We start from the raw sequence: 72,089 nt of genomic DNA, 5'->3' as shown, positions 1-72,089 counted from the left end.
ATTTTGGACACGGTTTACGAACAATCTTAAGGAATTTAAATACTTTTCTGTGTTCGTCTTTTATTTTGAGTGACTTGATTTCAAACTGACCTCTTTTTGCTTAAAGGATACGTCTGTTGGCACAGGTTCATTGTCTGTTGCGACAATTAGTTGTCTTTTGAAGGTTGACGGTGAGGCAAATGCTGCGTCAATTTGATTTGTAACTACATTAAGTTATGAAATTATTGAGTCCATTAGTGAGATGGTTACTCAACTTTCCGAAATTATCTACCAAAGTCATTTTTCTTTTATTTGTAACAACAAAGTCACTTAACTATGCTTATATCACTCGGAAGATCACTCAACCAGATTTATCAAACTTTTGATCGCCAAATACCTATTTTACCCTCTAAATTATCAACTTTTATATTCTATTTTTTTTATTTTTTTAATATTATGATTTTTTTCGCTTTTTTATCAACACTATGGACTTACCTATATAACAAAAATATTTTATTTAAAAATAAAAAAAATAAAAAAAATATTTTCCTAGCATATAAAATGTCAAAATAATAATATAATTGAGCATAATATTCAAGAATATGTAATGTATATTACAAAAATACCTTTATTTTAAATAATTATTTTCTATAGTACGTGCATGTAATGACCCAACCGGTCATTTTAACTTTAAAACTCTGTTCCCTAAAATAAAACTTCTCGTATATGCTTTTAATGATTTATGACTTGCGGGGATGGTTGGTTCGGGATTTGAAAGTGTTTGGGTTGAAACCGGAACACTTGGTTCCTTAAAGTTGGCCTTAAAGTGTTAAGTTTGACTTCGGTCAACATTTTGAGAAAATGACCGCGGAATAGAATTTTAACGATTCCAATAGCTCCGTATGGTGATTTTGGATTTAGGAGCGTGTTCGGAATTTTATTTGGGAGTCCGTAGTTAAATTAGGCTTGAAATGGCTAAAATATGAATTTAAGTTTGAAATTTTGACCGGAGAGTTGACTTTTTGATATTGGAGTCGGAATCCAGTTCTGAAAATTTTCATAGTTCCGTTATGTCATTTATGACTTGTGTGCAAAATTTGAGGTCAATCGGACTTGAATTGATAGGTTTCGGTACATAATGTAGAAGTTAGAAATCTTAAGTTTCATTAAGTTTGAATTGATGGATGATTCGTAGTTTTAGCATTGTTTGGTGTGATTTGAGGGTTCGACTAAGTTCGTATGATATTTTGGAACTTGTCGGTATAATTGGTCGAGGTCCCAAGGGGCTCGGGTGAGTTTCGGACGACTAACGGATCACTTTTGGCCTTTGGAACAATGCTGATAAGTGCTGGTATTTTCTTCTAGTATCCTTATACGCGATCGCGTAGAGTAAGGCTGGCAAGTGGGCCGGTCCAGGCCCGGGACCGCGGGCGAAACGGGCCAAACGACTAAACGGGCCAGGACCGTTTGGTCCGGTTTTAGCGGGCCTGGTCCGGTCTCGTGGGCCGGTCCTATGATTGGGCCCGCCTGGTCCTGGACCGTTTGGCCCGTCAGGGCCCGGGGACCGGTCCGGAACCGGCCCGGTCCCTTTAGCGGGCCTAGCGGGCCCAACGGCTATTTATTTTTTACAAAAACAATAGCCGTTGGGCTGTCAAATAACGCATTGATTTGAATATCTCTTTACAATAATTTTTTCTTTTTATATATCTTAAGCTATATATATAATATAGTATAGTATAGTATAGTATATATATAATATACTATATATACAACTTAAGATATATAAGCTATATTCGATATACATATATATATCTATAAGCCTATATTTATACTATACTATAGTTTATACTATATATACATCTCATAAGATATATAAGCTATATTCGATATACATATATATATAAGCCTATATATATACTATCGAATATGGCTTATATACTATAGTATAGTATAGTATAGTATATATATAGTATAGTATATATATACAACTTAAGATATATAAACTATATTCGATATACTATATATACATCTTAAGATATACTATATATACTATACTATACTATATATACATCTTAAGATATACTATATATACATAGTATACTAGATATACTAGATATATATATATATATATATATATATATATCTTAAGTATATATAGTATATACTATACTATACTATAATATATATACATCTTACTATATATATATTATATATATCTTAAGATGTATACTATCGAATATGACTTATATACTATGTATATATAGTATAGTTTGTGTATATATAAGATGTATATATAGTATAGTGTGTGTGTGTATATATATATATATATATATATATATATATATATATATATATATATATATATATATATATATCTTAAGATGTATATATAGTATTGATTTGAATATCTCTTTACAATATTTTTGTCTTTTTATATATCTTAAACTATATATATATATATATATATATATATATATATATATATATATATATATATATAAAAGCTTATATTTATACTATACTATAGTACTATACTATATATACATCTCATAAGATATATAAGCTATATTCGATATACATATATATATATATATATATATATATATATATACTATCGAATACGGCTTATATACTATAGTATAGTATAGTATAGTATAGTATATATATACTATATATACAACTTAATATATATAAACTATATTCGATATACTATATATACATCTTAAGATATACTATATATACTATACTATATATACATCTTAAGATATACTATATATACTATACTATATATACATCTTAAGATATACTATATATACTATACTATACTATATATACATCTTAAGATATACTATATATACATAGTATACATAGTATACTAGATATATATATATATATATAGTAGATATACATGTATATATAGTATATCTTAAGATGTATATATAGTATATAAATCGAATATAGCTTATATATAGTAAGATGTATATATATTATATTATAGTATAGTATACATATAAAAGCTTTTATATATATATATATAGAACTTATCGATGGGGGTTTCATTCTTGTGAGTACTATCGAACCCAGTCCAAACTTATAAATTTAACAGGATCAAGTGGCGGGCGGTAATCCGCCATGCCTTCTCAATTAAATTAAAATAGAAATCACCGTTTGACCGGGAACTGGACTTGTTTCACACCTCACATCTGGCTTTTATATGCCTGGAAGGTTTCCACAAGTTAAAGATTTCTATTTTAACATATTTGAGAATTCTTAATCTAGCTAATTCAGTACCCTTATATTTAAAGACTGGCGGTAATCCGCACAATCAGTAAGGATAAGAATTGAAATATACTTGAATTTTATATATAGTTTAATGACTGTATGGAAGGTTAAAAACGGTTACTCAAGCAAGGGGTCTGTCATAATATAATACATACTTTTATTGAGCCCATGTGTCTAGCAGTTCTAACCGTGAAAGAAGATGCCCTTTTAACTCCTTTATCGGGCTGAGGTTCACGGCTGGCTAGACGGAGCCACTAAGGCAAAGCCAATAAGAGCAGTGTTATATCAGACTGTACCAACCATCTTGACACCAAGTCAAAACTCTATATATAAAACTCATTTATATTTTAATAGATGTCGTCGCTTTCATAGTGTATATAGGAGAGAAGTTAGATACTCAACATAGATATGAAGTCTCTTAGCCGGACATCGTCACGGCCAGAGAGGAGAGACTAGAAGAAAATCTAAACTAAGAAAGACAGAAGTATGTACCTTGTGGCCAAGAAGCAAGGCCCTGAAGATGAAGAACTGAAAACTTTTATTTATTTGTTCTTCTATTACAATCTACAAACTTCAAACTAACTCTTTACTTACACTTAGAGAGAGAGAGAGAGAGAGTTCTAGAGAGAGGGAGTCTTAACGTCTGCCTCCTAAGAATGAACGAATGACTTCTATAAATAGAAAAAGAAAAGGAATCTATGAACAGTAAAAGTGGGTCCCCGTGGGTCCCTGTAACAGTGTTTCTACTGTTGAAACAGTGTATTTACTGTTGATGAACAGTGTATCTACTGTTCGAGTGGGTCCGGCGGCTTCACTATGCTGTAGGTCCGGCGGCTTCACTGCTTGAGTGGGGTCCAGCTATTTCACTGTGCTGGTTTCTTTTTCGCTTTTTTCAATTTGCGGATGAATTCTTCTGTATCACGTAAGTCTTCTTCAGATAATATCCTTTCTGCTTCAATGGGCTGAGAATCTTCAGCAATATCATCGTTGCTTGTTTCACTTTGCATTGACGTATCTGACTTTTCATATTGATTAATGGAAGACAGTAAATTTCTTTTAACCTCTTCCAAGTAACTGTTAATCATCTCTGTTTTATCTCCTTCTTGAAAGGAGATCCTTCTGGTAATATGCCTCACTGAACTATCATCAATTACCTCTTTCTGAGGTTTACTGGAATATTCTTGGATCTTCATCTCGATTGAATCCAAGAGCTCTTGACCATATAAGGTCTTTGTTTTGGGATCCTTCTTCATTAACTTGTCCCAAAAATTGTTGTAAAAAGTCCTATATAAGCAGGGGACTTGTTCTTCAATGAATCCGACTTCTGGATTCCATTTGTGTATCCAAGGGATAGAAAATTCCAGAAAGAAATATATTTGGTTAATTTTTTCTGGGTAGCAGATATGATCTGCGTGATATAAATCGTTAATAAAAGGAGAAATTTTTATCCATTCTTTGTATAACATGAGAAATGGATCTGGTAAAATCTTTATTGTTGGACCATGGTATGACCACCAGTTTAGAAACCAATTAGGAATAGTTGTTGCAAATATCTTTGCACATACTTTTATAAACCAAGTATGTTTGTGTCTATCATTATTGTAGTATAATACTTTATCAAAAGCTTGGATATAATCCCAATAAGTAAAATTCATTTTATTTTTGTTAAGGCTTATCTGCCTTTCCTTCATTGTGGATATACCCCAGTCTTCAACAGATATAATCTGTTTAATTATAATCTTCGAGAAGTTATAAACGTTCTCGTCTGTGCTATACCCAGAAAAGTGCTGAAAATCTGCACTTCCAGTACTGGTCAGTATCGTTTCATAGTAGGAACGGGTTTTGTATGACTCACCCGGATAATATAACCCATTTATCAAATACCTTTGGAATATCTTCCATGGTTCTTCTTTTCTCTGAATGTCAGAATTTTCTAAGAGAAATATCATTTCTCTTTTTGGCACTTTCTCGTATGACTTGATATCATCATTGTCATCTTTAGTAATGGAAGCAAAAGTATTACTTTGCTTAACAGAAGTATCTTTCTGTTTTTGAGCAGTCAAATATGCCTGCAAATGTGCGTATAACGGACTATCTTCTGGAATATCTTCCAGATGGACGGATGGTCCAATCGATAATTCTTCTCTGAGAGATATCCTCTCATTGACTAAACTCCTTCTTCCCATTTGTATAATTGGGGAGTTTGATGAGGATCCGTATGACGATCCCGAAGGTGATGACCTTCCTTTGGACTGTGGGGATGATCTTCCCCAACCTCTACCTCTTCCCCTACCCAGGGGGGTTCCATCCTGTAAATATTTACGAGATAAGAAATCTGGCAGAGAATTATCAATTCCCTTTTTATATTGTATTTCAAAATCAAAAGAGGCTAATTGAGCTTGCCATCTTGCAAATATCATTTTTGAGGCATCATGTTTAAAATCTTTATTAAACATATATTTAACAGATTGTGCGTCAGTTTTTATCAAAAACTTTTGATTGTATAAGTCGTCCTGAAATTTTAAAACACATTTTACTATGGTTAACATTTCATGTGCCACAGTAGCGTATTTTCTCTGGGCTTCAGACCATTTACCAGAGTAAAATCTAATCAGATATTCATGTTTATCATTGGGATTTATCTGTTTTAATATCCCTCCATAACCAATATTAGACGCATCAGTCTCTATAATTTTTTGCCATGTAGGATTAGCAAGGGTTAAGCAAGGTAAAGATTTAACACGTTGTTTAATATTTTTTACCAAAGTAGTATGACTATCAGTCCAAGGGTTTTTATAATTCTTTTTTAACCTATCATATAAGGGGGCTAAATCACGTGACAGATCTTTATAAAAAGGTGAAATATAATTTAAACTTCCCAAAAATCTTTGTAACTGAGTTCTATCAGTAATAACATCGGGAAATTTTGAGGCAAAATCAATCGATCGTTGAATAGGAGTAATCTTCCCCTGACAAATATAATGTCCTAGGAATCGAATGTTAGTTTGAAATAAGCTCATTTTTTGTTTTGAGATTACCAAACCATTTTGTATAACAATTCTTTTGAAAATATCTAAATGCTTAATATGTATTTCAAGTATTTTGGAAAATACCAAAATGTCATCGATATATACAATGACGAAGTCTAGATAAGGGTTGAAAATATCATTCATAATTTTTTGAAATTCTGAAGGGGAATTTTTTAAACCAAAAGGCATAACATTCCATTCATATTGCCCAAATGGAACATTAAAAGCAGTTCTATAAGTATGCTCTTTAAATATTTGAATCTGCCAATAACCAGATTTTAAATCAAATTTTGAAAATATATTGGCGTCATATAATCTAGACAATAAATCTCTTTTATTAGGAATAGGATACCTAACCCATTTCAAATATTTATTCAAGGACTTATAATTAATGACTAATCTAGGAACACCACGTTCCTTTTCAGCTGCGTTATTAACATAAAAAGCTGTACAAGACCAAGGAGATTTTGAGGGTTTTATCAAACCCTTTGATAGCAGACTATCAATCTCTTTTTTGCAAAATTCTACCAATTCTGCATTCATCTGACAAGGTCGAGATTTAGTAGGAATATCATCCTCAGTGAAATTATCTTCATATGGAAGAGTAACAATATGCTTTTTTCGATTCCAAAAAGTATTAGGATGCTCAGCACAAATATCAATAGCAATCTGCTCGGAAATCAATTTGATTTTTTCCTGTACTTTAGTAGAATTCAGAGTATCAAATATATTCATACTAAACATTTCTAATTGTAAAGAATCAATATGTTTTTGCTTCATATCAATTAAAGCATTAATATCTCTAGTTACTGGATCTGTAACAAAAGTATAACTTATCTCTTTATCCTTATAAGTAGCAGTAAAACCTTTCGAGTCTATGCTAGTAAAAGGATAAACGGCGTTAATAAACGGTGTTCCAAGTATAATTGGAGGGTATAACTGGTTTTTTACCAAGAAAAAGAAGTGAGGAATACAGACTTTATTCTGACAAATACCCGTATTAGGAAGTTTATACTTTATATCTAAAGCATGTCCGGATGCAGATCTAACCATATGAGTAGTTTTTTGAAAATATTTCGTAGGTACTAAACCTTCTTGAATGCAGCTAACATCTGCTCCACTATCAATCATGGCAATGTTTGTAATTGAGAAACTATTATCAATGAGAATAGTACATTTGATGTACCATTTATGAGCAGTAATAATTTGCATCATTCCTAAAAACATATCATGTTTAGGATTAAAATTAATAGGTTTTTCTTCAATATCATTTTCAAAAATACCTTTGTTTTTATCATTAGATTTCTCAGCTGGAGAATTGATTTTCTCAATCTGAGTAATCCTATGATCACAAATCATTTGATTTTGTTTAAGAGATTTGATCTCTCGTTTTAAGTTTTCAACTTCAATTTTTAAATCATCGAAAGAAGAATCTCTTGCTGGAGTTGCATTTTTGTTTAACAAACGGTTATTAACCTCTAGTAAGGAATAAGGCGGGGAATATTCAAATTCTTTTTCAAAAGGTTTTGCAAAACCAGAACTTGAATTAGAACTTGAACTAGCAGCCAAATTAATAATTTTTTCACGAAGTTTTTCATCATTAACTTCTTTTAAAAGTTCTATTACATTATCAGAAGTAATAGTTTTCATGTTTAGGTCTTGAAACTGTGATTGTAATTTATAAAATTCATCATCACAAGTACATGTATCACCTTTGCAAGTTGTACAAGTATTATCAATATTTTTATCACTATCAGATAAATCAAGCAAATCAATTTTAGCTTCGGATTCTGATTCAGAATAATAATCAGATTCCGATCCAGAAGTGTATAACAAACTATAAACCTTATCACGTAGTTTCATCTTCTAGTCCTAAGGTTTTCAGCTTTTGAAGCTTACAATTTGGAGCTATATGGCCAAATTTACCACACTTATAACACTTAATGTCAGCAAGATCTCGCTTAGACCTATTTTTGGTAAATCTAGTAGACTTGCGATGTGCTTTCTTGGCTTCTCGTTCTTCTTTGGATCTATATCTAGATCTCTTTTTTCTATAAGGACTGTCTTGGTTGGGGTATCTATGATACTTATGTTTCTTTTTCCTATGAGTAGAAGTCTCGGGTAAACCGAACTGGGCGCAAAAGTCCCCTAACTAGTTTCTTTCTTTAAGCTTATCCATCTTAAGTTGTCTGGACAATCTTAATTCATTGCACAGGTTTAATCCTTCCTGTGTGCAAATTCCTATTAATTTACCATAGGTATAGTCTGCGTAAGGAATTTATCCATAACTACCTCTTAAAACTTTTCTAACTCTTTCGGCAAATAAAGAGGGAAGGCCATCTATGAACTTAGCTTTCCAATGTTCAAACTTATTTTCTGGTAGTTCCATCACTCTACTCATAAAGGTGTCTTTATACCACCTAAACTCACTTAAAGTCTTACATCTAAGGCTATTAAGGAGAGTATGAACAGTTTCATTTTGGTTGGTAAATCTACCATTGAAGTGTTCTAATATAGTAAGAATAAGGGTATAAACGGCATCTTCTCTATTTGCCACTAGGGCCATGCCTAAGTTATCAAGTCCTTCGTCAATGGCTTTAGCGTTAATAACCACTGCCCTTTCGTCGACAGACAAATAATTGTCCCACCAGCCACGAAGTTGGCCAGTAAAACCTGCAACAATCATTCTACAAATATTCCTATCTGTATTTTTTACACTTTTACAGATAGTTGCATACATAAGCATTCTATGTACTAGAATAGTTAACTGCCTATCAGTCAAACCATCAAGATTCCATTCGTAAATTTCGGAACCACTGTAAGACGTATTAGTCTGATTCCAATCACGTTCCTCTATTAAAACATCTTGAGGAGTAGGACGATTGTAATAATAAGTCTGCATTCTAGGTTTATCAGCATATCTGCTATCTGCAAACTTACTATTCTTTTTGGGGTAACTTCTGAGTTTATTAAACTCTGACAAAACATCCTTTTTATAGTCAAAAGTAGAATCTAATTTATCAGCAAAATCATTTGATAAATTAATGGGTTTGATATTCAAACCGGATAACTTTTTATCAAGAAGTTCTTCTAAGTCTCCAAAAGATTTAAATTTAAAATCCTGAATATCAGGAGGTCTTTGAATATGAGTAACAACAATCTGAGGTTCTGATTTGCTTCCTGAAGAAGAGGCAATATCAGTCAAAGTCTTTTTCGTATTCATCTCCTTAATCAAGACTGTTAAATTATCAAGTTTTTTATTAAGAAAACTAACGTTTTCACCCAAAACTTTAACATATAAACTCAAATAATTATTTTGAGAAATTAATTTATTAATTTCTGCGATGCTGACTGCAGCAACATCTTCATCAATAAATTTTTGAAATGCACTAAAAGTAATACCTGTATTATTAGGTAAAACAAAAGATGATTGAGGAGGGTAAATGGCTTTAGTAATATTGCCACTCCCGTCTTTATAAGATCTTTCCAAAACTTTTATAAAAAGTGGTAAATATGTGGTTATAAACCAAGGAACAAAATACATAATTTGATTATGTAAAGCACAAGTTTCATAAAACTCTTGTGAAATATTGTTTAAATCTTCCTTACTATAAGTATCAAAAAACCAAGTTTTAAACTGGTTCCATTTATCAGTAAAAAATTCTTTTTGAATATAACCTCTAGCTTGTGACCCTGGACTAAAATCAATTTGGTGTGGAATCATTAAGAATCATTGGGGTCAAAATCCATTTCGGACGCAGAAGGAATATCCTTATCAGAAATATTATCACTATCCTGAACAATATTTGTTTTGGGGTTAATCTTAACCCTTTCAACAGGTTTATCACCTACTTTAGTAGAAATTGTGTGTAAAGATGCAGCACGATTTCTAGCTGGTCCATAGACTGGTTCAACAGGAGAAATGTGTTGAATATCAGGCAACAGTCTACGACTAGTAAAGGAATGTCTGTTATAACTAGAACTAATAGTAGGCAACAGTCTATTATTAGAAAATGACTGTCTACTATAAGTGGAACTATTATCGTCAAACTGAATGCAAATCCTACCATCCGGATTTTGAGTAATATGAGAATACTCAGTATTACTAACAGTATCAGTTATCTGACTGGGGGATATAACCGAATCCAAAGTCCATGTGGTTGGAAAATTAATTTCTTCCCACTTAATAGGTCTTCTCGTGGTGACCTTAGACTTTGCAAAATTCGTTTCCACTAGAATAGTCTGATCAGATGTATCATATAATTTACATCTGGGGTTTAACGTAGATAGTAATTTAAAATATATTCTATACGATAAACATATCAGTTCAGAACCAGGCGCATAATTATAACCATGCGTTTTCACATTTAATGTTAATGCATCAAGTATATTAACATCAGATAAAGATAATTGCAAATTGGGTTGAGTATTAAAATATACTGGGCCATAGGCGACAGTAGATTCAATAGAACCCATCAGAGACTGTCTAAAATTCAAATTTCTGGCATCTCTGAGAGCAGCCAAAAATGTCTCTGGTAACCCTTTAAGGGTTAAAGGCTTAAAAGCAATTTGAACCATACCAATATGCAAATAATTATACTGGTGTTTATAAACATCTACATCATGCTTGTTTAACAAACGAATAGTCTGTTCAGATGAATTTAAAGCTAAAGATTGCTCAGTTGTTTTAACAAGTTGTTTAGAAGAGAGTTTATCAAACCATCCATAATCATAGATTGTTCTAATAGGGACTTTAGGAATAGTCCATTTGTTTAACAAATCAAGGTTTTGAGGTATATCTACCTCTTCCAATCTAGTATTTTTCATACTAGTTTCTCCTAAATTCATATTTCAGAAACATATCTATGTCGAATATTTCATATCTATCTTATATATACCATGAAAGTACCTAGGCTCTGATAATATATACTATACTATACTATAATATATATATATATATACATCTCATAAGATATATAAGCTATATTCGATATACATATATATATATATATAAGCCTATATATATACTATCGAATACGGCTTATATACTATAGTATAGTATATATATAACTTAAGATATATAAACTATATTCGATATACTATATATACATCTTAAGATATACTATATATACTATACTTTACTATATATACATCTTAAGATATACTATATATACATAGTATACTAGATATATATATATATATATAGTAGATATACATGTATATATAGTATATCTTAAGATGTATATATAGTATATAAATCGAATATATCGAATATAGCTTATATATCTTAAGTTGTATATATAGTATATACTATATTTTACTATATATACATCTTAAGATATACTATATATACATAGTATACTAGATATATATATATATATATAGTAGATATACATGTATATATAGTATATCTTAAGATGTATATATAGTATATAAATCGAATATATCGAATATAGCTTATATATCTTAAGTTGTATATATAGTATATACTATACTATACTATAATATATATACATCTTACTATATATATTATATATATCTTAAGATGTATACTATCGAATATGACTTATATACTATGTATATATAGTATAGTGTGTGTATATATAAGATGTATATATAGTATAGTGTGTGTATATATATATATATATATATATATATATATATATCTTAAGATGTATATATAGTATATAAATCGAATATAGCTTATATATCTTAAGATGTATATATAGTATAGTATAGTATATATATATATATATATATATATATATATATATATATATATATATATATATATATATATATATATATATATATATATATCTTAAGATGTATATATAGTATATAAATCGAATATAGCTTATATATCTTAAGATGTATATATAGTATAGTATAGTATATATATATATATATATATATATATATATATATATATATATATATATATATATATATATATATATATGTATATCGAATATATCGAATATAACTTATATATCTTAAGTTGTATATATAGTATATACTATACTATACTATAATATATATACATCTTACTATATATATTATATATATCTTAAGATGTATACTATCGAATATGACTTATATACTATGTATATATAGTATAGTGTGTGTATATATAAGATGTATATATAGTATAGTGTGTGTGTATATATATATATATATATATATATCTTAAGATGTATATATAGTATATCTTAAGATGTATACTATCGAATATGACTTATATACTATGTATATATAGTATAGTGTGTGTGTGTATATATATATATCTTAAGATGTTTATATAGTATATAAATCGAATATAGCTTATATATCTTAAGATGTATATATAGTATATTATAGTATATATATATAAGCTTATATATATATATATGTATATATAGTATAGTATATCGAATATACTATGTATATATAGTATAGTGTGTATATAACTATATATATATATATATATAAATATATATACTATAATATACTATATATATATACTATAATATATATACATAGTTTATAAGTCATATTCGATAGTATACATCTTAAGATATACTATATATACATCTTACTATATATATATATAGCTTATATATCTTAAGATGTATATATATCTTAAGATCTACTATACTATACTATATATATATAGTATATCTTAAGATGTATATATAGTATATTTTAAGATGTATACTATGTATATATAATATAGTATATATATATTTTAAGATGTATATATAGTATATAAATCGAATATAGCTTATATATCTTTATTACTATTTTTTTCTCTAACTTCTATTATAAAAAATAAAAAAAAATACTAAGTTTCTGTTTGGCCCGTTTAGGCCCGGGACCGGCCCACTTAACCCGGGACCGTTAGTTCGTGGTCCCGGTCCCGAGCCGGTTACAGCAATAAGCCCGCGAAGCCCGGGACAGTTTAGGACCGGACCGCATAGGACCGTCCCACTTAGGACCGGGCCCGCGAAGCCCACTTAGGACCGGGCCCGGCCCACTTGCCACCCTTAGCGTAGAGTCATTTAGGCAGAGGTGGATTTGTTCTACGCGATCGCGTGAATGGGGTTGCGATCGAGTAGGGTTAATTTGGGCAGCTGGGAATTTGTTCACTGCGATCGCGTGGACACGTCCGCGATCGCGTAGGATTGGCCAGTGTGTGTATCGCGATCACGTGTCATTGTTTGCGATCGCGTAGGGGAAATTTGAGGGGAAGCTGGGCCACGCGTTTTTGCTACGCGATCGCGTGAAGAGGGATGCGATCGTGTAGAGTCAGAACCTTGTGCATTGCGATCGCGTGGGACTTGATGCGATCGCGTAGGGTTAATGTTTGGGCAGAAAAATGTGTGTTACGCGATCGCGTGAGGAAGTTCGCGATCGCGTAGAAGAAATCACTGGGCAGAGAATTTAAGTTCTGAATTTTTTTTTATTTTTAACGATTTGGAGCTCGGATTTAGGCGATTTTTAGAAGATTTTCAGAAAAAACAACGGGGTAAGTGTTCTTAACTCAATATTGGTTAAATTACTCGAATCCATCACTATTTTTATTATTTAATTGGTGAATTGAGTTGGAAAAGTTTTTAAACCCTCTTAGATAGATTTGAGGGGCGAATTATTATCGGAATTTAGTAATTTTGCTATGGGTAGACTCGTGGTTGAGTGGGTGTTCATATTTCGTAACTTTCGCCGGATTTCGAGACGTGGGTCTCACAGACAAATTTTTAATTAATTTCGGAATTTTTAAAAATTCCGAAATTTTTAATTAATTAATTATGACATGTGAGATTTGATAACATAATTTTGTCAAATTATTTTAAAATCAAGTCATTGTGTGTGGATTATATGTTGATAACGAATAATTGACAAGGAACATGAAATATTTGAAATGTGGGGGCGTTTAGCTTATGCATCACAAAAACTAATGTTAGAAGAACTTTGATATCGTTATTCATTGCTTGTTGATTATTTGATGAAACTACCAATTCAAAATTGTTCATGTGCCTTTCCAAAAATAATGTGTTTTTTGTTGAACATTTATAATGTTTAGCTCTTTTATGAAAGGGGTGTCACCTAGAATGTTGTGACTTTTCATGAAAAGTGCATTATATGTTTTGTATAAAAATGACCATTCATGAACGAATGTATTAATACGTTGGTCTATAATGAGGTGAACCAACCGATGAACATGACCAAAATCCATTTCAAGTTGGATTTGTTTCATGAATAAAAGTGGTATAATTTGCATATCATATAGACAAACGTATGAATAAATAACATACAAATGCTTGAAAATGACGGGGTGATTGCGAAATATGTAATATATATTAAAAGGTCGTGGCTACAACTGATGACAATCATTCCAGCTGTTGTTATACTATACTATTGCTATATTAAGTGTAGTTTATAATCCGATATGCAATAGAAAGTCGAGACGTATTAGTCTACGACATAAGAAAGTTTGCATTGAACTGACATGACAATAAGATGAGTTTTGGGATATTTGAAATGCATTGCACTATAATAAGTATCCTGCGGTTATTGAGGGGTATAGTGATGTAAATTGGATCACCGGATCAACCTAACCTAAATCCACAAGTGGATATATTTTTATAATCAGTGGAGGAGCAGTGTCTTGGAAATTGTCCAAACAAACGTGCATTGCCACTCTACAATGGAGGCTGAGTTTATTGTCTTAGACAAGGCCGGTGAAGAAGTTGAATGGCTCCGGAATTTCTTGAAGAAATTCCATCTTAGCCCAAAATATTGGCACTTATATGCATATATTGCGATGGTCAAGCGTCAACGGGAAGGGCTGGGAGCATTATGTATAACAAAAAATCTTGTCAAAAACGACGAAGACATAAAACCGTAAGGCAACTACTCTCTAGGGGAATTATCATAATTGACTATGTGAAGTCAAGCGATAATGTGTCAGATCCATTTATAAAAGGCCTAACTAGAGAGGTATTTGAAAGATCATCGAGGGGAATGAGACTATGGCCGAGGACAAGTCATTGTGGCGGTAACTCTACCTAGAAGATTGGAGATCCCAAGATCTAGATTCAAGGAGCTCAAACAAAGTCATTAATGACGGTTCAACATTGTCAAATAAAATATATATTTTCTTTTTTGGTCCATTCTCGTGATGTGACAATGTTCAGTACCAAGGATAAAATATTAAGACTTTTTAATGGTTTCTAAGTTAGATACGGGGTAGATTAACTAGTGTATCTACGGGATAACACCTTTAGGAATCACCTGCGTAAGTGTGAAGTGTTAGCTGTTTCAAGGAGAGTTCTATAAGGCCAATTCTCTATGCACTTACGAAATCCGGCAGTGTTCATGGCTGAAACGAACACAACAATGAGAACCAAAGACGGTTAAGGGTTGATTGTGTGACTTATGGTTGTCTAGGTATATACCAACGCTCGACGGTTCAAAGATATCAAATCTACCGATTGACCGATTATATCCGACATATGTTCACTACAGAAAGTTTAAAGGAAAATCTACTTATCCAGATGCGATTAATCCTTACTTGCGAATCACACAATTTTTTTTTTTTTGCATGTTTTTTAAACATATTGTCATTCTCCATTCATGTGGGCGATTGTTAGGTTTCGTGAATGGGTGTGAATGAGAAATGGAAAAGGCACATTTTGAATTGCACCTCTTCATCTTACCCTTTTATTGTCTATAAATTTAGAGGCTTAGCCTCATTTTTTATACATGGAAAATCTGAAAACTTGTCCTCTCTTTTCTACATTGTTACATTATTTTTCCAAATAAACATAAGTGTCAAGTGTGATTTGCTTCGTTTGTTGAGTTCGCTGAAGTTCTGTGATTTGTAGTGTCGCTATCACAGAATAATTATTATGTTCTATCCTGGAAGGAATTAATCCAAAATCTTGGGCAACAGTGAGGGGATTAAATTCATTAAGGATACACAAGGAACTTTTGGGCTTGAAATTATTTTTCTGTTTTGTTTTAGTGAACTAATGTTTCATCCCTTCTCTAATTTTGGACACAGTTTACCAACAACCAGAATAAACAAATAATTATTATAATAACAAATGTCATTGCCTAGATAAAGAACCTGACAAGGTTATTTTCAAAAGATAAATGGATAGATATTTTGAGTTGTCCCACATCGGTGGGATTTGAGGTCATTGGTCGTCTTATATGGCTTTGGACAATAATCACCTCATAAGTTAGCTTTTGGGGTTGAGTTAGACCCAAAATTCATTTATCAAGATATTCCATGATAGTTTTATAGTGTAATTTTTTCCAACTATCTAGCGGGGAAAAGAGGGAACTACTTGCTTGGGTACGTTATTGCTACAATGTACATTTACGGGCATATTATATTTATTAATTATACTTCATTTTACATATTTCAATATATTGGAATAAGTACTGTAGTTAGACCTTTAAAAGTGAAGAATTCTATATGCATACACGCCAGAAAAATTGTTCCTTTAAAGTTTAAACTCAACATGTACATAATATTATCTGAGATATATATACATTATATAAGTTCAGTTGTTAATGTTTGTTGGCGGCAATTTTTTGAGTTACTGTGATATATCACACGGTTCATTTAAGTGGTTGATTAAGCATAATTCATTCATTAAGTTCACATTTACCTCGACTTAATTTGCTTCATTTTTCGTAGTTTCTTAATCAGTTTTGAATAATTATTTATAGTGTCTTTCTTATCCCAACAGTAGTTTTTACTTGATATATAGTTATACTTGTATACGGGTAAAACCGAGGGTAATATGTACCCCGATTTCCGGGTGGGTCAAACGAAGAGGAGACATCACTGCATGGGATCAGAACCAAAGCCAGGGACTTCTCGTACCAGGGGCCGAACGGAGTGATCGCCACCGAACCTGGCAAGACAACACTTCTCGGACCCAGAGCAAGCTCCTAAACCTCGGGAAGCACTACGAATGGTTGCACATGACTAACAGAAAGCCGTGATATCCTCACCCAATCGGATATTACGGCGCGAATCTCGCCCGACGTCGGTAGCATATCAGTAATTGGCGGAAGGATTTTTTACCTTTTTTAGAATTGTACTAGGGGTGAAGTTCTCCTACTGTATAAATGGGAAACTTTTTCATTGAATAGATATTGGAACACGCATATCAAAGCAATACAAACTTGTTTCTATGCTTTCTAGTTACCGAGAATTTCTTATGTTAATCATAATTTTTCATACACATTTGGCTCCGAATCGAGGCCAGAACTATTGTTAAGTTTGAATTCGAGACTGGACTTAACGTCTCAATTGGTTTGGTTATTTATTTTATCTTTAATTCGTTTATCTAGCGTTCTTGATTACTTGTATCGAATCAATCCATATATCCTTAAAACTGCGTACAAATTTAAAGGTTATACATTTTAAGGGTAAACAGTTTGGCGCCCACCATGAAGATAAGGATAATAGTGGTGGTTTGATACAAATCTCCATAACACACTCTATTTTACATCTATTCTTTAAGGTCTCAATTTCATATCAGCTTAAAAATATCAAATTCTCAGTCCTCTCACTTGAACGTTGAGGATGGGTCTGGCCATCATGGCGAAAACAACAATCTGGTGCCTAGAAATGAGGTGTCCCCTGCTGATCCCAAGGGAGTCCCAGTCGTAGATCCAGTCGATGCTAACTCACATGTGGCCATCGACGCCAACCTGCCTACCGACCCGAAAATAGCGTTCACAGAGGAGCCCGACCAACGGCTCAAAGAGCACTCGAAGGCGAAGGAGACGGGGTCAGTCTGCGATTGATCTTCGAAATATTTCAGGCTCAACAAGCGGCGATAGCACAGATGCAAAACCAAAGCCGCGTACCCCAACAGAGTTGAGCCCGAACTGTCCCGGGAAAACACCCAAAGAAATAAGCAGATCACCTAAAGGCCGAGTGAAGCTGAGTCCAGTGTCAGCCCTGAAGTAATAAAAATGCTAGAGGCATTAATGAAACAAGTGAATCTGGTGAAAAGACAAGGCAAACGACAAGAAGGTAGAGTCATATAATTCCCGGGTTGATCAAATCCATGGAGCGCCTCCAATAATGAAAGGCCTGGACTCCAAGAAATTTTTTCAAAAGCCTTTCCCTCCGATCGTGGCTCTGAAACCAATCCTAAAGAGATTTTGTATGCCCGATATTCCAAAATATAGCAGAACCACAGATCCAAATGAGCATGTGACCTCCTACACATGCACCATCAAAGGCAATAACTTGGAAGAAGACGAAATTGAGTCAGTGTTATTAAAGAAGTTTGGGGAAACTCTGTCAAAATGAGCGCTTAAATGGTACCACAACTTGCCCCCAAATTCCATTGATTTGTTCGCTATGCTCGCGGATGCTTTTGTAAAGGCTCATGTCGGGGCCATCAATGTCGAGACCAGAAAATCGGACCTTTTCAAGGTTAAGTAAAGGGACAACGAGATGCCCAGGGAGTTCGTGTCAGAGTTTCAAATAGAACGGATGGACCTACATCCGGTTGCGGACGATTGGGCCGTTCAGGCATTTACTCAGGGACTCAACCCCGAAGCTCCTTGGCTTCGCATCAGCTAAAACAAAAATTGGTCGAATACCCGGCTGTAACTAGGGTCGACGTCCACAACAGGTACCAGTCAAAAATCAGAGTCAAGGATGTCCAACTCAGAGCCCCTTCCGAATCCGTTTATTCCATTAAAACCGATGACAGGCCTAAGAGAGTCGTCGATCGTGAATCAAGGCCGGTCCGAGATCGGTATCAACCATAAGTGCAGATAGAAGGGGAAACGGGTCCGGGCGCAACTCTATAAGAAACAAAAAGAGAAGCGATTGAGCGTCCGATAACTGAGGCCTGATGAGAAAAAGTGGTTTCGGCATAGCGCTCGGGGGAAGGGAAGCTCCAATATTGTCAGGGTATAACTTCAATGTTAACGCAACAAGCTTCGTATCGGCCATTGGACGTATCAAGGAGACCAAGTGGCCTCGACCATTGCAATCTGATCCTACCCAGAGAGATCCTAACCTGATCTGTAAGTATCATGGCACTCATGGCCATAGGACCGAGGACTGCCGACAACTGAGGGAAGAAGTTGCACGGTTGTTCAATAACGGCCATCTCTGGGAATTCCTAAGTGATCGAGCCAAAAATTACTTCAGGAACAGGGACTCCAACAAACAGGCCGACCAAGAAGAACCACAACACATCATCAACATGATCATTGGAGGGGTCGATGTCCCTCAAGATCCCATGATAAAGCACACAAAAGTATCCATCACGAGGGAGAAACGCACCGAGATTATATCCCGGAGGGGGCCATTTCGTTCAGCGATGAGGATGCCAAGGGCATCGTACAGCCTCATAATGATGCACTGGTAATATCCGTACTTATAAACAAATCACGAGTTAAGCATGTGTTGATTGATCCAGGCAGCTCGACCAACATCATCAGATCGAGGGTCGTAGAGCAGTTGGGGTTACAAGATCAAATAGTGCCGGGGGTCGGAGTGTTGACCGGATTTAACATGGCATGCAAACTACCAAAGGAGAAATAACTTTGCCAGTAAATACCATTGGGATGATTCGAGATACCAAATTCTACGTGATCATAGGGGACATGAGGTATAACGCCTTATTCGGAAGGCCTTGGGTTCACAACATGAGGGAAGTATCCTCGACATGACACCAGGCACTGAAGTTCCCCACACCGGGAGGAATCAAGACTGTTTATGGATAGCAGTCGGCCGCAAAAGAAATGTTCGTAGTCTACGAGATGATCCCGATGCTCGTGGTCTCGACATCAAAAAACACGAAGCCGACTAGGAAGGATGATGATTATAGAGTCCCTAGGTCGTTCATTACCCCTGATGATTCCTATGCCACCAAATCAATGGTCGAGGAACTAGAGCAAGTCATAATGATCGAACACTTGCCCGATCGGAAGGTATACCTGGGCATGAGGTTAACTCCCGAACTCAGGAAAAAACTCATTGAATTCCTTATAGCTAATATAGATTGTTCACTTGGTCCCATCTTGATATGAGAGGGATCCCGCCGGAGGTGACCACTCATAAGCTGAGTTTGGACCCGAAGTTCCATCCGGTTAAGTAGAAAAGGATACCACAATCCGAGGTCAAGCACACATTCATCAATGACGAGGTATCTAAACTCCTTAAAATAAGATTCATCCAGGAAGTTAAGTACCCGACTAGCTAGCTAACATAATGGTAGTACCTAAAAAAGGGAAATAAGCTAAGAATGTATGTAGATTACAAAGACTTGGACAAGGCATGCCCTAAGGATTATTTTGATTTGCCTAACATCGATCGGATGATTGATGCGACTTACGGGGATGAGATACTCAGCTTCCTTGATGCCTATTTCGGGTACAACCAAATTTGGATGGACTTAGGCGACCAAGAAAAGACTTCCTTTATCACTAAATTTGGCACCTATTATTATAATGTAATGCCATTTGGATTAAAGAACGCCGGTGCCACCTATCAATGCCTAGTAAACCGGATGTTCGAATAACAGATAGGAAATTCAATGGAGGTTTATATTGACGATGTGTTAGTTAAGTCCCTGTGAGCAGAGGACCATTTGAAAAATTTGCAGGAAAACTTCAACATATTGAAAAAATATAATATAAAGTTGAATCCACAGAAGTGCACATTTGGGGTCGGATCAGGAAAGTTCCTCAGATTCATGGTATCCAATCGGGGGATCGAGATTAATCCTGACAAGATTAAGGCCATATAAGATATCACCGTGGTGGATAACGTCAAGGTTGTTCAGAGGTTTATCGGGCATATAGCCGCCCTGCGCCTGTTCATATCAAGGTCCTCGGACAAAAGCCATCGGCTCTTCTCACTGTTGAAATAGAAGAATAACTTTTCCTAGACCCCGGAATTCCAACAAGTTTTGGAAGAACTCAAACAATACCTTTCGAGTCCGCCCCTGCTTCATACTCCGAAGGCGGATGAGCAATTGTACCTCTACTTGGCGGTATCCGAGGTGGCGGTAAGTGGAGTTTTAGTCCGGAAAGAGGAAGGTACGCAATTTCCTATTTACTATGTCAGTAGAACTCTAGGCAAGGCCGAAACAAGGTATCCTCACCTGAAAAAGTTGGCGCTCGCTTTGCTAAGCACCTCTAGGAAACTAAAATCATACTTTTAATGTCACCCCATATGTGTCGTAACCTCTTACCCATTGAGGAACATCATGCATAAGCCCGAGATCTCGGCCCGATTGTCCAACTGGGCCGTCGAAATCAGCGGGTACGATATCGAGTATCGACCCCGAAATGCCATAAAATCTCAAATTTTGGCCGATTTCGTGGCCGACTTTACGCCGGTCTTAGTGCCCGAAATCGAAAGAAAATTATTGTTAGCCTCGGGGACTACCTCGGGAATTTGGGCCTTTTTTTATGGACGGTGCCTCGAACACAAAAGGGTCCGGGCTCGGCATCGTGCTAAAGCCTCATACAGGGAATGTAGTTAGGCAGTCTATAAGAACTATGAAATTGACTAACAATGAGGCCGAGTATGAGGCCGTGATTGCAGGTGGTCGAAGCTAAGTGCGATTCCCTCCTTGTGATAAATCAAGTCAATGGGACATTCGAAGTAAAAAAGGAACGAATACGAAGGTATTTAGATAAGTTAAAGGTAACGCTGCATCAATTCAAGGAGTGGACCCTACATCACGTTCCCTCGAGACTAGAATAGTGAGGCCGGTGCTCTGGCTAACTTGGGGTCCTGGGTTGATGATAATGAGTTTAGCTCGGGGACAGTAGTACAACTCATGAAGTCGGTGATAGAAGAAGGTCACGCCGAAGTAAATTCCACGAGTTTAACTTGGGATTAGAAGAACAAGTACATAGATTACTTGAAGACTGAGAAATTGCCCTTGGATCCTAAAGAATCGAGAGCTGCTCTATGTACGAAGGTTGCCAGGTTTAGCTTGTCCGAAGGGACTCTGTTCAGAAGAATGTTTGACGGTCCACTGGCCATATGCTTGGGGCCGGGATATACCGAGTATTCCTTGAGAGAAGTTCACGAATGTACTTGTGGGAACCATTCGGGAGCGGAATCTTTGCTTCAAAAATTAATCAGGACCGGCTAATACTAGATCTACATGGAGAAAGTCGCAAAGGACTTTGTACAAAGATGCGACGGCTACCGGAGACATGCGCCGATGATCCATCAACCGGGAGAGCTACTCCATTCGGTTTTGTCCCCATGGTTGTTCATGAAATGGGGAATGGACATCGTCGGTCCCCTGCCATAGGCACCTAGTAAGGCTCAATTCATACTATTCATGATCGGTTATTTTTCTAAATGGGTCGAAGCTCAAGCGTTCGAGAAACTTCGGGAAAATGAAGTCATTGACTTCATTTGGGACCACATAATATGCCAATTTGGGATACTGGCCGAAATCGTATGCGATAATGGGAAACAATTCGTTGGGAGCAAGGTAAATAAGTTCTTCGAAGATCACAAGATTAAGAAAATACTATCAACACCTTAACACTCGAGTGGAAACGGACAAGCAGAATCTACGAACAAGACCATTCTCCAAAACCTGATAAAGAGGTTTACCGATCCAAAAGGAAATGGAAGGAAATCCTACCCCAAGTCCTGTGGGCGTACCGTACGACCTTAAAATCTAAGTACCGGGGCCACCCCGTTCTCACTGGCCTAAGGTGTCGAAGCCTTAATACTAGTTGAAGTGGGAGAACCGAGCCTCAGGTTCCAATATGCAACCAAAGAGTCGAATGGCGAGGCCATGATCACGAGCCTGGAATTATTGGATGAAAGGCGTGAGGACGCCCTAGTCCAGTTGGCCCCCCAAAAATAGCAAATAGAAAGATACTATAACTGAAGAGCCAACCTTCGACAATTCAAGACCGGGGACTTGATGTTGAGAAAAGTAACATTACACACCCGGGATCCGAACGAGGGGAAGCTGGGACCGAATTGGGAAGGACCGTATCAAGTCATCATAATTACCGGTAAAGGCTCATACAAACTCGAAGCAGAAAACGGTGTGCAACTACCGAACAATTGGAATGTGACACACTTAAAACGGTACTACTACTAAGGTACAATCTCAACTACTCTTTAATAATATTATGAATCAAACTAACACTAGCAGACAACACTCAAGAATGGATATGGCTATTAGGTCTGAAAGCACGCGTTTCACTCTTTTTCTCTTGAACCGGTTTTGTCCCAAAATAGATTTTTCGGCAAGGTTTTTAATGAGGCAACAGTAAAACATGCTAACTTAGATTCAAAGGTTGATCTCAAACTGGGGGCGTTCATTGCGCATCAACAGTATCCGAGCCCTCTCAAGCTCGACCTTGAATACTGGGGGCCATCACCCTCGGATTAAGGTTTTTTAACAAGGAAATATTTAACAAGGAAAGAAGAAAATCGTGTATGTTAGAAGCTAAGGCTCAGTGGTTAGGATTCATTATAAGGGCCAAACGGTCGAGTGAACTGCGCCCACATAGTCCACTTTAGCCACGATACAAGCTTTTACATGCTTTCGATCATGTACTTTACGCACAGAAATGAAAGAAAGTTCCGCCTTGCTATTACACATTTCTGCCCCCTAAATTATGGATCCTAAGAGCCCATTGGCTACCCTTATTCGGGGACTATCTAGCCCAAGGGCTACCCCTACTCGGGGACTATCGAGCCCAAGGGCTACCCCCAATTGGAGACTGTCGTCCGAAAAAAGTTCGGACAATCCTAGCCACTAAATCCCGGAGGCATCAAACCCATTAGGCGGTGCCCAAATACAAAGGCTACGGCTGCCCTAAAAATGGCTCGGAGATGCTCGAAGCTCGTAATCATTAATTAAGGCCTTTATAAAAATTTAAAACCTGCTGAAAGGTTACCCTCGGCAAAAGTATCGTCTAAAATCACTTAAGTATCTTGAAAAATCTTCCGGTCACACTGAGTTTTCAAAACCTCGAGCAAACAAAGTTGTATCGAAGCCAGGCTCCATCCGAACCTTTAAACATCGGGCGCCATATAACTACATTTGATTCTATGCTAAGGCATTAGAAACATTGCAAGAATAAAAATTATGAAGAGGTACTCAAAAAATGAAGACTTGAAATTGACAGAAAGGGAAAATTTTATATATATTCCGGAACATACTTACAAAGGACCAATAAAAATGGCCTCAAAATAAACAAAAAATTTAAAAAATAAAAGTACTAAGGCATCTACGCTTGATCTTCACCAAGGCCCGACTCTTCGTCAGAGCTGTCGGAACCTTCAGATCCCTCCAAACCCTCGAAACCCTTAGAGCCTTCGGCGCCTTCAGGCTCGAAAAGTTTCTTCGCCTCGGCCTCATATTTTTTGGCTTCTTCGATCTCGGCTGACAGGTCAAAACCTAGAACATGGATCTCCTCGAGGGTCTCTTTTCGGGATAGCCGCTTCATATATTCAGCCTTTGCCTTCAGACGGACTTTGGCTGCCTCCACATCGGCCTTGTATTGGGCCACCATTTTGTCGGCAATGGTGGATGTTTTAGCTAACTTGGACTTTACTGCCTCGTTTTCTCTACCAAGGGCGTCCTTCTCTGCGACAGCCGAGCTCAGCTATGCTCGGAGGTTGTCATTCAGCTGAGACCACTTGTAAACTTTCTCCTTCACCACCGGGAGTTGAACATCTACCAATGCCAACTTCTCCTTGGCGATTTCCTTCTCCGAATCCAGCAGGTCCATTTTGCTCTTCCACCCATCGGCCATGTCCTGGACCTCGTTCATCTCGATTTGGAGTTGATCGATCTGATTGATCTTCTATTAGACCTGCGAGGTTTTATCGTTATCCACCATGACTTGCTCCTCATTTTTAACTTCAAAGACCTTTACCTTTTCGACCAGGTCGGCATGTTCTCACCTCAGGGTCGAAGTTTCCTTCTGAGCCTTGTCCAGCTCGGCCTGAAGGTCCTTGATGAACACGTCTTATTGCTCACTAAGGAGATTGTATATATCCTTCTTTCGAGCCTGCTCCTTGAACTCAAACTCGAGCTAGGTGATCTCGGAGCGGAACCTGAGAAAACTCTCATGGTGAAGCAATGAGGCATGCAAAGCAACAAAAACAATAAGAGATATTGAAACCTATGTGGAATCCATAAAGGAGTATTTATGTCTTACCTGGTTCAACGCATGTTGAGCCTCGTTGAAGAAACACGAAGTGCCCACCTCATTCATCTTTATCTGGTCCTCCTTGGTTACCAGGCATCGGAGGTAGCTAGCTATGCCCGCGGGAGCAGATAGAACTCGAGCATCCTCCGGGACAGTAAGAATGACTATTCTCTTGCTGCCAGGGTCCACACTCGGAGCAGGAAACTGCTTCATCAATTTTGGGCTTGAACTTGGCCTGCAAGTTTCCAAAGGCACGTCTTTCTTCGGGACCTCCAGGTCGCCCAACCCGGAAAAGTCTTCCAAAGTGGACGAGTCCACGCCATCGAAGAAGGAGTGAAGAGGGTCATCGGTGTCATGAACCCCTTCATTTGACTTATCTTTTCCTGCTTGGGCCTCCTCAAGCATGGACTTGATGTAGGATGGCGTATCCATGATGTCTATTACACCGGCCAAGGACTTTCTTTTCCTCATCTTCTTTTCCTCCGCGACAGCCCCGGGCTGTTCCGTAACGGAGGGACCAATGGGTAGGGACGCGTCCTCGCCCCATTTCAGTGGCCTAAGTTCAGTAGTCTTAGGCAAACCTGCGAAGGAAAGAGAAAGGGTCATTGTATGTATGTTTAGGGCGTATTATTAACAATTCTAAGATGAACTTTACCATGTGAACGGGCCTCCCATCGGCCCTTTGAAAGCTTGAGCCACGAGCGCTCAAAATACGACATCTGCTTGCAGATGCCTTTGATCCACTCCTTGAGCCGGGGGACCGCATTGGTAACCCGAGAAACAGTTGCACGATCACAAATGCCGACAAAATTGAGCTTGCCTACGACATGGTAGGTTAGGTTCGGAACATGGCAATAAAGGACTGAAGATCGACCCTAAGTCCCACCGGTCTAGAACCCGGGGTTGAAACGTCTACCTTCGAGAATATCGAGGCCGTGATCCCGAAATCGATCTTAGCCCTGAATGAGCTCGATGAAACATTGTTAGCATAATAGAAGACCAAAATATTCGTAATTGGTCAGATATTATGGCGGGAATCTCGGTGCGTATCAATAAGGAACCGACAATCAGCAAATCAAGAGATTTTTTACCTTTTATAGAATTGTACCTAAAGTAGGATTCCTCTATTATATAAAGGGGGTTTGATAATTTATTTAGCACATTGTAACACATATTCCAAAGCAATATATTATTATTATTCTCTTTAAGCTTTTATTTTTCTCTGTCTTGATACCGATTGAAGTGCATTCGGCTCGAGGGTGGCTAACCTTCCAAGGCTGAAATTGTCTAATTCACGTGGTTTGCATTTACTTTATCATTATTTATTTCAATTGCAATCTAAATTATCTCTTTGTATCAAGTTAATCCACGTATCCTTAAAACCACTTACAAATTCAATTGTTATCCAATTTTGAGGGTAAACAGTTTGGCGCCCACCGTGAGGCTAAGGATAATAGTGATTATTTGATATAAATTTTCATAACACACCCTACTTTACACTTATTTTTTGAAGTGTCTCTAATTTCAGGTTAAAACTCAAAATATTAAACTCTGAATCAGCATCCCTACATGTTGACAATAAGTCCGGTCATCATAGTGAAAACAACAACATAGCGCCCGGTGACGAGGTACCGCCCGTTGATCCCATAAAAATTTCGGTCGTGGACCCGATTGATGCTAATTCACATGTGGCTATCAACACAAACCTGCCTACCGATCCCGAGAATAGCGTCCGTGGTGGAGCTCGATCGGCAGCTCAAAATACATAAAACATTGGAGGTGACGAGATTAATTTACGGGTGATCTTCGAAATATTGCAGGCTCAACAGGCAGCGATAGCTCATTTACAGAACTAAAGCCGCGCACCGAGCAGAATTAAACACGGTCCATCCTGGGAAGTCATCTGCAGGGATGAACCGGTCACAGAGAGGTAGAATGAAAACGAATCGGGGACTAACCCCGAGATCATAAAGATGCTTGACGAACTAACAAAACGGGTAGAATCAGGGTAGAAGAAAATCGAAGCTAATGACAAAAAGGTGGAAACCTACATTTCCAGGGTCGACCAAATCCCAGGAGCATCGCCGATATTAAAAGGCCTGGATTCCAAGAAGTTTGTGCAAAAACCTTTTCCTCCGAGCGCAACTCCAAAGCCGATCCCTAAGAAGTTCCGCCTGCCCGAGATTCCTAAGTACAACGGAACGACCGATCCAAATGAGCATGTAACCTCCTACACATGTGCTATCAAAGGGAACGACTTGGAGGATGATGAGATCGAGTCTGTCTTGTTGAAGAAGTTTGGACAGACCCTGTCAAAATGAGCTATGATATGGTACCACAACTTACCTCCTAATTTTATTGATTCATTTGCTATGCTTGCAGATTCTTTCGTGAAAGAACACGTCGGGGCTATCAAGGTCGAGACCAGGAATTCAGACCTTTTCAAAGTAAAGTAGAAGGATAATGAGATGCTCAGAGAGTTTGTGTCCCGGTTTCAAATAGAACGGATGGACCTGCCACCGGTCGCTGATGATTGGGCCGTTCAGGCTTTCACCCAAGGACTCGACGATCGGAGCTCGTTGGCTTCACAACAGTTGAAACAAAACTTGGTAGAATATCCGGCTGTCACTTGGGCCGATGTCCATAACTGATATCAATCGAAAATCAGGGTCGAAGATGATCAGCTTGGTGCCCCTTCCGGGTTCGTGTATCCCGTCAGAACCATCGACAGAGTCAAGAGAGACATCGATATTGAACCAAGATCAAACAGGGATTGATATTAGCCGTACAATGGAGACCGGAGAAGTAGTGGATCCGGGAGAAACTCTATGAGAAAGGAAAGGAGAAGTGATCAAGGTTAGAGCAACCGGGGACTCATGAGCAAAAACAGCTTCGACAGGCCCGTCGGGCCTAAAGAAGCACCGAGATTATCGGAGTATAACTTCAACATCGATGTCGCCGCTATTGTATCTGCCACCGGACACATCAAAGACACCAAATGGCCTAGACCCTTATAGCCTGATCCATCCCAAAGGGATCCCAACCTAATGTGAAAATATCATGGCACTCATGGCCATAGAACCGAAGACTACCGGCAATTAAGAGAATAGGTGGCCCGACTGTTCAACAACGGGCATCTCCGAGAGTTCCTGAGTGATCGGGCCAAGAACCACTTCAGGAACAGGGATTCTAATAAGCAGACCGAGCAGGAAGAGCCTCATCACGTCATTAACATGATCATCAGTGGGGTCGATATTCCCTAGGGTCCAATACTGAAATGCACCAAAATATCCATCACAAGGGAAAAACGGACTCGGGATTACGTACTAGAAGGAACCTTGTCTTTCAACGACGAAGACGTTGAGGGGATCGTGCAGCCCAACAACGACGCACAGGTAATATCGGTACTCATAAATAAATCTCGAATTAAGCGTGTGTTAATTTATCCAGATAGCTCAGCTAACATCATCAGATCAAGGGTCGTGGAACAACTCGGCCTACAAGATCAGATCGTACCTACGGTCCGAGTCCTGAACGGGTTCAACATGGCATGTGAGACCACTAAAGGGGAAATAACATTACCGGTTAACATCGCCGGAACCATGCAAGAAGAGAAGTTCTATGTAATCGAAGGGGATATGAGATACAATGCTTTATTCGGGAGGCCATAGTTTCACAACATGAGAGCAGTACCCTCGACACTACACCAGGTGCTGAAATTCTCAACACCGAGAGGAGTCCAAACTGTTTATGGGGAACAACCAACCACCAAGGAGATGTTCGTAGTCGATGAGGTGATCTCGGCATCCACACTCTTAACATCGGAGGATCCGAATCGGATGGTCAAAGACGGAGCCAAATAGCAATCACCGATACCAGCCTCGACGGAATCGGAGGAACGAAGAGTAGACGAGGACGACGACTAAGGAGTCACCAGATCATTCATAGCCCCCGATGATTCCGACTCTACAAAATCAACGGTCGAAGAACTGGAACAAGTCGTACTAACCGAACATTTGCCCGATCGAAAGGTATACCTGGGCACGGGGTTAAGCCCCGAGCTCAGGAAAAAACTTATTCAATTTCTTATAGCTAACGAAGATTGTTTCGCTTGGCCCTACCTTGATATGACAGGGATCCCGCTGGAGATAACCACTCCAAAGCTAAGCTTGGATCCTAAGTGCTACCCGGTCAAGCAGAAGTGGAGGCCCCAGTCCGAGGTCAAACATGCTTTCATCAAGGACGAGCTATCTAAACTCCTTAAAATAGGGTCCATTCGGGAGGTTAAATACCTGGATTGGTTAGCAAACATAGTGGTAGTCCCTAAAAAAGGGAATAAATTTAGAATGTGTGTAGACTATAATGATCTGAATAAGGCATGTCCCAAGGACTCCTTCCCTTTGCCCAACATCGATCGCATGATCGATACCATGGCCGGCCACGAGATCCTCAGTTTTCCCGATGCCTATTCCAGGGTACAACCAAATACGGATAAACCCAGGTGATCGAAAAAACCCTCTTTCATCACTAAATACGGCACATATTTCTATAAAGTGATGCCATTCGGATTAAAAAATGGCGGTGCCACTTACCAATACCTAGTAAACCGGATGCTCGAGGAACAAATAGGAAAATCAATGGAGATTTACATTGATGATATGTTGGTTAAGTCCCTGCGAGTAGAGGACCATTTAAAACATTTGTAGGAAATCTTCAACATATTGAAGAAATACAATATGAAGCTGAACCCGGAGAAATGTGTGTTTGGAGTTGGATCATGTAAATTCCTCGTATTCATGGTGTACAACTGGGGAATCGAGATTAACCCCGACAAGATCAAAGTCATCGAATATATCACGATTGTGGACAATGTGAAGGTCGTGCAAAGATTAACCGGACGCATAGCCGCCCTGTGGCGATTCATCTCGAGGTCCTCCGATAAGAGCCACTGATTCTTCTCACTATTGAAGAAGAAGAATAACTTCTCATGCACCCCGGAGTGCCAACGGGCCTTGGAGGAACTCAAGAGGTATCTATCGAGCCCACCACTGCTTCACATGCTGAAGACAGATGAACAACTATACCTGTACTTGGCAGTATCGGAGATAGCGGTAAGTGGAGTCTTGATCCGGGAAGAGCAAGGTACGCAATTTCCAATTTACTATGTTAGCAGGACTCTAGGTGAGGCCAAAACTAGGTACCCTCACCTAGAAAAATTGGCGCTCGCTTTGCTAAGCGCCTCTAGGAAGCTGAAACCATATTTTCAATGTCATCCTATATGTGTTATGACTACTTACCCATTGCGAAATATAATGCATAAACCCTTTGCTAACTTAGAATCGTCGGTCGAGGATGACAAGTTCAATTTGAGGCAGTCGTACAACTCATGAGATCAGTAGTGGAAGAAGGCCATGACGAGATTAACTCAATGAGCCTAACTTGGGACTGGAGAAACAAATATATAGAATATCTGAAGGTCGAAAAACTGCCTTCGGGTCCAAAAGAATCGAGGGCCTTGCGTATGAAGGCAGTCTGATTTAGTTTGTCCGAAGACGGAACCCTGTTCAGAAGAACATTCGATGAACGGCTCGCGATATGTCTAGGACCGGGAGACACCAAGTACGTTCTGAGGTAAATCCACGAAGGCACCTGTCGAAATCATTCAAGAGCCGAATCAGTGGTTCAAAAATTAATCAGAGTCGGCTACTACTGGATCGATATGGAAAAGGGCGCGAAGGAGTTCATACAAAAATGTGATGAATGTCAAAGACATGCTCCGATGATTCATCAACTCGGGGAGCTATTGCATTCGGTTTGTCACCATGGTCGTTCATGAAGTGGGGAATGGACATCGTCGGCCCCATTCCGTGGGCACCTTTTAAGGCTAAATTTATATTATTTATGACTGACTATTTTTCTAAATAGGTGGAAGCCCAGGCATATGAGAAGGTCAGAAAAAAGAAGTCACTGATTTCATTTGGGATCACATTATATGTCGGTTCGGAATGTCGATCGAAATCGTGTGCGACAACGAGAAGTAGTTCATCGGCAGCAAAGTGAGCAAGTTTCTCGAAGACCATAAGATCAAAAGGATCATATCAACACCCCACCACCCTAGTGGGAAGGGACAAGAAGAATCAACCAAAAAAACCATACTGCAAAAACTCAAAATGAGATTAATCAACGCCAAAGGAAAATGGAAGGAAATCTTGTCTGAAGTCCTATGGGCATACCGTACGACCTCGAAGTCCAGTACCGGGGCCACCCCGTTCTCGCTGGTTTACGACACCCAAACTCTAATACCAGTTGAAGTCGGAGAACCAAGTCTCAAGGTCCGATATGCAACCAAGTAATCGAATGACGAGGCCATAAATACAAGCCTGGAGCTATTAGATGAAAAACCGCCTTGTTCGGTTGGCCGCCCAAAAGCAACGGATCTAGAGGTATTACAATCAAAGAGCTAACCATCGACATTTCAATGTCGGGGACTTGGTTTTAAGGAATGTCACACTAATTACCCGAAACCCAAACGAAGGGAAGTTGGGGCCGAACTGGGAAGGTCCTTATCAAATTATCGAGATCACTGGTAAGGGATCGTACAAACTCGGAACAATGAACGGTGAGGAACTACCAAACAACTGGAACATAACTCACTTGAAACGATATTACTGCTAAGGTACGACCCCATTCATTCCTTTTACTTATTTGAATTTTAAACTAATACTTGCAGGCGGCCGTCAAAGAACGACACAACTTTTAAGCTTGAAAGTACGCGTTGCACTCTTTTTCACTTGAAAATGTTTTGTCCCAAATGGGTTTTCTGGCAAGGTTTTTAACGAGGCAACAGTAAATCGTGCTAACTTAGTATTGAAGGCCGGTTACAAACCGATATCGGAGATCACGACAACAATATTCGAGGCCTCTCTACGATCGGTCCCGAACACTAGAGGGCATCACCCTCGGATAATGACTTTAGCAAGGAAAAAAACTTTTTGATTGAATGGTCTCGACTCGATCGATATGACTTACTATAAGGTCCAAACGGTCAAATAAACCATGCCCAAATAGACTGCTCAAGCCCTGACACAAAGCTTGTACACATGTGTAACTATTACGCACAAGAATAAAAAGAAGTCTCTACCTTGCGGATAAATATCTTGCCCCTTAATTTTTTTTTCTTTTTTCTCTTAAGAAATTTTCTACATCCGATCCCCTAAAGGCATCGAGCCCAAGGGTCGCCTTAATTCGGGTTCGAACGATCACCCCCACTCGGGGATTGCCATCCAAAGACAAACTCAGACGGCCTGGGTTATCAGAGCCCGGGGGCACAAGACCTATTAGGTAGTGCCTGAACCTTAAAGGCTACGGCCATCCCCATTTGGGGACTGTTATCTTAGGCAAGTCCGGATAACTCGAGGTGACAAGCCCACTGGAAAACACCCAAACTATAAGGCTACGACCGTATTAAAACGGCTCGGAGACGTTCGAGACCCGTAATAAAAAATAAGGCCTTGAAAATTTTCTTAACTGGTTCTAAAGGCTACCCTCGGCAAACTATAATCTAAAAAATTATAAGTACTTTAGGGAAAAGTTCTGATCATACCTGTGAGCATCTAATATTTGACTATATTTGAATTTTTATCACCTTCTATTATGTAAATATTTTCAGAAATTTAATATATTTTTTAGCTTTGTTACACTTTTTTTATATATATATATATATATATATATATATAGAGAGAGAGAGAGAGAGAGAGAGAAATTATTAATAATTTAAAAGGTCAATTATTACTATTAGTATTATTTTTATTATTATTTTTATCTTTATTTTTAAATAAAATAAATTAAAAATCAAAAATAAATAAAAATTAATTATTATTTTGAAGAAAATAAAATTCGGATGGGAATTAAAAAATAGGAAAACTAGAAATATAAAATTAAAAATTAAAAGTAAAAGTAGGTAGAAATTATTTAATAAAAAAAGTAAAAGAAAGTGGAAAATTAAAATCCACAATCATCAAAAAGGTTCACTTCTCTTTCTATTTTTTTTTCTCATTAATGTTTTGAGTCACTTTGTTTTAATTTAACTTTGAGTATGATATGATCGAGTTCGCATCTGAGTGTGCTAAGATTAATTTGTTCTCATGTTGAGTATTTGTTAAGATTAATTTATTGTCCTTTTTAGTAGTTCATACGATTAATTTTATTGATGAATATGTATTAATTCGTTACTTTTCTTGTTTATTCAATGAAGTAATGGCTTTCCATTTTAGCATGATTTAGTTTCATTTTGATCTCATATCTTAGTGACTAAATTGATCCTGCATGTATCTATCTTTTCCTGCCATAAATTTAGTCTAATTTCAAATATTGGTTAGCAGTAAAACTATAAGAGATTAGGTTGGGCCATGATTGGTGTAACACTTTAATTGAACTTCCCTAACGTATTTATGAGCTAATTATTGCACATGACCAAAAACAAATAAACATTCATAAGCTAGACAACTTTTTTCATAATTAATTTACTTTATTTCCTCCATAACAATATACATATCTCATGACCTTACAATAATGTCAAAATTAGTAATTGAATAATATTCGAACACCGTAGCTTGATTTAGGCGCGATTAATAATAAATCATCGTGACTATGGGCACGGTTCCTGTGGCATAGTCATGATACGTAAACCCCAATTCAAGTGCGTGTTTCACGCGACTTGACCATAACTTCAAATAATAATAAAAATAAATATGTTGTAAATCGCGGGTGCGTTTCACGTGGTGCGGTTTGCAATGTGTACCAAAACGATAAGTGTGCGACATCGTGACTTGTTCAAATAAATTCCATAAATATTAAAAAGCGGTAAAAGACAAAAATGCACAATGGGTTTAAAATATGTAATAAATCAGATAATTACGCCAAGTATTAATTGTTAAGCGACTGTGCTAAAACCACAGAACTCGGGAGTGCTTCACACCTTCTTCTAGGTTAACAGAATTCCTTACCCGGTCTTCTGTGTTCGCAGACCAAAAATAAGAGTCAAATTTTCTCGATTTGGGATTCTAAAATAAATCGGTGACTTGGGACACCATAAATTATTCCAAGTGGCGACTCTGAATAAATAAATAATCCTATTTCGAATAATGTCACTTAAATTGGAAAAACTCTCTATCCCCTATCCCCTCGGAAAAAATGAGGTGTGACAATACCGAACCCCCACGATGTCTTAAGCAAAATATTGTCGAAGGCAAGGCATGTTTGAACTTTCGAACATGACCTAACTATTTCATGCTAAGGCATTTTGATCTTTGCAAACATAAAGAATAAAGCAAAGGAAAACAAAACTCAGAAATTGTCGAAAGGAAAAGAAAGCCTTGTATTATATATACACATAGTCTTTACAAAGGCCAAACGGCCTTGACAAAAAAGTACAAAAATATATATAAAGAAATGTACAAGGCACTTAAATGACCCGGTCTTCACTTGAGCCTGCCTCGTCGCCAGGGTTTTCGGAGTCTCCTCCACCCCCGGATCCGCTCGGACCCTCGGAGCCTTCTTCATCCTTGGGATAAGCCAACTTATTGACCTCGGCTTCGAGCCCCTTAACACTCTCGATTTCGGCCGACAAGTCGAAATTCCGAGCATGAATCTCCTCGAGGTCCTTCCTTCGGGATTGCCACTTCGCATGCTCGACGATATCCTTCGTTCGATCCTGGGCTGCCTCGGCATCGGCCTTATATTGGGCCACCATCTCATCGGCATCGGCTTTAACCACCAAGACCACCGACTTGGCCGTTTCTAGCATCTTGGCAAGATTTTCTCGATCAGAGACTGCCGCACTTAGTTGAGACTGGAGCTCCTCAAACTATTTGGCCAGCACCTTGGCCTTTTCCTTTCCCACTCGAAGCTGGGTCTTAGCCGTAGTCAGCTGCGCCCGAGCAGACTCTTTTTCCGAGGCCATACGGTCCATCCTGCCTCTCCATTCATCGGTCTCGGCATTGACAACATCTATCTCATTTTGAAGTTGGGCGATCCAGTCGATTTTCTGTTGGACTTTCGGATTCTGACCATTAGTCGCCGAGTCTAGCTCGTCATCACTAACCTCAAATATTTTTACCTGCTCGACCAGGTCGGCATGCTCCTTCCGAGCCACCTCCTGCTCAGCTCGGAGGCTCTTAGCCTCCCCTTCGCGTTGCTCGCTGAGAAGTTTGTAAGTATCTCTCTTCTCAATGAACCCTCGGACCTCGATCTCAAGTTGGTTCAGCTCATCCCGATATCGGAGAAAAGTCTCATAATGAAGCACCGAGGCCTACATACACAAAGAAAAATGTTAGGATTATCTATAAATTAGTCTAAGTACAAATTATAGTCATCAAGAGATATTTGAATTTACCCGGTTTATCGCCCGTTGTGCTTCATTGAACAGACAAGACGCGTCTACCTCGTTTATCCTAGCTTGGTCTTCCTCGGTCACCAGACACCGAAGGTAGCTGACCACCCCTACAGGAGAAGATAGGACCAGGGCATCCTCCGGAACAGAGAAGACGATCGATCATTTCCGGTCAGGATCCACACTCAGAGCTGGGAACCGGTTGATCAGTTTCGGGCTTGAGGAAGGCTCGCTTGTTCCCGAAGATGGACTTTTCTTCGGCACCTCCAAGTCACCCAATCCGGTGACGTCCTCCATGGCGGTAGTATCCATGCCATTAAAAAAGATGTGAAAGGGGTCATCCACGGGCCCCCTCGCTGGGACGTTCCTTCACCGTCTGAGCCTCGTTATACATGGACTCAGTGAACGAGGGTGAATCGGTGATGTCTATCACACCATGTGCTTCCTTTGAGGCATCGCCCACATCCCGGGAAGCTTCGACTACTGCCTCCTCGCCGGCCTCCCTAACTTGAGGTAGATCGGCCTCGCCTCTCTCCGATTCGGAGGCCCCTTGCCCTTCGAGTCACGACGACACGCGGGCCATCAGATTGAAGGCTTCATCTTCTTCTTCGCATTCGTCACTCAACCGGTAGAGTGAGTCCGAAGATGGTGCTCGAGCGCTGGTGCTTTCTTTAGACTTGTGCACCAGCCTTCCTTTTGTTTTCTTCTTCTCCGAGCTCGGAGCCCTCTTTCTTTTCTTCTCTTCGGCCTGTCTTGGAGCAGGGGACTCGGTAGGTAAGTCTTCGCTACCGGATGGAGGCTTTAGTGTGACGTCCTTGGGTAAACCTACAAAAGGAAATGAAACAAGTAAGAACTTAATGACACGAGAGAAACCCAAATATTGCATACTCGAGAAAAGAATCTCACCGTGAGAAAAGGGCCTCCCACCGACCCTTCGCAAGTTCGCGCCATGAGCGCTCGGAATATGGCCTTTGTAGCACGATGCCCTCGACCCACTCCTTGTGTCGAGGGACTACATTCGGTACCCGAGTGACAGCTTCACCACCACAAAGCACCGATAAGAAGGAAGGAAAAAAGTGTGAAATAAAATTTTGTAAGCGAAATTTTACTTATGTGATATATTCCACTTCTCGGGGAACGACATGCGATCAGCTGGAATCAAGTCTGAGGTCCTCACTCGGACAAAACGGCCTAGCCAGTCTCGATCCCGATCTTCATCAATACTCGAGAATGAGGCTTTACTAGCCCAACGCGCAAGCTTGATCAGTCCCTCCCGAAAGATTCGGGGACTGTATAGGCGCATAAGGTGGTCAACGGTGAACGAGCATCCATCGATCTTGCTCACGAAGAACCGAAGAAGGATCACGATCCTCTAGAATGGGGGGTGAATTTGATCGAGGCATACCTCTATCACACCCCAACCTCGGGGAGCGCGACCGGCGCTCAATCAAGTGAACCCGGTCGAGCAAGCCTATTTGACCTTCCCTACCCGACTCATTCATAATCCAAAAAGGGAACGCATCACCATTTGTTAAACAAGGGAGAGATCAGTTATATAAATAAATAAATGTTGCGAGTCCATTTTTCATTATATACATTATGCCATAGTTAAGTTTCTAAAATACAACTTAGTCCAGTGACCACTCCGATACCCATACACGACCCACATAAACGTCTACAGAGCCTCTAATGATACAAAAGACCAACATGACAATGCCGGCAACAAGGCCCCCAGCTATACCTCAAAATGTGAAAACTTCTACAAAAGAAGGACTACATGACCCCAGGAGGAAATGAGGCTCACCAAGACTGCTGTGATGACACCACTATCTGCAATCAGCGATGTCTGCGATCAGAGCTATCTGCGATGGAACTGCCTACATCCATTCAAAGATGTAGCGCCCCCGGTAAAAGGGACGTTAGTACTGTCGAATAGTACTAGTATGTAAGGCAAACATAAATCTTAGTAGAATGAACAGTGAAACGAGGAGAAGATAATCATAATAATCAATAAGTGCTTCACATAAATACACAGAAACACCAAGTAAGGATCACATAGTTTCCGATTCAATCTTTCCATCTTTTTAGGTTAATAATCTTAGTGCCAAATGCCACAACTCACAATGCCACCGTGATTTTACACGGAGTTCGGTCTCGGCCCGACCGGCTAAGCCATCTCATGTGAGACATATCCATATCCATAATGTAAATCAATAGTTCCAACACAAATGCCACCATGTGTACAGCATAATGTCCGATCTCGGCCCGATCAGCTAGGCCATCTCACTTGAGACATAACCTCTTTCAATTGTTCACTCAATTCACATTTCTTTCCCATCTTTCATTACATGGCACAAACAACCTCATTTATTAAGTAGTTCTTGGCACTTGGGAACATTTTACAATTCAAGTCTTTCCCTTTTTATCCGTTCAAATAACATCATCATTCATGTCGATAAGTATCATCACATAAGGCATTACACATAAAAGGGAAGGAACTTGGAAAATCATAATAACGTTCTCAAGTAGCATGATGACATGGTAAACATCTAAAAGAATTAGGGAACATGAATCTTCCAACCCAACATACTAAGGCAAACAATTCTAGTATGATCAAGTCAGAACTTACACCAATTATTTGGACACCAAGAGTTCGATTCTAGGAAAAAGAGAGTTAGCCATACATACCTCAATTGCGCTTCTTTAGACTCTACAATTATCCGGAACCCTTAGCAACCTTAATCTATTTTAGCAATATACAAATTGAACCCAGAATTAGGAAAATATTCATGGTTCTAGCTCACTTTCTCCCCACACTCTTTATCACACATACATGCAAGATAAACAACCCTTATACCCATGGACCATCTTATTAATTACTCATTTTCAGTATAAGTTTCAAAATTTAGGGCTAGGGTGTAGATTCTTACCTCTAGGATGGAGGCCTAGGTTGCTTTCCTTGATAATCTTCAAAGTTTCAAGCAAGAATTGAAGAATAATTGATGAGGATCACTTTCTCACTCTAAGGCTCCATCTCTCACTCTATAGTTTCAGAAAATGAGCTCAAAATAGACTATGGCATATGTTATATCGACACAGGGTCGGGTAAAAAAAAATTAGAAATTAGGAGTCCCGACACAGATCTGCGGTTGCATATGTGACCGCATAATGGTTATGCAGTCCGCAAAGTGACCGCAGAAATGGCCCTCAGGGGCCTCAACTTTCGGCACAGGTATGCGACCAGTATGCGGTCCGCATACTTGTTCTGCGGTCGCATAATGCACCGCAGAACTCCCTCCGTAGAAACCCAAGAGGAATTATGCGACCAATATGCGGTCCGCATATCGATTATGCGGTCGCATAATCGACCGCAAAGCTGACCTCAAATTGGCCAAACTTTCTGCTTCACTCTGCGGCCATTATGCGGTCCGCAGAGTGATTATGCGGTCACATAATAGGCCGCAGAAATGCGTTCTTCTGCTAAATATTTTTCTCTAAGTTCGTAGGGTACTGTTCACTCCAAAAAGTCTGAACCGCGGCGAGCAAGCTCGCCGCAAAGAATTTATACTATAATAACGTAGGAATCTATCTTGGCGCCACGAAACCCCGAGATTTTAGTTTAAATTTTTATGTGTCCTTACAACCTCGTATCTTTTGCAGAAGTCGATGATGACCAGATCCAATGGGCCAACGTAAAAGGATAATTGTAAACACTTAAGTATCCCTTGACGTGGGTGGTGATGTCTTCACTGGGTCCGGGAACCACCACGTGCTTATCAACCCAATTGTAATCCTTTTTTTACTGTAGGGAGGACTTCTTCGGTGATCGAGCATATGTATCTTGAGACCTCCTCACACCGGCCTTGTACGGGGGAAGGTTTTTCAACCTTGAAATCGACGGTTACCGAGCATCCTCCAGGGATGAACATTTTCAATGGGGGGGTCCGGTACTAGTTCCTCGACAGTAGTACGCGAAAAGGTCTCCTCGGTAGCCGACCGCGGGGTAGGAATTTCTTTTTGGGGAACGATTTTTGAAGTCTTCGCCATTTCTTTGAAAATAGAGGGAAAATGAGGAAAGTGAGGAAGTTAAAGGAGTACACTTGATGGTTTGAGATGGAAATGAACAAGGGTTCTTGCAAATGATCTCAAATGACCAAAGTATAACTGCTAGAAAGTATTGAAATTTTGAAAGTACGAGGGTAAAAGGTTTGAATGTAAAGTTGGAATGAACAAAGGAAGAGGTATTTATAGTATTTCAGTGGCTGTTCACATCCAGTAATGGACGACCGACGGCTGACATGCATTTAATGCCATTAAGACTTGTCTGATCAAACGTTTCGTTTGTTTTGTCATTTCTGTCGCGGGGTATCGAAGTAAGAATCGGAAGCTCATGTCGTTTCTCGTCATCTACTCTCCGAAAAACGAGGGGACTATCTGTATACGGTCGAAATCAAGCTCGCCTACGACATGGTAGTTTAGGTTCGGAACATGGCAATAAAGGACTGAAGATCGACCCCAAGTCCCACCGGGCTAGAACCGGGGGTTGGAACGCATGCCTTCGAGAATATCGAGGCCGTGATCCCGAAATCGATCTTAGCCCGAAACATTGTTAGCATAACAGAAGACCAAAATATTCGTAATCGGTCGGATATTATGGCGGAAATCTCGGTACGTATCAATAAGGAACCGACAATCAGCAAATTAAGAGATTTTTTACCTTTTATAGAATTGTACATAAAGTAGGATTCCTCTATTATATAAAAGGGGTTTGATAATTCATTTAGCACATTGTAATACGTATTCCAAAGTAATATATTATTATTATTCTTTTTAAGCTTTTAATTTTTTGTGTCTTGATACCGATCGAAGTGCATTCGGCTCGAGGGTGGCTAACATTCCAAGGCTGAAATTGTCCAATTCGTGTAATTTGCATTTACTTTATCATTATTTATTTCAATTGCAATCTAAATTATCACTTTGTATCAAGTTAATCCGCATATCCTTAAAATCACTTACAAATTCAATTGTTATCCCATTTTGAGGGTAATGAGATACAACCAAGAATATGTCATACATCTAATGCTAATTGTTAGCTGGGGACAAAAAAATTTAAAAAATATTGCTTAAGTTTAGTTTAACGTGACCCGGGTTTGCCCGCCCCGGTAACCAAGTCGAGGAAAGCCATAGGGGGCGCAGAATCGTGGAACCTCACCTCTATACGAATGCCACGTAGGCATCTTGCTCCAAAACCTCGAGTCCCAGGGTTTAATTGAGATGCACACTTTCTCCAATAGTAAGTCGACACTCATAGTTCTCAGTTGATGCTGCAGCCATGAAACTCCTCCGAACCCTCTCTGGTACTCTTCTCAAAAACTCAATCTCCATTTTCTTCATATATTTTGCTGTTTAATAAAATGATACTCCTATAACTATTAACGAATTTGTTGTTTCTCCAAAATCGTTTTTCAGGACCCAGAAATCTACTGATTCGAACTATAGGGCGTCGATACTTCGCGGCTACACCGGAAGAGTACGCCAAGAGAAACTACGCTAACAATGAGGCTGAATACAGCACTGTTATTAGCTCTCTTACTGCTCAGCGAAGGTAATTTTTTATATAATTACTCCAATTGATTAAGGCGTAATTGATTGATTTGAATTACGGTTCATTTTTATGTATGAATGTGAATTAGGCATTATTTGTTGAGGGATGTTTATGATGACATGATGCTGGATGGTGTAAAGCCAGAGAGAGATACATTTCATTCACTTCTTATTGGGACAATGAAAGGTGCTCGCTTGCAAGACGCTTTCTTTTTCCGTGACGAAATGAAAGCCATGGGCTTGGTCCCTGATGTATGTCTCCTTCCTATGCTTGCTTTTCATATTTGTATAGAGTTTACATATTTGTTGAATCACTGAATTATCAACAAGAGTGTACACGAAATGAAGTGAGAAAGAGACTAGAGAGAGAGAGAGAGAGAGAGGGAGAGAGAGAATTGGGGAGAATTTCTTAGCTTTCTCTGTAAGCTCTCCAAAATGAATGCATAACCACAGTACAGTTAATTACAAAGCCTATTTATACAAGTAACTAACTACATATAACTAAATACTAACTCCATCTAACTACAACAATTGACTTACTACTTCGGCTGGCTACAGTTAAGCTGACTGCACCTCAGTTAACGATAGTTAGGCTTAAGTGATACCTCTACAACTACAGCAGCTAATATCCTTTACCGTTGATTTGTATGTAATTTATACCCAGCCTTGAAGTTATTATAACAACGAGGGTTGTTGTTCTTCTTCCAATATCACAGGTTGCTTTGTACAATTTCATGATATCTACATGTGGAAAATGTAAAAATTCGGAACAAGCAGTAAGGGTATGTATCCTTACTCTGTCTTGCAGTGTTATTCTGCTTCATTTTGCCTGAAATTATCAGCAATGATATGGTTCATTGAAATAATTACTGATGTTTTTCTTCTTTGTAAGTAGCTTTTGGAAGAAATGAAGAGATTTGAAGTCAAGCCTACTGGACAGACCTATATCTGTCTCCTCAATGCGTGTGCAGCTGCTGGTCGGGTAGACAGAGTGTAAGAAAGCTGCTCGCTGGTTGCAACTGTATCTATTGCTACTACACAATTGGTCGTGCGTATATTTGAAGGCATATGTCAATGTCTGTTTAGTTAGTTGTACGATTAGATCCATCATGTAGTGGATAGTCTGGAATGCAGCAAATTATTAGTAGTTACACGGCATAACACCTTGATACAATTAGAGTTCATTTGACTGAAAGAATCTGCTTATTCAGTGAAAACAATATTTGATTAATATGCTATAGCAAGCTACTGGATGCAGAACCATAAAGTTTCTTGCAGCGCCAAAACTTCTCTGCTCTCCTTGTTGATGTTTCAGTGTCAACTTTTATCCAATCTTTCCAAAACATGATGTTACGTGGTTTATTTTTCTGTTGGATTCATAATATTCGTTTGCTCCGGCATCTGATTGGCTGCCCTTCCAACATTGCAGGTATGCAATTGTTAGGGACATGACTGCTGCTGGTCTTGGTCTTAATAAATTCTGCTATGCTGGACTTATAGCTGCTCACAAGAATAAGGAACCTGTCACTGATGATGTAGCTTCCAAGGTGAGTAACAAGTGCATCCATGTGCTTTTACAAATTTTCCATTTTCTTGGTTTATTAACTTATTTTATTTTGTTATTTTCCGGAGAAGATTCTTGAGCTAGTTGAGCAGTCCAAGGGTTGGTCAGCAGTTGAAGCACCTAGTGACATTCCAGTAAGATCCATGATGGGCATGTCTGAAGAAGAACTTTACAATATCCCAACTGCTGAGTTTGTTTTCCGGCGTGGTGGATTTTTAAATAGGGAATTCACCGTTTATCATGTTGCATTTCATTCCTGTGCAGACCTAAAAAATGTGGAGGTACCATATTTGACATCCACTGACAAGATCATTAGTTGTGATTCAGTTTTTTTAATAGATATGGCCCAAATATTTCTGTTAATTCTTCCTGTAAAGTATCCTGTCATACACTTGGCATTCATTTAATTTAGATGTTCCAATCCAACTAGACTCAGGCTCTAGCAGCCCCCCCCCCCCCCAAACCCAAGGCACACCTCAGATTCAGCAAGTGTCTTAAATAACTGAGTTTTGAGATAGACCGAACATTGTTTAATTGCTTGAACGTGAAGTAAGTTTAATACTTTCAAAGCCTAGCACTCAGAATTTATCTTGTCTAGTCTTTATATCAGCAAGTCCTTTGCAGGGATTCTTTCTATGAGAGAAAAAAAGAATTGAAATAAGCCTTGTTTGAATATTGAATTCAATCTTTTGAAGAAAACCTTAGTATGGTGTCAGGTGTTGTGCACTTTTAAGTTATAATGACACCAATGGATCATAAATCTCTTAATAGTATAAGCAGAGTCAGTATTGTTAGGGATCAGATCAAGGTTGAATGTAGTATTTCCCTCCTAAGTCTTTGACAAGTAAACAAACATTTTATTGAAACAATTAAATCACAAATGTTATGACGTGAGTTGCACCATAGCCTTATGAAAGTGACAGTTTCCCTTTCTCTGTCTTGAGAGTGTAAGTCACAATGAACATCAATTGCCCGAGCCTTGTCCTTACAGTACTTGATAATGCATTTCCATACCATTTTGTGATAAAGGTCATGTTGTTAAAATTGAAGGAATGCTAGAGGTCCAAGTGGTGCTTATGAGTTTCTTTAGTGAAGGAAGATAACAATCCTTGTTAAGTTGGTCTTAACATTATTGTCAGTGATTGCATAGCTACATTAAGCCTTTGTGCTTTAAGTATCTACCTACTGCCATCTTTTGAGTTTATCTATGAAGCATGGTCATCCTTAATAATTTGTCAATCTCTATTTGATCTTATGTTTCTTCTTCATGGCAGGCGATCGATGCACTTCTTGAGATGCTTAGCAAGGACGGTAAAACACCTGATGTGTTCATTTTGATGGAAACCATGAGGTATTGTATTGCGTCCTCCTTCCAACTGTTTAACTCTATAATTTGGTTAAAAGGGTTAGAGTATTATAAATCTCACAATCCACACAGAGGAGAGATTAAAACTCTGTATAGGACTTAAGCAATTAAAAAGGGAGATAGGGGACTTTTAGTCAAAGCATTAAATTATTAAGTCACGCATAATGTAATTGCACCATGAAGTTTGTCAGAGTTGGTTGCCAGAGATGCTGTGTTCAATCTAAAAGGTTCTTAACGTTGGATGAGACAGGTGGTCCAAATATTATTAGGCTCTGTGATGATAATTCTAAAGTTTTTCATAGTTTCCTTCAAGGAGGCATTAAGCTTCATATGTTATGACTCTGATGGTGTTGTTCAACTGGCACTTGAACATAACCGGCGGACTTTCATTAGAGCGCATATTTTATTTCCACAAAAAGAGCAAACTCTGCAAACAAGCAGTATACAAAATTCAGAAACCCTTCTCTGGATATCTCCTTGGACATTGAGCTTTTGATCTAAGAATTTCAAGCCAATCAAGATGAAAACCACTAACTTTTAATCCATAATATTTCCTCTTCCTCTTTCAATATCTATAAGTAAGAGAGACACCGTTACCAAGAGATAATACTATAGAAAGGAGCTCTTGCCAAATGGAAAAGATGTTCTTGGACAGACGTGTTCGTATAGGGATGGCTTAAGTATTTCTCGGGAATCATATCCATAATTGGTATTTTACTTCATGGACGAGTTCCAAGTAACCACAGTTGGCTCAAGCAAGTGGGGAGGAGAAGGGGAAGCGAGTGGTGGCTTAATTGATTTACTTTGATTTGACATCCCTGATCCCTCCTGTCCTGTTGTTTGGTCTAGTTGGAAGGGAAGTGAAAACTGTTTACATCCCTGATCCAATAAACACAAGTTACTGAAAACTTAAAAATATCAATGGTATTTCAAATCGTACATGTGACGGGAAAGTGTCAGCTGCAGTTCTCTGTATGTTGTTGGAAATTAGAGAATTTCAGTCTATATTTCATCTCTTTGATTCGCCTCCATGTGTTTTGATTTTGTGCTTGTGCAGGTGTTATCTTCATTCTGGGGATCTGCAACGTGGTCGTAAACTTTTTGAGGACTACATGAGTTCGGGAAAACCACCTATGATTGAATTATATGTGGTAAGTTCCAAAATACATTTAGGTATGGTGTGTTTGATTATGTTCCAAAAAAGACAATGTTAGCTCTAATCAAACACATCATACCAGTGTCTTCATTCTAACCTTTTGTAACAGAGCTAACATTGTCTTTTTCTTTTTCTATTCCTTTGCTCTGAAAATTCTGAATTTTGCATCTTCTTGATGCCTTCTATGAAATCCATCAACTTATCCCCAAAAAAAAATAAAAAAATCTGCCCCATAAAGTTGGTGTTCTATCACAACATAACACCACCTGTTAAAGGACTTGTTACTCTAGTGTATCTTCCTGCAGCTGTCATCTTAACTCAGGCATGCTCTCGTTTAGTGGATTTTCTGCTATGAGGCAGAACGCCTGCAGAAAGCCAATTTATGTGTGCTTACAACAACAACAACAACCCAATAAAATTCCACAAGTGGGGTCGGGGAGGGTAGAGTTTACGCATACCTTACCCCTACCCCGAGGGAGTAGAGAGGCAGACCTTACCCCAATTTATGTGTGCTTATAGAAGTAATTAGTTGAGTTGGAATCTTCTCTTTGCTGATTCTCAATTCTCAACTTTTATTTGGCTGTAGACACTTGTTGAGGGAGCAATGGTCGGTTACACTCCTGACGGGATGCAACTCGCTCAAGAGACACTGGTATGGTGTGTTTGATTATGTTATAACAATTTCTCGTTATGTAAGAGTGGATTCCATCTGATAAACTTTCTCACTTGTGCAGGTAAACATGAACTCCAGGAACTTCTTCCTGAGTCCTAAAATGGGAAGTGATCTCCTTCTTGTTGCTGCGGGTGAAAAGGTGGGAAGGCAGAAAAGGAAAAACTTTTAGCCCTTACCTTTCTTTTACATTTCTCTTTTCTCATCACAGTAGCACATATGTCGAGTTATTTTATTTCTTAACTGTTTGCAGACTGGTGGATATACTACTGCCAATCTGATATGGGACATGATGCAAGCTCGTAAAATTATACCAACATTTCCTGCTGTTCAAGCGTATTACGACGGCTTGAAGGTGAGTTTTCGTTACTTGATGGCGAATCCATTGGTGCTTCCATCACGTGAGGAAAGGGCAATTATTAGATAATGCTAAGGTTTGTAGATTGCAAGCAGCTCTTAGATGCTGTAGACAAAGTCCTTTGCTGCTCTTACTATTGACAACCAAGAATTCCAAGTATCTTTTTTTTACAAGTCTACCAGATAACCGATTAGGATTCATCCCAAAGTATATTCATATCTTATGGTTTGTCTGGATCAGCAGTAAACTGGATGTACTTGCATTCTTTCAATTTGATTTTGTTGAAAGGTTGAAATAGAATGATGCAAAACCAGTGAGCTATAGTCCACCATTATTTTGTGATTATTCAAAATTAATGACTTCTCCAGCGGAGATGCATCTGGAAATAGGGCACTTCCATTCTAATGTATGTGGTCATAATTTTTGGTAATTTCTGTGCATTTCAGGTTCGGGAGATACCAGCTGATGATCCAAGACTGCAACTAGTTTCTCGAACCTACAATAATCTGAGAAAGAGGTTTGGTGTGGGAGCTGGACGACCGTAGACAGAAGATTGAGGCCGTACAGCAGCTACATTGCCCTGAACCATTGGGTTCTTTTTGTACCCTAGAATGTCTGCCTTTTCCTGTTATTCCATAATTTAGGCCATTTGCTCATGTACCCGGGTCGACCAGATATATAGATTAATTGACATTGTTATGGAGGTAATGGTATTTATTTGCAACCTGCTAGTCATACTTTTTCTTGACTACGTAATGCTTAGAGAATGTATAAACACCAAGCTGTGGGATATGGTCTGTGTAGTGCCAATGTCTTAGGAGTGAGTTTGGTTTATTATACAAGATTCACATAAGATTCGTAAATAAGTACTACAAGAGTATTTATATTAAGAGGATAAATGGTTTTTGTTCTTAATTGATTTGCAGAACTGTTAATCTCATTGACATCTATCAAAAGTTACTTCTTAAAATGATTACATTAAATTCAATTAACTTTTCTCCAAGTCCTTAAAGGTTCATGTTGCAACATAAAATCTATTTCTATGTACGTTCCCAATAAAAGGATAAATTAAAGAGAAGTTTCAAATGTTCGAGTTCCTGTACAGAAGTCTGAGTTGCAAAGTCTAAATCTGCAAAAATTACTATGCTTGGATTTAAGCGGTATTCTTCACTGTTTTTCCCCTTTTGTTTCTAACTATCCCGAAACTTCATTCTTGTGCTCACTAAATAGAGATTTGTTAATGTGACATTTTCTTTTCCCTTTAAAAGAGAATACACGACTCTCAAATTCAAATACCAAATATCGTGTTTCTTTTGTCAATTTAGTTGCTTGTTAGTATATTACTAAGGGAAGCATATAATCGAGCTTATATGTTGATCGGGAGATTTTTACAGGATTATCCGGGTAGGATAAAAAAATTATACGCCTCTACCCATTTACAAATTCGTCTATTAAAAAATTACACAACATAGTTTTGTACGTTATATATAATAATGTGAATTGTTTACTCCGAAAGACGAATATATAATAGTTGAATAGTTGATTCTTACTGTTAAATATTGGTGATGCATACAACATATGAATGGGAAAGTATACAACGTACATACCTAAATATATATGAATTGTTGTAACCTTTTCAAATAAGTATTTTTGTGTAATTATCTTTTGCCACATGAGTATTCCCATTACTTTTCCTTTTGAGAAGTTAGAAGAAAAATAGGAAGAATTAACCCAAATAGCCGCTCACCCAATCACTTAAATTAAATATAGCCGATAAAAATATAATATATGCATAATTTATCTATTATATATGTATAATTATGTATATTCAATATATAATCTATGTTTATAGTTAGAAAAAGTAAACAATTAATATAACCGGCTATTTGTGTAAAGATCCCAAGAAATAGGGATTTAATATTGGGCCTCTTACACTTAAGTTTTGTTCCTGATTTAAAACTCACAAGCCCAAATTACTGCTAGTCTTTCAGGTGAAATATAAGGGATTGGCCCATGATATTCCAGAAACTTCTCATCCCGCCAGTCTTGAGTGTCATCCCAGAAGTTGCGCCTCCTTCATCTTCCTCTCCGGCGGCGAAAGTTGCTCTTCTTCATCGGCGGAATCTTCTTGTACGTTCCCGTCGTCTTAATCTTTCTATCTTTCCTGATTTTAATGCTTTTTGTGTAAAAAAAGCACAGCTCACTACAAGCTTCTTCACCACAGCTCTTTTGCTGTACAGTTTCGGTTTTTCCATCTAGGTCTTTTCCAATATACCTTTTCGCTGTAAGCAGGCTTTAATTATTGGTTGCGAGTTCAATCAGTTAGTCTGCTCTTTTTTTTTTTTTTTTCCAATTTGCGTGTTCTCTATTATTTCTGAAATTAAGATTGAAATCCCAAGATGTCTCGATTTTCGGTTGAACTAAATATAGCTTCTCGACATAGACCTATTGTAGAATAGCTTCAGTTCGGGATCGTCATAATTCGGTGAAAACAGAGAACTCAATCGAACTCAAATTTTCGTTTTTTTTTTGTTCTCGTGTTGATATTTTAATTTTTTTAAACGATCAGTTCGTTTTCAGTTTGGGGAATCAGAAATTTTGGGTTAACCGACAACTGAAATTAAGAATTTACACAATGAACCTTAGCTTTAGCACATTCATAACCCAATTAAATGTTAATCCAATTATCCTTAGCCCGTTGGTCATAGTCACTACTCAGCCTACAGAATCAAAAGTACCAAAATCCATAATAACAAGGCTAGGCTGTCTTCCACCATTTGCTGCTGAGTTGCTGACGGTCTGGATTTCGATTTTGGGCTTTTCAAATTGTGTTGCCGAGTGGAGTCTTCAGGAAAACCATAGATATTTCACTACCTTGAAAATTAAAAGAACCCTTACTTGCTTTCTCTTTGATTTCTATCTATCACATTTATAAGTTACAAATCCTGAACTATATCATCCATTCACCCAATCACATTGCAGCCACAGAAGAGGTAATAATTGCTGGTCTAACAATATACATGTTTCTGTAAAAGTCTCATCTGACTCATTTTTTAAAAAAAATCTTATCTGGCTTTAGTTTCTTTTACTAGAAAGATCACAAGGGCCGTTTCTTTGTTTGGGTCATTTTACTTGTCTCCATTTTGGAACTTCATTGTCCAGCTCATTTGGGTGCTCTTAGACTTTGTTTATGTTTGCAAAATTAGCTAAAGCTTAATATCTGACTCATTTTTCTCTCTATGCATCGATGATGGTAGCCAATTTTTTGGTCAGAAAAAATGCCAAATCAAGAAGTTCAAACCCGAGAAACCGCACCAAAGTAAACTGAACCGAATTTCATAGAACCAAACTGAAATGAGTTAATTTCAGTTTGGTTTCGTTTTTAATTTTTACCAAACCGAAAAACCGGCTCAGTTCTGAACATTTCAAAACTGAGCCAAACTGACCGAATGCTCGCCCCTAGCATCAATAGATAACCTAAAAATACTTACGATAGTTGGATATTGTCTTTTTTTTAGGTACATAAATAGTTAGATATTAGTGGAGTAACATTCCTATTATTTTTTAAATCTGTTGTTTATTTTGTTCTTCTGAGCTACAGAGTATTTGCTGAATTCTAATATTACTAGATGAATGTGGTTGTCAATCTCTTGTAGCTGTCCTTAAGGTGGTGGTGGTGGTGGTGGGGTAATCTACTAACCTGCTGGTATGCCTCTTAAATACATTGAAAATTATACTTGTAGCTTTGTCGACTAATTCCAAAATGTAGCAGAATTTTATCTGTTATTCAAACACTATTTTCCCCCTACAGTGGTGTAATTTGTCAGTAAATGGGCGAAGAAGAATTGGAGGTTGAAAAAACAAGTCCAGCATGTGAAGACGATCAGAGGGAAGATGAAGCTAAAACAGAAGTACGAAAAGTTAAAAAGAAGAAAAAGTCACTTAAAGAAGCTGTGAAGGGTGAAAAGCGTGGAGTTTGTCACGTGCGTAGAGTACCGCCTCGTATGGACCACGTGAAACTTCGTCAGGTTCTTTCTCAGTTTGGAGAAATTCAGAGGATTTATCTTGTACCTGAAGGTTGGTTGAGTTCCTTGTTTATGCTCTAATATCTTCATTATTGGTTAAATGCTTCATTATGCAGCAGTTTCCCCCTTCCCTCTGCTTAGTTGTCCGTATTAATTTACCTTGCTTCCAGCTGCTGCTTCTCAAATGAATCGGAAACGGGCAGGTGGATTCCGAGGGCAAGCATTTTCAGAAGGGTATGCTTCATATTGAGGTTTCTTTGATGAAGATATCAGCTTATCTCTTATTTTTATCCTTCATTAAAATGATGAATACTGCATCTTGCATCTGCAAGATTATGACATTTGTTACCGAAAGTCATTAAACTATCATCTATATATGTAGGTGGGTTGAATTTATGAAAAAGAGTGTTGCCAAGAGGGTTGCAAATATGTTAAATGGTCAACAAATAGGTACGATAACGCGATATCTTGATTCTTTTCTTTTGGTCCATAGGGTAACATCATGAATGTTGGAGGAAGTTTGGCATTATTTCTTTCCGAGTAGTGACTTGTTACGTGTGCTTGTTTTTTACACATTTCTGAGTGGAAACACCAATTAATCATACGTTGGGCAAAAGATTGCCTTCTATTACAATTAAGCTAATGTGGATTTGCTGCTTTTTCCATTTGTGTCTTAACAATATCCTTGTTTATGTTCTTCAGATCAGCTTTTAACTTCTGCTTTTCTTGTATTTTCAGTGGCCATAAAATGTTATTTTCTTTACCGCCAAATTTTCTGCTCCTATAGGTGGAAGGAAGAGATCAGCATTCTATTATGACATTTGGAATATCAAGTACTTGTCTAAAATCAAATGGGATGATATTACTGATGAAATTGGTATGATGTTCTTTTTAATTTATTTGGTAATGCTGCATCCTTTAATCTCTTTTCACAACTTAGCTGATGTGTTTCAAATATTTTTGCAGCAAAAAGGCATGCAGTTCACGAGCAGAAACTAGCTTTGGAGCTTTCTGCTGCTACAAGGGAGCGTGATTTCTACCTTACACAAGTTGATAAGTCCCGTGCTTTAAGTTCTATTGAAGAACGAATAAAGAAGGTCAGTGAGTCATTTTAATGAATTCATTTGGAGTGGGTTTTTGAACTCCCTTGATTGAATTTCGTATTTATCATCTCAGTCTGCCTTCCTCTTGAGTTTCATTCTTAATGTTTTCATTGTATGTTTAACTTTAAATCTATGTTGCTCGAACTCTCCGAAAATGTTGGCGGGTGTGTGTCGGATCTTCCAAAAATAGTGTTATTTTGGAGGATCCGACACCGGTGCGGCATCATTTTGGAGAGTCCGTGCAACATAGCTTTAAATAGTTGCTAGAACTTGAGGCAATCACGCTGTGGGTCCATTTTTCTATACCTTTTTCGGTCCTTTTGTTCTGTAAGTTTTTCATCAACAGCTTATAGTGTAGATTGCTAAGATATCAATAGGTCTTTAGAAGTTTCTTTTGTCAAAACAAAAGATAATAAGGATATGTATTAGTGGGCGAAAAAGAGAGGGAATGGAGAAGCAACTGTTACCATCTTCTCCACGCTCCGAATAGTATTCAGTAATTTACTTATAGGCTTGTGCTCTGTTTTAGCATAGGGTTTTATGTACCTTATGCTATCTGTCTTTCATGGTTGAGTAATATGATCCTATACTTTCAACTGTGCATCTTTTCAGAGGCAAAAGGTCCAACAAGAATCTGGGGAAATTTCTAATCTCCCAAGTGAACAGTTTGAGCCAAAGGTGATACGGCAATTTCCACAGAAAAAACCTGTGGCAGATGAAGCTGGGAAAATCAAGCCAAGGCTGTCTAAGGACATTTTGGCCGGAGTAAGTCCCCTTCCCACCTTTCTACCCACCCCGATCACCTCTTGGTACCTTAACCCCCCCAAAAAAACCCGAATCACCTCTTGCTGAAAACTTGCTTATCTTTTGATGGAATTTGCTCTTCACCTTTTACAGGTATTTGGTGGTCAATGATTAGAGCGTTTGCGTGCAAATAGATTCAGAAAGTTTCGCTCGTTAATTTTTTCGGGGGCACATTAATCTTCCAGGTTTTCTAAGAATGTCACCTAGGCTGTTATTAGATGTTGGAAGCATAGTTGAACCTTGAACAAGATTTTGTCTTTATGTGCGGTTAATATTTGTTGTTTATATATGTAGAACCACTCATCTAATTAAAATCAATTATTGTATTTCTCATGGATCATTTGGTGTATGAATTATTGCAGTTAGCTCTAAATAGTAACAACTGATTCGATGTGTTGTCTGAGAGAGAAGTATTTGGTTCATCTATGCTTTTCTTTTACCTGGTCAACAACTATTGTTCTTATTCATGGTATTATATAGCAGCCGTTTGGAATCTTTCAGTAGTGGTGCATGCTCATAATCAAAGACGTAGTAGATTATTCACTTGGCTGAGAAATGAACAATGCTGTCAAAATTTACAAAAGTATTAGAAGATTTAACCCAAATAACCGTCCATCCAAATACTTAAACTAAAAATAGCCGGTGGAGGTATAATATATGCATAATTTATGTATTATATGTGTATAATCAATGTATAATCTATATATATGGCTAAAAAAAATAAACAATGATTATGGCTGGCTATTTGTGTAAAGATCAGCCATCATATTCTTCGTAATTCTATAGCAAAATGTTGCCCCTGGGACTTTGACTTTACCTAATTTGATGCCTTGTGTCATTCTCTTTTTTGATTGCGAAGAATGCTAAAATTTCTTTTTCTACTTATAAATCTCCTAATTTTCTCTGCATTATTGGTCCACTCATACAGTTTTATATTTTGACGTTATTCTAATTGTAAGTAATAGCAGAGTGATACATTTTTGTTTCACTTGTATATATACAATCAACTAATATTCTTGTGTTAAAGGACTCATAAGTTGGAATTACATGCAACTATAATTTATACATAAAAATTGATTTTTTTTTATGTTAGTAACTATTAAGTATCTTGTAACTACTACTTTTTTGTAGGCATATACTATGAAATCGATGATGATCTATTAGCCATCCTAATGAAGACATGTTGATATTCCTCATATTCAAATTGAAACTATATGTTTTTAAATATCAAACTGTTAAGTTGAATATTTGATTTTCCTATGTAATTTTGTATAACTCATCGCATACTTATTTTAAGATTATTATTATATAATTTTAAGAAAGTTATAGTTATAGTTATAGTTATAGCATGGAATACATGTGTGACACATGTAAAAAAACTAATATCTCATAATTAATGTGGACAATGTTAAACATAGAGTAAATTAAAAATTAACGAAAAATATAGGGAAAAGATTATTTTTTCATTATACCCCATGAATAATCAAAAATTAGTTTGGTACAACATTTTTCTAAAAGTAAACTATCGAATAGAACCTCGCCCCTAATGTTTAAGTCATTTTTTAAAGCAAATATATTTCATCCAAACAATGAAATTAAAAAATAAACTACTTTACTAACCTTATTAAAATTCTCTATGCCCACGTGGAAGCCACCCATTATGACCAAAAGTGTCTAAGTTCTAGAACATCTCAATTCTCAGCAGCCAGTCTTCTCTTCTACCTATAGTTTATTTAATTTAATTAAGATCAACCGAATAGAAGCTGCCTTGTAATTCCTTCCGTAAAAGTCAAACTTTATTTTCCTTTCAAATAATACAACTGACTTTTTTCCATCTCTCTGTTTCAATTTATATATAAACCCAAAATAATTAACTCCCTTTGGTTCATTACATCGCCTTCTCCACCCGACTAAAAAACAGAGGGAACGAAATTCTACATTGAATTGCATTATATGAGCCATGTTTAGCTTTAAAAGTCAAGATGGGCTCGTCTCTCTTCCCAATATTAGTCACCTGATCCTCCTGTTCGTATTATCATGTCCAATGATTCCAAATGCGGCGGCGCAGCCATCAGATTCTTCTTCTGGACCGGACAATCGGTTCCGGTACCCAACTGTCAGCCCAGCAATGGCCGTTATTATAGTGGTTCTCATAGCTGCCCTGTTTTTCATTGCATTTATTTCAATTTACATCCGCAATCGCAGCGCCGCTAACGGTAACACCATCCGTCAAACACTTTCCATGCGCCGCCGTAGTGCTGCTGCTGCCGCACTTGGACTCGATAATTTGGTCATAGAGACTTTCCCCACTTTTACCTACGCCGAAGTAAAGGATCATCATATTGGGAAGGGAGCTTTGGAATGTGCTGTATGTTTGAACGAGTTTGAAGATAACGAAACGCTGCGTTTGATCCCTAAGTGTGATCACGTTTTCCACCCTGAATGTATCGATGCTTGGCTCAAGTCTCATGTCACTTGCCCGGTTTGTCGAGCTGACCTTAGTACTCCTCAACCTGATGAACTGCCGGTTCAAGCCCCTGAGGTACTAAACTCTGATCAAGTCCAAGAACAACAAGGGACAGAGAATTTGCAGCAAAATAACGAGGTTTCAATACAAGTAGAGAGTGGTGAAAATTGTATGCTACAGCAAGAGGAGACCTCTACTGTAAAACCGAAAGCTAATCGAACTTTAAGTTTCAACGTGCCGAACCGGCCGCTGAGGTCTTTTTCTATAAAGAGGCCAAGGATGTTTAACGAGTTCAGGTCACATTCGACCGGCCACTCGTTAGTAGTACCGGGGGAGAATTTGGACCGGTACACTCTCAGATTACCGGAGAATGTTAGAAAAGAGGTAATGAGCCGGGCACTACTGAACCGGACAAAAAGTTGTGCAGTCACTATACCAAGATATGGTAGCAGTAGAACAGGGTACAGAGCCGGAACCGGAGAGGGAAGCAATATTGGTGCGAGGTCATTCAGGAGAATTGACCGGTTCGACCAAGAAGCAAAGTCGGACCGGTGGGTTTTCAAGATTGCACCACCGTTCTTTACTAGAGGTCCATCGATTAAGTCACCAAAAGTAAGGCTTGATATTGAAGAGGGCTCCACATCACGCAGTGTGAAAATGGCAGTCAAAATTCCGTCGTTCAAATGCTTAGAGCCAAAAGGTGATGAACCCGGTTTGCTGACAGATGACTTGGCTCGGCCTCCGGCCCGGTGATGAACCCGGTTTAAATTAGATCCTAAAATCGGCACCTGTTTAATGCTTGACTTCAATAGCGAGGCGGAAAGGGCAATCTTCTTGTGCGCTGGTAAATGAGGAGAAAGAGTGGTCAATGCTAGTTTGGCACCCCAACTTGGAAACTTCTGGCATAGACTTTATTGCACAGTATAATGCCAAAAGTTGAAATTCAAGAATATTGCTTTCTAGAAATTCATTGAAATATTGATTAACTTATTATTTTATAAGCAAATAATGTTCAACTTAAGGGGTTTTTCAGGGTTAGAGGCGGCTCAAGTGTGTTTATATAGTAGGTGTTTTTAGTTATTAAGACACCTTCTTGATGTAATTATGTTTTGATTTCATTCTCCGATGCAGTTTTGAGAATAGAAAATCTGAAAGGAAATAGACTTGTTGATACTTATTTTATTTCCTTGGTCAAGATGGTGCTGATTTTGATTTTCTCATTGTCTGCAAATGGTAAGGTCAGACTAGATAGGGTGATAGTACAAGGTTAGGCAACTGGTTCCTAAAATATTTGGCAACTGGGTTCGCTATCCTTTATCTTCTAAACAGTAGCGTCACCTATCCCAAAGGTCATGTACATGTGCTTTTTAAAAATACAAAGTTTAGACATGGAAGAAGAATTCTGCAGCCTTGAAATAACACAAGGATGAAGTTAAATCCATTGCTCTTAGTTTGTACTCCCAAACCACTTTGTAGTTTCAAAAATACCCTTTTGATTTACAATAAAGAAATAAAAGAACGAAGAATGCAGCAAAAGATGCTAAGGGCATGAGTCATGACGGCAACTCAAAAGTGTTTCTTATTAGTTATTTTGAGTTTATGACTCTATTACCTTTAATTTCTTAGTTATTTACACAGTACGTTGATAATTATTACCGGACGAAAGGGGTGACGGTCCTGCCACTTTAATACCTATTTTTTAAAGGCTTGTTAGCACGAAAAAATCATTAAATAATAAATAAAATTAAATAAGTACCACTCATAATAATATCAAGTCATTAGGTCCTAATAATGTAAGTACACGCGGCTTCTATCTAAAGGTACCTTGAGAAGTAAACCATTTGGTCCTGCATTTAAGCTTGTATAAAACCACATTACAACAATGACAACCCAGTATAATTCTACTAGTGGGGTATTGGGAAAGTAGTATATGCGCAGACCTTACCTCCGATAGGCCCTCGACTCCCTCCCTCCAGAACTCTCCACCTTGCTCTTGCGGTGACTCGAACTCACAACCTCTTGGTTGGAAGTAGGAGTGGCAAACGGGCGGGTCGGGTTGGATATGATTCGGGTCGAAAACGGGTAATGAAAAACGGATAAATTATCCGACCCGACCCATATTTAATACGGATAAAAAACGGGTTAACCGACGGATAATAGGGATAACCATACTATCCATGACTTCTTGAATATGAACACTTTTAGGAGAATTCCTAATCTCCCAAACTTGAAGAACCCCCAATTCGAGACTTTACAAATGTAAAAGTTAAACCCATTAGTTATCCATTGGTTATCCATTTTCTAAATGGATAATATGGTTCTTATCCATATTTGACCCGTTTTTAAAAAGTTCATTATCCAACCCATTTTTTAGTGGATAATATGGGTGATTAACTGTGTTCTTTTAACTATTTTGGCACCCCTAATTGAAAGTGGAGGGTGCTCACCACTAGAGCAACCCACTCTTGTCTATAAAAACACATTGAGAATTAAAATTAAATAAGTACCGAAGCATTCATACTTCTTCCTAATTCTACAGTAAAATCTGCACTAGAGTTTGTATAGTTATATTATCTTCTCTTTTCTTTTTCTCTCAACTTGATTTTGTGATTGGAAATCAACCCTTCTCAAGTTAACCAAGCTCTGCAAGACTGTAACCACCAGTTTTAAAGGCTCGGAGGAAGAGTATGTCTCCTCTCACAACTGATAAACAGCAAGATTGTTAGATCCTGAATTTGAGCTCCTGGTGTTTGGTAACATTAATTTAAGCACTACAAATAATAAATTCGTAGATGAGAACTTATTCTTAAGGAAAAGCAAATGTGAAATGGAGATTGGATCCTGGTTGGAGGGGATGACGAGATGCTCTACTCAAAACCAAAGGAGCTGAACTCAATCCATTTACTAGATAAACTTTGTATGTAACAGTATAACACAAACACCACATGTCCTGGAATTCAACACGCTCCTCAAGAACCTATTTACTCTGAATAATACGAGTAAATTGAGTCATACAGATGAGGAACTGAATTTGAGCTGTACAAGTCTTGTGATCACTTAGTTGAGTGAGGACAAAAGCAAGTTTATCAGTATCATTACAACTTAGACCTATCTTACACTAGCCGCAGCATCCACCTCTTTGAGCAACTGCTCCATCCCGTGGACCAGCTGGACCTTGGGTACGTCCATACCCAACCTTGATTCCAGATGACTGCAAGAGTACGAAGTGAGATATGTTAGACAATGCACCAATGATAAAGTTCATGCCTACCAAATCAACTCAACGACAATTTTACCCAATTTTAGCTGGCAATATCCAAGCTTGCAAAGTGCAAACAAAAGATTTTATCCTATTTTAATAGTCTTATCCTATTTTAATACTCGCACAGATTCTAAAAGAGATGCCCATGAAAGCAGTACAATCAGTAACGATGAAAATGCGTTGTCATACATTTCTGCGGGAAATTAATTACCTCGTTGGAGACATCAAAAACACCTTCTTGGATCTTTTGAAGAATCTTAGCAGCAGTCTGTATAAAGGCCTGGCAATTCATTGCATTAGTTTATAAACAAGCTTCAATGGAATTTGAGCTTGTAGATAAGAGATGACATAGGCTCTGGCTAAGATGCATTACCTCCTCAACATTCTGAGCTGTTCTAGCGGATGCCTCAAGAAACAAAAGCCCATTTTCTTTTGCAAATTGTTCTCCCTCCTCTTTACTGACAGCTCTACGGTGTGACAGATCACTCTTATTACCTACTAGCATTATGGTCATATTTGGATTTGCGTGCTGCCTAGCATCTTCAAGCCAGCTGGCTAGATGATTAAAAGTCTCTCTCCTAGACAACAGAACGACTGCTAGCTTTAACAAAATGCTAATGAAAAATCATACTAGAAATGAATATCAGAAGGAAATACTAGAACCATTGGAGACAATCATTCGGCAAGATGCGTAAATGTGATCATAAAGGAACTGATAAATTGAGTGCTCTTAATCATCACATTGACTTAACCATATTATCAACAAACCTCATTATTTGATTAGAATACATCATTTTTAATTTGATGGAAAATCTCCCTGTCCAGTTATTATAGTCCAATTTATCCAACTTGTTAATTGTACTCCAACAATCCAATATTGAGTATGAGAAATCTCAAACATACTTCTCTTATTACAATCTGCCAAATGTGCACATAATACACCAATAACACACACTTCGTGGAATTGATACACTTTTGCTATCATGGTTTTCATGTCCAAAGATAATGACTAGATTTTTCAAAGAATGTGTCGCTTACCTGGTGATGTCATAAACCAGAAGTGCGCCAGCAGCTCCTCTGTAATATGACCTGGTGATGGATCTGAAAGATTCCTGCCCAGCCTAGAGAAAGAAAGACGCATGGAGGGAAAGAGAGTTTCAGATCACTGTAACTGAAGTACCAGATTATATCCCTAAATATAATGCTCAATGACGAAGAAATGAATTTTAAATGAAAAAGACACACAGTTTTCCACAATTATCGATGTATTAATACGCAGTGTTATCAAAGGCGAAAAGCGCAAAAAAGCTCCAAGATCCGTTGGGGCTTCAAGCGCAAATAAAGCGTGGGCTTTAATGAAAAAAGGCGCAACTAGAGAAAGAGTAAAAATATGTATATGTAGTCTAAGACCAATAATTTTTTTTTTGATTTGCACCGGGTGTCCGAGTCTCTTTGAGCCCCGACTAATCCCGGGGGTGCACAGGCCCTCGGCAAGGAGTTTCCCGCAAGTGCACCACGGTTAATTCAGGTTTTACCCAGTCCGATAGCCCTCAGAAATTGTTTGCACCCAGTGGGTTTCGAACTTGAGACCTTGAAAGGGAGCAAACCCCAAGGCTCAAGTCAATTGCCACCAGGCCAACCACCAATAATTATAAGCATGAATAACAAATATATGGACAAATAAATTGAAAAATATTACGATACAGTGAAATATCAATTATTTAGTGTCGCCTTTTCAGGATTACACTCGTTGGCAAGGAAAAGTATGCCTTAGAGCCTTGATGCAACACTGAAGCGCCCACAAAGCGAAGCGAAGCGCTCAATATATTTTGAGCCACGCTTCAGGGCTTAAGTGCGCCTTTATCAACACTGTTAATACGTCAAGTATAACATGTCATATGTACCTTCTGTGCATAACTTTTCTCCGTATCTTTCGTTATTCAAGAGTCAGAAGAAACAATAGGTGACCAAAAGTTTAATGTAAATATGACGGGGTTTAATTACCAAAAAAAAAAAATATGACAGCGTTTTAGAGCAGGAACACCTTATAATACTAGTTTCTTTAAATCCAAATTTTATTTCAAAAAGCAGATTAACTTATGTCCATTGAAGTCCAAAAGTTGGTCCAACTGACCATCAAAAAGTGAAATGGGACAAAAGTTAAAGTATCAATAAGGTTGTCCTTAACATAGAGATAACAAGTTAGTTTGACATAAGCTTATATCAATCAATTGTTTGAACAATGAACCCCGTAGGTTAGACACGAAAAGTGTAGCAACATATTTAAATTTGATCGTCTCTCTCACAAACTCATGCAAATGAACACATATTTGACATGGTAAAACTAAATTCCCCCCCCCCCCCCCCAAGAAAATACTTCCAACCCAGGAGTACCAGTGTCTCTTTTCTACCTTGTCCCTGGGTAACTCAAACCTCAACCCTATATTCGCAGATGGAGTGTCCCTCCTTGATCTGATTGTGTAACATACTTAAGATCATGAATTAGTGTATGTCTTCTAAGTTGTTATCGCCTATAGAGTGTGTGGAACACTATCCACATGTCCTTATCAAAATACACTATAGACATGTCCTTATAAAAAAACACTATGGACATGTGAAATAAAAACTAAGTCAATAACAAATGAGCATCTCAAAACATTTCTTCCTACTCATAATGAAAAAGGACTAAACGACCTGAGAACTTTACCTAGCCCTTCCCCCTAAAGTTATGCAGTACGAGGATTAGATACTAAAGTTTAGACTAAATGAATGAAAAATAATTAACTCTGAGTAGGATGATCTATAACTACGTTTCATTGATGAACATAAATAAAACTTAGGAAGCTACAAACTCAACTCTAATTTTTTTAAAATGACATGCTCAACTCCAAATTGGCCATTCAGCCTTAAACTGTTCGGACCAGCATCATTTCCATGCTAAATGATGAAGAGAGTGTCACTAGAAACGTTGTGTGCAGAGATTGCCAGTCGTGTGTCACTTGTTGGACGCGAATCATGCACCATCACCTAGCACTCAGCATTCCATTTCTTCACATAAGTGTGATAGTTCAACCTCTTGTCTTCAATATTGTGGCATTAAAGTGTCATGGATGGTGCTGTTTTTAACAAGTTTGACTGGGAGTGAAGACGGAGTGAATTGATGTCAAAATTTTAATCAGAGTAGGGGCCAAGAGACATGGGCAGTAAGTTTGTTGACCATTCTTACTATTGTCAGTGGACTCAAAACGACTGTCACCTAGTTCAGTTTGCACAACTATATAATTTTTCCTATACACTGTTTATATACTTTGAGGCAACGGTAGAAAACTGGGAGCAATCCGCTCTGTGGTGATTGCAGAGGAGAACTATATGGAATGGAAAGATACATAATAGTTCTTTGTTGGTTGAGCGAGGGTGCACTAGGGAACTTGCCAACTTGGTTGGGTGGGTATTGGATGGTATAGTTTCGGACCATACATCCAAATGGGAAATCATTGTAATAAGTTTCTCTCATAGTGAAAGAAAGCTAGCCTAAAAATTGAATATCTACTGAATTCGAACAACATCAAAAGGTTGTTTACTCAGATATTTCTTATCGGAGCAACGAGTTTGTAGAACCATGTTTTATTCTTGTGTTCGTTCGTTATGATATTCTTTCTTATTGTTTACGTATTTCATCATTTGTTTTAGTCATATGAAAACCGTAAAATTGGATTGACCTTGTTAACATTTTTCTGTAGCAGTTACAGTTTTATTTTGTTTTTGACAAGTAAAGAAGCAGTTATAAGTTTCTTGTTTCATTCCTATGAATGCACTCAACTAAACACCAAGTAAATAATTTTGAGCTTAATATAATTTAAAAGGCATGGAAGGGGGTCTTTATTTAATTCAAATAGAATATTAATATAAATTAAAATCATTAACCCACTAAGACAATTAGAATCTATTTTGATCATGCATGGAAGTGAAGAAGAAGAAGAAGAAGGATCCACTTCCTTTTTATTTTTATTTTTATGATGGTGGTATCCGCGTCACCTTGCGCGACCTTAACTATTCCACCACATGTACCGGGTAACTCCGTTCACCAAGACTAGGCAAATGAAAAGAAATCACATAGTGTTTTTTTGCCTCTGATAGGATTTGAACCCGAGGATCCACTTTTTGTCCTCGAAACATGTAATGGAATTATAAGTTAGATATGGGACAAAGATTTCTTTTCTCTTCTTTTTTTTATAGGTAAGATATATTATTAATCAGAGCAGCACTAAGTTAGAGACTTTTGTTCTGTGTAATTGATATTCTGAGGCCACTTTGCTTAAGAGTTAATTTATTTAATGACGTATGAAATTGATGGAAAGAAGACCGTTAATTCTAAATTTCCACTATGTGATACCCGAGACCGCTTACCATATACTTATACAGAGACCAAATATTCAGAACAATTAAGGGGAAAAGTATATTACAGTGTCCCAAATTTGGAGTTTAATTGGCCGGCTGTCAATGGTGACCATACGAGCCCCAAACTCGACTCCAATAGTGAGATCATGTACTGGTTGAAACCTCTTGTCCGTGAATTGCAGCAGCAAACACGATTTCCCCACTCCTGTAAAAAAATATAGTAATCCGTACGGTAAATTAGGGTTTTAAAATTAGACCAAAAATCAGAGTAAACTAGAGAGAAAATTGAAGTGATCAAATAGACTTTAAACCTGTATCTCCGATGATTATGTACTTGAAAAGATAGTCGTAAGACATTTTCCGATGAAGATGATTATCTCCGGAACTGAGTTATCTCGCCGGAGAAATTATACAGTAGAAATATAGAGAAAGGGGAAATAGATAACACTAAAGTAATTTAAGGGGTGACGTCCAGATTTTGTTTTGAGATTTCTGGAGGAGACGTATTTAAGCAAGGCATCTGTTTTCAGAAACAACCCCCCCCCCCCCCAAACCCCACCCCACCCACAAAAAAAAAAAAAAAAAAAAAACCAACACACACACGCATGCCGCTCTACACTTTTTTGTCCATAAGGTAAAAGGCTCGAAATTACAGTTACCTCTCTATTATACGAAACTGGTGAATATTGTGAAAAGTGCCTCTGAATTGATAACTTATCTTTTTATAAATTTAATCAAAATAAAAGAAACAAATATTTTTATTAGAGTTGAAGGTTAGATGTACAAGATTTTCCATAATCTAATTTTCGTAAGATATGAAAAGAAAAGGAATTCATATGAAAAGTTTTCACTTACACGTGTGTCCGTGTAAGCGCACTTTATTAGTCTCATACATGGGGTGGACATTCGGTACTTCGGTTCAGTATTTTGTTATTCGATTTATCAATTGTGTATATTAAATACCGTACCAAAGTAATTCGGTACAGTTTGATATTTCTTATTTTAGTTCGGTACGGTTCGATTTGATACATTAACGGAATAGTGTCTTTTAAAAGAAAATCTTTTACAAACGTAAATAGATGATGTAAATGGAGAGTGGACAGTGGATACGCTGTGCTAAGCTAGCAGGCTGTATAAAGCATTTCACATATGAGTATTGTGTGTGAAATATGTGGAACCAAGCAATTGAAGAAGAAGCGACACTTTCTCCACCATAAGGCACTGCTGCATTTTCTTTTATGTAAATAAAGTTCCTTTCTCAATTCTCATTATCCATAACTTAAAAAATTCTATCCATAATAATAATGTTATTTTGTCGCTTGAATTATTTCCTTGTATTTTTAGGAAATTCATAATCCCTATAGGTTTAGGAAAACTCATTGTCCTAATAGATTTGGGAAATGAAAACCTATAGTCCTTGTCAAATTGGGAAACCTTTCTCTTATAGGTTTGGGCCTATTTGGGATCTATATATAAGGGTTATAGTTGGGGATTCTACAGATTGTATTGTGTTTTTCTTCTCATTCATAGTGAAAAATTCTCTCTGCTTCTGTCCCGAGATTAGGCTTAGCCGAACCTCGTTAAATCCTTATGTTGATTTTTCTTCTCTATTTACTTTGTGTGTGATTGTGTGCTAGTTAACCCATGATCTTCCGCAACAATTGGTATCAGAGCAAGGTTCGAGTTTCTAAATACGGAAAAGGGTCAAAATTATCCTCGAACTATCGAAAATAACTCAAATATACCCTCCGTTTGTTTTTGGTACCAAATTTGTCCTCGCAGTCTAAAAATTGGACCATTATTGCCCTAAAAACTAACGGCTGCCACATCAGCTCTTGGACATATTTAAATATTACGGAAAAAGGGTCAAAATTGCCCTCGAACTATCGAAAATAGCTCAATTATATCCTCCGTTTGTGTTTGGTACCAAATATATCCTTGCCCTAAAATCTAACGGCTGCTACATCAGCTTTTGGACCTATTTAAATATTATAATCATGTTGACATGGCAGTACAACATGACCAAAAAAAAAAAAAACCTTCTCCACCCGCAAGAACCCATTTTTTGCGAGGGTTTGCTGCATTTCCCGTGAAGGCGCAGTGAAGCACTTCAGGTGGCCTGCTAGCTAGGCCAGTGAGGAGGGGAAAGATTAGGTGGTGTCTAAAAAGTGTATCTTTTTATGAGGTTTTGGGTCTAGGTCTTATTTGCAGTCGGTCTTCTTTTCTTTTCTGTTGATGAAGGCTGGAAGTGGAAGGGTATAGTATTTTAAAGGATGGTATCATTCGAATGGTTTTCGAGTTTTTTATGAGAGTTATTTTTAAAAGGATATATCTCTGCAACTAATTTGTGACCTTTTTGAGCTATGAGCTTGGATAGCTAGCCATGAGAGTACTGCAATATGCAGCTTTTGTTGTTCCTTATTATTTTTGTGATAAGATTTCTGATTTTAAGTGATAAAAGTTGGTATTTTATTTCTTGTATAGTATATTAAAACTTTTTACAGATTTGTGAATCTTAAGAATAGCCCAACTAAATTTCTCATAATAAGATTGGTGTAGCTTTAATTATTTGGAAGGAGCAACACTTAGATGAGTCAACGAATGAAAATGGAGAAAGAAATTTTATTTGTGGGGGCTTTTGTCAAGATGGAGGACCGTCTGTTGGAGATAGACTTTTGTTGTTCACATGAGCTCATGTGACGACCGTTAGTTTTTAGGGCAGTAATGGTCCAATTTTTAGACGTCAAGGACATATTTGGTACCAAACACAAACAGAGGATATAGTTGAGCTATTTTCGATAATTCGAGAGCAATCTTGACCCTTTTTTCGTAATATATAAATATGTCCAAAAGCTGATGTGGCAGCCGTTAGTTTTTAAGACAATAATGGTCCAATTTTTAGACGGCGAGGACAAATTTGGTACCAAAAACAAACGGAGGGTATATTTGAGCTATTTTCGATAGCTCGAGGACAATTTTGACCCTTTTTCCATTCTAAATATAATCTAGGGTTAAGATGCCTTCATCATCTTCAACAAAGTACGCAGTAGAGAAATTTGACGGGGGTTCTAGTTTCAGTCTATGGAAGATTAGGATGAAATCGTCCCTGGTATTACAAGGGTTATGGAAGGCAATTGATAAGGATTTTCCTGAAGAGATGACAAAGACAAAGAAGGAAGACCTGAAGGAGAGGGCTTTGAGTGCGATCTTCATGAGCGTTACAGACAGCATTCTTCGGGAAATTGCTGAAGAAACTTCTGCAGCAACATCATGGAAGAAGCTGGAAGATCTGTATTCTAAGAAATCGCTAACAAATCGCCTCTATTTGAAAAAGAGGTTATACAATCTCCGTATGAACAAAGGTACACCTATTAAAACTCACCTTGATGAGTTTAATTTAATTATAATGGACCTGAAGAACGTGGATATCAAAATTGAGAGTGAGGATCAGGCCTTGATTGTATTATGTTCTTTACTACCGTCTTATGATACTTTTGCTGATACGCTGCTATATGAAAAAGACAACATTTCACTAAAAGATGTTAGTAATGCACTAAAATCTAAAGAGATGAAAAGAACTTTCCAGGCAGCAAAATTGAGGGCGAGGGTCTTGTGATTAGAGGAAGAACATAACAAAAGGACTTTAACAGGAAAAAGTCAACCGCCAAATTAAAGTCTAGAGCAAGGAATCAAAACTGTTATGAGTGCGGGGAGCAAGGTCACTACAAGAGAGATTGTCCTAAGCTGAAGGAGAAAAGAGGGAAGCAGAAAATAGATAATTCGGCAAATATTGTTGACACTGGCAATAATTTTTATGATAGTGACTATGTAGGGGAAGTTTGTGCTGTGAGTTCTAGTCATGGGCAAAATTCTTGGATTCCTGATTCTGGTGCTACTTTCCACACGTGTCCACACAAGAATTGGTTTGCAACTTACAAGCAAATGAGTGGAACTGTTTACACGGGAGATGATAATCCACTACCAGTAGAGGGGATTGGTAACATCAAATTGAGAATGTTCGTTATCAATTGATAATCCACTACCAGTGGGAAAGGTGATCTGAATCAGTCTCAATTATGACACTTGCGACTTGGTCATATGAGTGATAAGGAATTTTCTTTGTTAAGTAAGCAGAATTTGTTGAATGGGTACAAAAATCAAGTTTTGAATTTTTGTGAGCATTGTGTATTTGGTAAACAGACAAGGGTAAAGTTCAGCAAGAAGGCCGAGCACAAGACCAGAAACAAGTTAGATTATATACATTCAGACTTGTGGGGTCCAAACAGAGTTCCCTCCAAGAGTGGTGCTAGGTATTTTATGACTTTGATTGATGATTACTCAAGGATGGTGTGAGTGTATTTTCTGAAAACAAAAGATGAGGCATTTCTAAAATTTGTTAAATGGAAAATGAAGGTTGAGAGGAAGACGGAAAGAAAATTTAAGCGTTTTCGAACTGACAATGGGTTGGAATTTTGCAATTCTGAGTTCGATAATTTCTGCAGCAGAGAAGGCATAGTAAGACACCGCACTTGTGTCGGAACACCACAACAAAATGGTATTGCAGAACGTATGAACAGAACGCTTTGTGATAGGACACAGAGCATGCTTTCACACTCATGTGTTAGTAAGGATTTTTGGGCTGGAGCAATTAATACAACTTGTTATTTGGTCAACAAATCTCCATCCACAACTATTGAGTTCAAAACACCTTTTGAGGTATAGTCCGGTTTGCCTGCTGATTATTCAAATTTAAGGATATTTGGTTGTTGTGCTTATGCTCATGTGAGGGATGGGAAACCTGAGCCGAAGGCAAAGAAGTACATATTTCTAGGGTATGCAACTGGAGTGAAAGGTTATACGTTATGGTGCACAGATCAAAAGGCTCAAGGGCTAATTATTTGTAGGGATGTAACATTCAATGAATCTGCCTCACTGGACAGCCAGAGGAAGAAGGCAATAGGAGAAACAAATCGTGATGTCAGTGACCGCATAGAGCTAGAAATTGATTCTCCACTAGGCACTAGCTCAGCGCAGTAGTTCTAAAGGAGATGAAGTAGAGGAGGTGCAAAATATTGATCAAGATGATAATATTAATGCACCTACGCAACAACCATATAGCATTGCAACAGGCAGAGAGAAGATAGTGATCAATCGACCGCAAAGGTTTGCAAACGTAGTTGATGGGAATCTTCTTGGATATACGAATCCTGTGCGATTTGCTTTGGCAGTTGTAGAGACCGTTGATGCGTTTGAATGTTATAGCTACTCAGAAGCTATTCCGGGTACAGAACCAAATCGATGGAGGCCAAAATTTTTGATAAGGAAACATGAGCAATCAGTACAATTGCAATTGCAAGTTTGCAACAACAGGCCAACAACAGAATTCATTAAAAGGAAATCATTTTAAATTTTTAACGAGCAGCAGGCCAGCATCTAACGAGCAGCAGAATTCAAGTTTACACGGGGAATTAGGGGGCTTGGGATATTGGGCTTAGACTTATTGGGCTGAAAAATAGAAATAGAGATGAGCTTGGACTTAAAATATTTCGGTATTTCAGTATTTCGGTATACCAAAATATCAAAAACTCAATACCGAATACCGTACCGAAATACCGAAAAAACCAATACCGAAATACCAAATATTCGGTTCAATTCGGAATTCATTTTTTCGGATTTTATCCCCACCCCTACTCATACATGCCTATCGTATCTGATTTTCTTTGATTTTTTTCCATTAGACAGTAAAAATTTAGATTTTCTTAAATTTCTTGATTTCAAATCAAAAGAACATGATTAAGATGAGAGGAAATTAAAAATAAATAGCAAAAAAAAAAAAAACAACAACAAAAGAAGAATAAGTGGCATTGCAAATCGTGGTATTAGCCAATTGAAATGTATTTTAGATATCTATTTATTTTCCTAGTCCTTTTCCTTTTTTAACTCTCCTTTTAAAAATTTATTTTATTATCCTTCTTTTTTCTCCTGCTCTTTTATTCATAGCCTTCTGCAATGATATAAAATCACTTTTAGTTATAATTTCCAAGTAGTTATATCTAAATACACTTATCACTTATCAGTACTATAATTTGTCTAACTTTATAAAAATCTAAATGTTTTTGATATGTTAATCTTGATCTTAGAGATCAGTAATATTTACCAGAGAAAGTTTGCTCTTATTTCTTTTTTTATTTTTTAACAGAAGAATATTGCGAACTTATCATGAAGCGGAAAAATCTTTCCTCGATATGTCTTCAGGAGGAGCAGTTTGAACTTGTTTCTATATATCCTTGTGTTTTTTGAAGTAGCTAATAACAAAGGAATGCTGTGCAATACAAAGTCGGCAAAAACTTGGAGAAAAAATGATTCTAATATTTCCTATATTCAAAATGTTGTAGCTCAACTTGGTAATCATCAACATCTGTTTTCATTTGAAACTTGACAAACAATCATCTAATAATCTTATTCAATCTCTTTGTCCTTGTTATTCATCACCTTAAAGAAATATTATCCTTAAAATTCACTTGTTTCTGCTTCCAAAGTCATTGGCAATCCTCTCGGGAATTCCATATATGGATACAACATTGGATGATCATCTTCTTTCGCTGTCCACCTACATAATTGATGAATAATTTGTCAGATAAAATATGATTAGAACATAAGAACATATTAAATTTACTATGACTATATTTTGTATATTGTGCACTTACAAAACATATACATATAGTAATCCTGAAGATAGTGAGTAAAGTCGTTGGACAGAACATTTAATTCACCAGTGCTTTTTACTAGAGGACTAGTAGTAGCAGATGTGGCAACATTAATTTATTTTTAGTAATTCGTTCAAGTTTAAACTATTTTTTTTTTACTGTTTTGATCTAACCGATCGAACTCGAATGACCTATCAAAATATTTGGCTAAACAAGTCAAAATAGTGCGACCGTACGGGCCAATACGCAAACCAAACCCAAACATACAAAATCAAATTTAGAGATTGGGAACTACGTAAATTTAGAAAAAGCTTAAACTAATAATTCGAGAGAAATACATTAAATTCCACATTATTTATCCAAAATGCAGCAAAAAAGAGAGAGGATGTAGCGTTATAACTACTTATTCTGGAGTCTGGACAGGTTGATTATGTTGCGGAAGCCAATTGTATATAGTGTGAATGAGTCACAACTACTATACCAAAAATTATGACAACCACTAAATAATAAACAAGACAATAAGACAACAATAAAAGAACACCAGAATTTACGAGGTTCGACCAATTTTGCCTACTTCCTCGGACACAATCAATATTTTATTCCACTCCAAAATTACAAGTAAAATAATACTAAAGAGAGAAGATACAAATGCCTTAAGAAGATAAAAGGCAAATGAGAGGTGTGTTTAAATCCTAAACATTAGGCCTCCTTTTATAGGGTGAAATTCCCATTCAAAATTGTCATCCACCGATGTGAGACTTTTGCCAATTTCAACAAATCTCCACCTTGGCAAAATTTCACATCTTCAATTTTCTCTCAATAACAAATTTTGGTTGTGTCTTCATCTTCAATCTTTAGTGTTCAACAATGTTGATCAAATCCAAACAATGTTGAAACTTGACCGCAGTCACCACTTTTGTCAGCATATCAGCAGGGTTCTCCGTAGTATGAATTTTCTTCACCGTGACTCCACCTTCTTCTATGATTTCTCATACGAAATGATACCGAACATCAATGTGCTTCGTCCTTGCATGATAAACTTGGTTCTTCGCTAATTGAATAGCACTTTGACTATCACAAAAAATTGTAATATTTTTTTGTTCAATACCAAGCTCCTTTAGCAACCCCTGAAGCCAAATTGCCTCCTTCACAGCCTCTGTAATAGCCATGTACTCTGCCTCTGTTGTAGACAAAGCAACTGTTGACTGCAAAGTAGACTTCCAACTAACTGGTGCCTTTGCAAAAGTAAACACATAACCAGTAGTTGACCTTCGTTTGTCCAGATCACCCGCAAAATCTGAGTCACAATATCCAACTACAGACCGATTGCCTTCCTACTCAAAAACTAACCCAACATCTACAGTACTATGAATATACCGTAGAATCCATTTCACAGCTTGCCAATGCTCCTTTCCTGGATTATGCATATATCTACTAATAACTCCAACGGCTTGTGAAATATCAGGTCTCGTACAAACCATTGCATACATCAAGCTACCAACAGCATTTGCGTATGGTACCCTTGACATATACTCCTGTTCAGTTTCATCCTTTGGCGACATAGTAGTACTTAGCTTAAAATGGGGAGCAAGTGACGTACTAATTGGCTTAGTCTTCTTATCTATGCCAAAACGCTGTAGTACTCTCTTCAAATATTCTTTCTGAGATAAACAGAGTTTCTTTGAACGTCTATCTCTTATTATCTCCATGCCAAGAATTTTCTTTGCCTCACCCGGATCCTTCATCTCGAAATCCTCCTTCAGTTGAATCTTCAACTTATCAATTTCTTCCGAATTCTTGGAAGTTATCAACATATCATCAACATATAGGAGAAGATATACAAAGGAACCATCATTAAGTTTGCGCAAATACACACAATGATCGTATTTGCTTCTTTTGTACCCTTGCCGCAACATAAACTTGTCAAATCGCTTGTACCATTGTCTAGAAGATTATTTCAATCCGTACAACGATTTTTCAAGTTTGCATACCATATTTTCTTTTCCAGAAACTTTGAATCCTTCTGGCTGAGTCATGTAGATTTCCTCCTCCAAGTTTCCATGTAAAAATGCAGTTTTTACATCCATCTGAACTAGTTCCAAATCCAACTGTGCTACCAAAGCCAACATAATTCTAATGGAGGAATGTTTTACAACTGGAGAAAATACTTCATTGTAATCAATTCCCTCCTTTTGATCATATCCTTTGGCCACCAATCTTGCTTTGTAGCGAACATCTTCTTGGTTAGAAAATCCTTCTTTCTTTGCAAATACCCATTGACACCCAATTGCTTTCTTTCCCTTTAGGAGATTGGCCAATTTCCATGTATGATTCTGATGAAGGGATTGCATTTCTTCATTCATGGCAATCCTCCACTTATCTTCTTCTGAACTTTGGATTGCGTCTTTATAAGTGGTAGGAACACCATCAGCTACAATTGAGGTTGCACAAGCAACCGTCTCTATGAGACGAACAAGTTTCGTTATTGTCCTTTTTGGCCTGCTGGTTGCTATTGATTCAAGTTGTTGTCGAGGTTCATGAGTTGGAATCTCCCTTTCTACTGGCTCTTCTTCCAGAGGGTAATCTTCATGAGTTTCCTCCTCTGCTTCTTGTGTAGGAAAAATAAATTTTCCCTCAAACTCCACCTGCTTTGATGCACCACCAGTTTGTTTGACATCTTCAACTGTCACCTTATCTGTTATGGCAGATTCATCAAAGGTAATATCTCTGCTGAATA

At 37.7% G+C, this 72,089-nt stretch overlaps 5 protein-coding genes across 8 annotated transcripts in view; 3 read left to right on the top strand and 2 right to left on the bottom strand.

The window, feature by feature from the left end:
• The first annotated feature begins 41,067 nt into the window (after positions 1 to 41,067).
• On the top strand, positions 41,068 to 47,321 carry LOC107794513 (pentatricopeptide repeat-containing protein At4g35850, mitochondrial-like). Its single transcript, XM_016617012.2, has 13 exons — positions 41,068 to 41,225; positions 41,338 to 41,473; positions 41,562 to 41,724; positions 42,189 to 42,254; positions 42,368 to 42,465; positions 42,902 to 43,019; positions 43,108 to 43,317; positions 44,311 to 44,387; positions 45,460 to 45,553; positions 46,145 to 46,210; positions 46,293 to 46,370; positions 46,482 to 46,583; positions 47,033 to 47,321. The coding sequence occupies exons 1-13, from the start codon at positions 41,201 to 41,203 to the stop codon at positions 47,129 to 47,131; spliced, it is 1,332 nt and encodes a 443-aa protein (XP_016472498.1). The 5' UTR covers positions 41,068 to 41,200; the 3' UTR covers positions 47,132 to 47,321.
• Positions 47,322 to 48,586: 1,265 nt separating this feature from the next.
• On the top strand, positions 48,587 to 52,921 carry LOC107794512 (pre-rRNA-processing protein ESF2-like). Of its 4 annotated transcripts, none has more exons than XM_016617011.2 (9): positions 48,587 to 48,716; positions 50,243 to 50,292; positions 50,398 to 50,663; positions 50,782 to 50,845; positions 50,994 to 51,061; positions 51,399 to 51,488; positions 51,578 to 51,708; positions 52,327 to 52,479; positions 52,612 to 52,921. In XM_016617011.2, the coding sequence occupies exons 3-9, from the start codon at positions 50,417 to 50,419 to the stop codon at positions 52,627 to 52,629; spliced, it is 771 nt and encodes a 256-aa protein (XP_016472497.1). In that variant the 5' UTR covers positions 48,587 to 48,716; positions 50,243 to 50,292; positions 50,398 to 50,416; the 3' UTR covers positions 52,630 to 52,921. The 4 variants fall into 4 exon arrangements, with proteins under 4 accessions (XP_016472497.1, XP_075090705.1, XP_075090706.1 ...); XM_075234602.1 differs by having other exon boundaries at positions 48,621 to 48,716; positions 50,216 to 50,292; XM_075234604.1 differs by lacking the exon at positions 50,243 to 50,292 and having other exon boundaries at positions 48,593 to 48,716.
• Positions 52,922 to 54,370: 1,449 nt separating this feature from the next.
• On the top strand, positions 54,371 to 56,167 carry LOC107794511 (E3 ubiquitin-protein ligase ATL31). Its single transcript, XM_016617009.2, has one exon. It carries the CDS (start codon positions 54,479 to 54,481, stop codon positions 55,736 to 55,738), a length of 1,260 nt encoding a protein of 419 aa, XP_016472495.1. The 5' UTR covers positions 54,371 to 54,478; the 3' UTR covers positions 55,739 to 56,167.
• Positions 56,168 to 57,869: 1,702 nt separating this feature from the next.
• LOC107794510 (ras-related protein RABB1b) lies at positions 57,870 to 63,134 on the bottom strand. Its single transcript, XM_016617008.2, has 6 exons — positions 62,957 to 63,134; positions 62,711 to 62,850; positions 59,286 to 59,368; positions 58,621 to 58,825; positions 58,459 to 58,527; positions 57,870 to 58,196 (listed from the first exon to the last, which is right to left on the bottom strand). Exons 1-6 carry the CDS (start codon positions 63,000 to 63,002, stop codon positions 58,104 to 58,106), a joined length of 636 nt encoding a protein of 211 aa, XP_016472494.1. The 5' UTR covers positions 63,003 to 63,134; the 3' UTR covers positions 57,870 to 58,103.
• A 5,892-nt stretch (positions 63,135 to 69,026) lies between these two features.
• LOC107795427 (cytochrome P450 724B1-like) overlaps positions 69,027 to 72,089 on the bottom strand; it is a 6,726-nt gene continuing 3,663 nt past the window's right edge. Inside the window, exon 5 of the mRNA XM_075235706.1 lies at positions 69,027 to 69,255. Within this exon, the coding sequence (XP_075091807.1) occupies positions 69,156 to 69,255 (100 nt within the window). The 3' untranslated portion in view covers positions 69,027 to 69,155. The remainder of the gene's footprint in view (positions 69,256 to 72,089) is intronic.

The sequence above is a fragment of the Nicotiana tabacum genome, chromosome 17 (assembly GCF_000715075.1).
Source record: "Nicotiana tabacum cultivar K326 chromosome 17, ASM71507v2, whole genome shotgun sequence".
Lineage (NCBI taxonomy): Eukaryota > Viridiplantae > Streptophyta > Magnoliopsida > Solanales > Solanaceae > Nicotiana > Nicotiana tabacum.
This window is presented reverse-complemented; position numbering and strand designations above follow the sequence as displayed.

Bases quoted from the DNA above. Each gene is read 5' to 3' on its own strand.
- LOC107794513 (XM_016617012.2), top strand. From the start codon at position 41,201: ATGAAACTCCTCCGAACCCTCTCTG. The intron at 42,466-42,901 runs GTAAGAAAGCTG...CCAACATTGCAG, and splicing joins GCTGGTCGGGTAGACAGAGT to GTATGCAATTGTTAGGGACA. The intron at 46,211-46,292 runs GTATGGTGTGTT...TCACTTGTGCAG, and splicing joins AACTCGCTCAAGAGACACTG to GTAAACATGAACTCCAGGAA.
- LOC107794510 (XM_016617008.2), bottom strand. From the start codon at position 63,002: ATGTCTTACGACTATCTTTTCAAGTACATAATCATCGGAGATACAG. The intron at 62,851-62,956 runs GTTTAAAGTCTA...ATTTTTTTACAG, and splicing joins CATAATCATCGGAGATACAG to GAGTGGGGAAATCGTGTTTG. The intron at 58,826-59,285 runs GTAAGCGACACA...TCTGTTGTCTAG, and splicing joins CTGGTTTATGACATCACCAG to GAGAGAGACTTTTAATCATC.
- LOC107794512 (XM_016617011.2), top strand. From the start codon at position 50,417: ATGGGCGAAGAAGAATTGGAGGTTGAAAAAACAAGTCCAGCATGTGAA. The intron at 50,846-50,993 runs GTATGCTTCATA...CTATATATGTAG, and splicing joins GGGCAAGCATTTTCAGAAGG to GTGGGTTGAATTTATGAAAA. The intron at 51,062-51,398 runs GTACGATAACGC...CTGCTCCTATAG, and splicing joins GTTAAATGGTCAACAAATAG to GTGGAAGGAAGAGATCAGCA.
- LOC107794511 (XM_016617009.2), top strand. From the start codon at position 54,479: ATGTTTAGCTTTAAAAGTCAAGATGGGCTCGTCTCTCTTCCCAATATT.